General features: G+C 43.9%; 3 protein-coding genes across 4 annotated transcripts; all 3 read left to right on the plus strand.

Annotated features, from left to right (window-relative positions):
- Positions 1-6,872: 6,872 nt before the first annotated feature.
- LOC127336794 (putative E3 ubiquitin-protein ligase SINA-like 6) lies at positions 6,873-7,793 on the plus strand. Its single transcript, XM_071821599.1, has one exon. The coding sequence runs from the start codon at positions 6,873-6,875 to the stop codon at positions 7,791-7,793; it is 921 nt and encodes a 306-aa protein (XP_071677700.1).
- A 7,564-nt stretch (positions 7,794-15,357) lies between these two features.
- Positions 15,358-21,044, plus strand: LOC127348672 (villin-1). 2 transcript variants are annotated; one of them, XM_051374619.2, is made up of 20 exons: positions 15,358-15,626; positions 16,051-16,150; positions 16,249-16,317; positions 16,408-16,644; positions 16,755-16,932; positions 17,009-17,144; positions 17,228-17,390; positions 17,638-17,788; positions 17,878-17,963; positions 18,034-18,189; positions 18,367-18,435; positions 18,541-18,609; positions 18,717-18,854; positions 18,989-19,117; positions 19,230-19,377; positions 19,458-19,468; positions 19,587-19,727; positions 19,821-19,958; positions 20,100-20,162; positions 20,574-21,044. In XM_051374619.2, the coding sequence occupies exons 1-20, from the start codon at positions 15,574-15,576 to the stop codon at positions 20,904-20,906; spliced, it is 2,568 nt and encodes an 855-aa protein (XP_051230579.1). In that variant the 5' UTR covers positions 15,358-15,573; the 3' UTR covers positions 20,907-21,044. The 2 variants fall into 2 exon arrangements, with proteins under 2 accessions (XP_051230579.1, XP_051230586.1); XM_051374626.2 differs by lacking the exon at positions 15,358-15,626 and adding an exon at positions 15,819-15,948.
- Positions 21,045-24,783: 3,739 nt separating this feature from the next.
- Positions 24,784-27,866, plus strand: LOC127330846 (uncharacterized). Its single transcript, XM_051356926.1, has 3 exons — positions 24,784-25,121; positions 25,219-25,354; positions 27,030-27,866. The coding sequence occupies exons 1-3, from the start codon at positions 24,784-24,786 to the stop codon at positions 27,864-27,866; spliced, it is 1,311 nt and encodes a 436-aa protein (XP_051212886.1).
- The last annotated feature ends 44,223 nt before the right edge of the window (positions 27,867-72,089 follow it).

Raw genomic sequence — 72,089 nt, forward strand, 5'->3', positions numbered from 1 at the left:
GTTGTTACTACTGTAGCAACCTCTCCTTATCTTAGTTTTGTGTTTTGTTGTGCCAAGTAAAGTCTTTGATAGAAAGGTTGATACTAGATTTGGATTACTGCGCAGAAACAGATTTCTTTGCTGTCACGAATCTGGGCAAAATTCTCTGTAGGTAACTCAGAAAATTATGCCAATTTACGTGAGTGATCCTCAGATATGTACGCAACTTTCATTCAATTTGGGCATTTTTATTTGAGCAAGTCTGGTGCCTCAATAAAATTCGTCTTTACAGACTGTTCTGTTTTGACAGATTCTGCCTTTTATTTCACATTGCCTCTTTTGCTATGTGGGATGGATTTCTTTGTTCCATTCTTCCAGTAGCTTTGAGCAATGTCCAGAAGTGTTAAGAATGATTGTGTCATCTCTGAACATGTGAATTTTTGATTATGCACTAACCCTCTAATGAGTTTGTTTCGGTTTGGTGTGGAGGAAGTTTTCAAGGGTCAAGAGAGGAGGATGATATACTACGATCAAGAAGAGTGAAAAGTCTAAGCTTGGGGATGCCCCGGTGGTTCATCCCTGCATATTTCAAGAAGACTCAAGCATCTAAGCTTGGGGATGCCCAAGGCATCCCCTTCTTCATCGACAAATTATCAGGTTCCTTCTCTTGAAACTATATTTTTATTCGGTCACATCTTATGTACTTTACTTGGAGCGTCTTTGTGTTTTTGTTTTTGCTTTTGTTTGAATAAATGCTTGTGTGGGAGAGAGACACGCTCCGCTGGTTCATAGGAACACATGTGTTCTTAGCTTTTAATTTTCATGGCGAAGGTTGAAACTACTTCGTTAATTGTTATATGGTTAGAAACGGGAAATGCTACATGTAGTAATTGGTAAAATGTCTTAAATAATGTGATACTTGGCAATTGTTGTGCTCATGATTAAGCTCTTGCATCATATACTTTGCACCTATTAATGAAGAAATACATAGAGCATGCTAAAATTTGGTTTGCATAATTGGTCTCTCTAAGGTCTAGATAATTTCTAGTAAAGAGTTTGAACAACAAGGAAGACGGTGTAGAGTTTTATAATGTTTACAATATGTCTTTATGTGAGTTTTGCTGCATCGCTTCATCCTCGTGTTTGTTTCAAATAACCTTGCTAGCCTAAACCTTGTATCGAGAGGAAATACTTCTCATGCATCCAAAATACTTGAGCCAACCACTATGCCATTTGTGTCCACCATACCTACCTACTACATGGTATTTCTCCGTCATTCCAAAGTAAATTGCTTGAGTGCTACCTTTAAAATTTCTATCCTCTACCTTTGCAATATATAGCTCATGGGACAAATAGCCTAAAAACTATTGTGGTATTGAATATGTACTTATGCACTTTATCTCTTATTAAGTTGCTTGTTGTGCGATAACCATGTTCCTGGGGACGCCATCAACTACTCTTTGTTGAATATCATGTGAGTTGCTATGCATGTCCGTCTTGTCTGAAGTAAGGGAGATTTACCACCTAATGGTTAGAGCATGCATATTGTTAGAGAAGAACATTGGGCCGCTAACTAAAGCCATGATCCATGGTGGAAGTTTCAGTTTTGGACAAATATCCTCAATCTCATATGAGAAAATTATTTGTTGCTACATGCTTATGCATTAAAGAGGAGTCCATTATCTGTTGTCTATGTTGTCCCGGTATGGATGTCTAAGTTGAGAATAATCAATAGCGAGAAATCCAATGCGAGCTTTCTCCTTAGACCTTTGTACAGGCGGCATAGAGGTACCCCTTTGTGACACTTGGTTAAAACATGTGCATTGCGATAATCCCGGTAATCCAAGCTAATTAGGACAAGGTGCGGGCACTATTAGTATACTATGCATGAGGCTTGCAACTTGTAGGATATAATTTACATAACACATATGCTTTATTACTACCGTTGACAAAATTGTTTCTTGTTTTCAAAATCAAAGCTCTAGCACAAATATAGCAATCGATGCTTTCCTCTTTGAAGGGCCTTTCTTCTACTTTTACTGTTGAGTCAGTTCACCTATTTCTCTCCACCTCAAGAAGCAAACACTTGTGTGAACTGTGCATTGATTCCTACATACTTGCATATTGCACTAACGCGGACTTTTGGCTCATGGGTGCTCCACTCCCCTATAGATCCTCTGTGTATATTTGCTCCAAGATTGGTGCAGCGAAAGTAAGGAATTTCTCTCACGCAAGCCAGGAAGTCAGAATACAGATGAATACCAGTCGCTCTACCTGACACGTTGTACTAACACTGGGCCTGATACAGTGTCACATGCGGCAGCATTTATGAGAATAGTGTGGGTACATGTCAGTACAGGAATCCTAAGTCAAATGTGAATCAAATGCAACACCATGTATTCTGCCATGGCCTGCCATCCCACGCCTCCCCACCATTAAAACCAGCTTTCCCCTTCGCCGCCTCTTACCTGAGCTCCGGCGAACAGTAGCTTAGAGCTTGCAGCTATTATTTCTGGAGGACCAGCGCCTTGCCGGTGATGTATTCTTTTACCTCCGGCCAGCGTGGCGTCTCTTCGGCGGGAACCAAGACCACCAGATCTGGAGCTTGGTTTCATGAGGGATGTGACTCCCTGATCCAGCAAAGCACCAGGCCATTCGCCGGGAAGGTCGGATGAGACCTTGCTGATGATGTTGCCTGCCAATGCAGACCATAGCCGGTGAGTGGCGGAGACGGCGACAGGGGAGCACTTCCAGGAGCTCGTGGACTGGGTGGAGGCACAGCGCCCGGCGCCCATGGTGGCGAGGGCCTACCTGCAGGTTGGTGACGGTGACAGCACGGAGTTTGCCTTCAGCTCTGGATCAAGCGACGCGGTAAAGGACCTCAAGGCCACTCCCTAGATATTTTTTTTTGTTTTGGTTTGGATCTGATCTGCCCTGATTCCGTTCGATGGATATGTGTATTTTTGGCCCGAGGGATTCTTCTTTGCTTTATAAGAAATAATCGATGCTTTGCAAGTTTTGATCAGCTAACCTAAGTTCCTCCATCTGTCAGTTCAATGATAAGATGATTTATTACTTTGTACAGACTACATATCTAAAACTCATGTTTTAGCACTGTTAAATGCGCAACTGTGTTCCTAATTTTGCTCTGAAGCCTTCAAATGTCCATTCACAAGATCTGAACGCTAATGTTGTACGATTTCAGAATCTCACAAATGTTCCAGTATTTTAACCCTGGGTAGAATCGTACGATTTCTTCATATATTTGATGATATTTGGTGTTAAGTGTGCTGCTAATCTAGTTTAGATAATAATCCAGATCTGTACTCAAGTAAGGAGCTCAAGGCAAGTTCCAGAACATGTAATTAATTAGATTTGGAAATAATTTCCTTGGAATAATATCGTGAAATTCTTTGAAATGAGGTTCCTGGAACAAGATGTGCTCTTAGTACCAGTAAATATTTTTTCTTTTCTATTTTCAATTATGAGATGATTTATATGTTCAGTCGAGAGTACAGATCTGAAATTATGTTTTTGCACGGTTACCTGTGCAACTTTGTTCTTTGTTCCGCCCTTGGGCCGTCAAATGTTTGCTCAGAAGTATTAGGACATGTAATTAATTAGATGACAAACTAATTTTCATGGATTATTATCTTTAAATTCCCTGGAATAGGTTTTCTACTAAAACCTTTAAGTTAATTGAGAAATTAAATTATTATTTTAATCCCTGGAAGTAATAAAACAATAAAGTTCCTAATTGTTAAATCATATTCCTGGAATAAAATCTAATCTTTGTACTAGGAAATATTAAATTTGTTTTTGTTAGAAAAATATGAAAAAATCAACCTATAAATTTAAGCTATTTATAAGTTGTTTGATGGAAATAAGTATAGTTAGCATAATGGAACGAAGTCTATGAAAAAGTTTTCACTCTGATCAAAGATGAGGGGTCCATGGTTGATAGGTTGAGGTTTTTTTGAATTTTTTTTTGGATAGGTTGAGGTTGCGGTAGAAAAAAGCAAGCTGCAACGGCATGCTTGACTTTTGGGCACCGAGACAACACAGCCTTTCTGTCATTGTGGGCCCAGTACGGCTCTATGGTGGGATACACACGCTGCATGTCAATACAGGAAATACCAGATTCTTTATACAACATCAATCAGTGGGCCTAGGGCAGGTGTCACCTAGAAACATGGGTGGGTGTAGCACCCAAGAGCTCCATTGTAATTCTCCATATTGCACTTGTTATATTACTCTATGTTGACAATATCCATGAGATATACATGTTACAAGTTGAAAGCAACCGCTGAAACTTAATATTCCGTTGTGTTGCTTCAATGCCTTTACTTTGAATTATTTCTTTATGAGTTAACTCTTTTGCAAGACTTATTGATGCTTGTCTTGAAGTACTATTCATGAAAAGTCTTTGCTTTATGATTCATTTGTTTACTCATGTCATTACCATTGTCTTGGATTGCTGCATTCATTACATGTGTTTACAATAGTATGATCAAGGTTATGATGGCATGTCACTCCAGAAATTATCTTTGTTATCGTTTACTGGACGACGAGCTAAACTTGGGGATGCCGATACGTCTCCGACGTATCGATAATTTCTTATGTTCCATGCCACATTATTGATGATATCTACATGTTTTATGCATACTTTATGTCATAATTATGCGTTTTCCTAACTAACCTATTGACGAGATGCCGAAGGGCTTCTTTGTCATTGCTTTTTGGTTTCGTAAATCCTAGTAAGGAATATTCTCGGAATCGGACGAAATCAACGCCCAAAGATCTTAGAATCCCGGAAGCATCCGTAACACCCGAGAGAGGCTGAGGGGGCCACAGGCCCACGAGACCATAGGCCGGCGCGGCCTGGGGGTGGCCCGCGCCCCCCTATGGTGTCGTCGCCTCGTTGACCCTCCGACTCCGACTCTCCGCCTATATAATCGTCCCTGACCTAAAAACCTCGGGCAGTTCGACGAAAACAGAGAAAACCATCCAGAGCCGCCGCCATCACGAAACTCCAATTCGGGGGACAGAAGTCTCTGTTCCGGCACCCTGCCGGGACGGGGAATTGCCCCCGGAGCCATCTCCACCACCGTCTCCACCGCCATCTTCACCGCCATCGCTGCCTCCATGATGAGGAGGGAGTAATTCACCCCCGGGGCTGAGGGCTCCGTTGTAGCTATGTGGTTCATCTCTCTCTCTGTGATCAAGTTGAATATCATCTATGTGCTACTCTAGTGATGTTATTAAAGTAGTGTATTCCTCCTGCACGGTGTAATGTGGACAGTGTGTGCATCGTGTAGTACTTGGTTTATGCTATGATTGTGATCTCTTGTAGATTATGAAGTTAACTATTACTATGATGGTATTGATGCGATCTATTCCTCCTTTCATAGTGTGATGGTAGAAGTGTGCATGCTATGTTAGTACTTGGTTTGGTTGTGTTGATCTATCTTGCACTCTAAGGTTATTTAAATATGAACATTGAATATTGTGGAGCTTGTTAACTCCGGCATTGAGGGTTCGTGTAATCCTACACAATGGTGTTCATCATCCAACAAGAGGGTGTAGAGTAGTCCTATTATGAGATCATTGTTGAGAGTGTCCACTAGTGAAAGCAGGATCCCTGGGCCTTGCTTCCAAGCATCGAATCTCCGTTTGTTTACTGTTTTGTTGAATGTTTACTCGCTGCCATATTTCATTCCGATTGCTATTATCACTCATACTCATCCATATTACTTGTATATCACTATCTCTTCGCCGAACTAGTGCACCTATTAGGTGTGTTGGGGACACAAGAGACTTCTTGCTTTGTGGTTGCAGGGTTGCATGAGAGGGATATCTTTGACCTCTTCCTCCCTGAGTTCGATAAACCTTGGGTGATCCACTTAAGGGAAACTTGCTGCTGTTCTACAAACCTCTGCTCTTGGAGGCCCAACACTGTCTACAGGAAAAGGAGGGGGCGTAGACATCAATCCCCTCCAGTCCACATTTAATAAGCCTCCCCGGTCACCGACAGGTGGGCCCAAGGGAGACGAGCAGCCAAGCGGCCGGACGCGACCGGACGCCGCGTGCCATCCGCGGCCACGCAAACCTAGCCTAGATTTGGGCCGGGTTTGCGTCGTTCCGGACGCCACGGCCATCCGCATTTGCGGTGCATCGCCGCGTTGGGCCTCTTTTTTGTCCGGCTGGACCCATCCGGACGCGCGGCGCGGGCGCGGGATGGATCGCCCCGTTAGAGATGCCCTAACTTATGTAACAATTGGAATTGGCGAATTGCCACGTACGTCTAGGTGAAGCCCAACTGTCCAAGTCCCCAAGCCCAAGCTCACCTACAGCAAGCGAAACCCAGTAGCCAACCAGCGGTAGCCCACCATGGCACAACTAATTGGAGCGCAATCACCGCATCCGAGCCTAGGGATCATTTCTTTTCCGCTGCGGCCGTGCGTCTAGGGCAGTTTAAAATTTAAACCCTATCCTTCCTGAACTGATCTAAAAAAAAAGGTGGGCGGCGATCAACGACTGCGTGGGCGCACGGCCAGCCGGACGGCCGCACCGCCAGCGTGCCTGAGCGGCGACGAGGCGAAGAAAGTGTTAGTTACTTTTGTCTCTGATTCTAATTGTCTCGTTAATTAGCCCTAGATCATGTCTCTCAGTATTAGATTGATTTGTGCCTTTAGAACTATATCAGTAGAATTGCTGAAGATCTTTCATTTTTGCTGACTTAGGACCTTCCATAGTTCTGAATTTCGGCTGATCCCGAGTATCAAGCTGGGGTTTGTTGAGTTCTTCCACAACAGTGCGTGCGTGCCTGCCTCTCGTGTGCGTGCTTGATCTTGACCACATTCTGCTGGGTCCTGGACAGTCAAGTAGAAACAATGGCACCGGCGTCTACACGCGCGGCAGCGGCACTCGATGACGTGACTTTAGACAACACCGACGCCCTCGACTGCGGCATTTGCTGCCTACCACTCAAGCCGCCCATCTTCCAGGTAATTAACATATGCAAAATGATGTCAACCATGCGAACAAGGGCTCATCGTCTCATGTCCCCGCGCTTGCAGTGTAAGGTGGGGCACGTGGTATGCTCGCCGTGCAGAGACAAGCTGGGGGCGGCTCGGAGGTGCCATGTGTGTCGCACGGCGACTTCCGGCGGATACCACCGGAACCACGACATGGAGAAGCTGCTGGAGTCGATTCGGGTGCCTTGCTCCAACGCCGCCTACGGCTGTGCCGCCAAGCCGGTCTACTACGACAGGGGCATCCACCTCCGGTCGTGCCAGCACGCGCCCTGCCACTGTCCGCTCAAAGCCTGCGGCTTCGTCGGCTCCACCTCGGCGCTCATGGACCACTTCGCCGCCGTGCACACGTGGCCGTCGACGACTGAGCTTCGCTCCTGGAAGCCCGTCCAGGTGCACCTCCGCGAGGGCTTCAACATCACCTCCCTCCGCACCGGCAGGCAACACTACCTGTTCCTGATAACCGTTGCGCGGAAACAGTTTGGAACCGCTATCTCCGTCTTCTGCGTACATCCTCAGGAACCAGTGGTCGACGGCGAGCCACCGCCGACGCCAAGAACTGTGGGATTCGAGGTCAGGCTCAAATACTCTCGCCGCAACTACGGCAGCGGTGATATGTGCCGCGGCCATACCCAGGAAACCAAGTTTAAAGTAGCCTTCACCGACCTCTCCAATGGGCTGCCTGACTCAGATGACGCTTGCCACTTCTTCCTGCCCAAGCTCGTTCATCCCTTTGACATCGAGACTATCACCGCCGAATTCGATGTAGGGACAGTATGAATGGATGCTTTTTCAAGTTCTTATACATTATCTTAGGGCTTTTTTTTTTTTTTGATTGAGGTTGTATTGGAAGCGGAAGGATATTCATTTGTAATACAACTATAAGATAGTTCTGAGCGACTGAAAATACCGCAAGGAGTGCTAGCTAGTTTCTTACGCTGGTTTGGCCATAATAAATATCTTGAATACACCGTTGCAAATTTCATTTTGTAGTTTTCTCAGGTATTCATGAAAAGAATTCTGTTTATGTAGCTAGTTTCTCTTACTACAATATAACTAGTAAATTGGAGTGCATACTGCATAGCATTCTGTAGAACAGTCCACTAGTTTCCCTGAAGCATCAATGTGAATTGTTGTTTTCTTTGTATTTGCACGTCATCTAGTTGGGGTGCATCAGAGGTGGGACTGGATGAGACCAGGTTGGGGTCCATTTGTGACCTTAATGCCTCTAATCGCAAATATAAATTTTCAGAAAATAATAACAACGGGTTCAAATGTGCGAGCATATAATTATCAACACATGTTTCCTCATAATATATGGCAAAATATGAAATAGCAGAGGTCTTCGAAACTTAGCTGTACACATACACATTGTTTATTATGTTAAGGATCATGAGTTGGGACTTTTCTCGATCACGGAATCTAGTAGACATGAGCTCCTTGAGCTGTGACTTCACTTGGCAGTTGGCACTAGATACATCCTACTAGACTTTGTTTGTTGTTTTTATTTTATGCATACTCATAACATCATGCATATCTTTGGCTCCCCAAATTATTTTATTAAACTTTATTTTTGTTGCCAAAATTAATCCTCCCTTCTTTATTTCAAATTAAAAGATATTTATCTTCTTATTTTCTAAATATATTGGGGGAGCATCCCATATTCTATGTTGTTCCACTTTGCATTCAAAAACAAATTCAACCAAGTGCATATATTATGGGCGAGTTTGCTTAATATCTTATACGGAAACATGTTTATAAGCTCATCGCAATATCTTTTTGTGACTCTAGCTCGCTTTGCCATCTTTAACCAAAAAGGGGGAGAATGTAAGGATATTTAACCCTTAACTGTTATTTTGGTTGGTGATGACACCTGAGATAAAGTGTGGACCAATGTTACCTACTATAGTGTACACAGTTTTTAGTTCATATATGCGGATGTAAGGTGATTAGAGACCCCCAATTCGCAAAAGGGTAGATGTACCCGTGTTTATTTTATATTTATCTCTTATTTATGTTTGTGTCAATAGGAAATACCGTACTATTAGGAGGTGTGGTATCGATGAGCTTGATGGGATGTTACAGAACCCTAAAGATAGCAATGGGTAGGGTATTTGGAGGGTAGATCAATACCACCCGTATAGTCAATGGGTAGAAAGTTCTCCCTATAACCTTACCCATGGGTAGAAAGTTTTCCCTATACTCTACCTGCACCCATACCCGACGGATACCCGTATACATTGGATATCCAATGGGTAGATCAAATAGTAAACAAGTTAATCATAATTTTACATTCATCGATATCATATCTGACAATTTTTTTCTATCTCAAGTTAATAACAGGTAGTTGAGTATGACAATTATCAAAAAAAAAAAAAATCGTACAATCACATATTGGTAACTAACACAATTAGACGACTCACACGACATATTGAAACCATTGCTTCGTCTAGTGTCTACAATACATATTACTCATATCGTACTAATTTTACTTTTACCGGATCAAAAAAAATTATGTTGAAAAGAAAATTTATAGATCCAATATCACATTCCGTAATAGATGACAACTTAGCATAGGTTTACAAACTCAATAACTTATCTATTTTGTTGCATAGATCCACACATCAGTATAAATTGGTAGGGTATGGGTGTACCCATGAGTACAAGGATATACCGTGTCATACATGTGACTTAACAGGTAGGGTATGGGTATTACCAGGGATATAAAAGTGTGCTCATACCCTTCCCATATGGGTACGGTACCAGCGGGCATGAGCGGAGTTGGAGATCGAGTCACCTTGATACACCACTTACTATGGCATAATTTTGTTTTTTTAGCACAAATCTACTATATAGAAATATGATTTGTAGCTTCCCATAGGTGAAATATGACATAATAGGAAGACAAGGTAAATTTTGAAAATGTGATACTCCCTCCTGCCAGTAATACTTGTTGTAGGTTCAACAAAGCTAGATAAATTTTAGCCTATATTTTACTCAAATCCGCAACAAATATTTAGTGACGGAGAGAGTATTTAAAACAAAAAATTCCTATTATATTGGTGAAATAAAAGATGAAGTTACCTGGAAAATATGTCTTGCATTTCCAAATTCTCATGAGACTTGGAAATTCGACTAAGAAAAAAATGTGGAGTTTATTTTCAAGTGAAACATACTAGAATGACAAAAATTATAGTCTCTCTGATCTATAATACTTGTCGCCAACTGCATGCACCTAGACACATTATAGTGTGTCTATTGACTTGTTTTAGCCACAAATATTATATGATAGAGTGAGTAGTGCCAATGTAGCAAAAATGTTCCTATATAATACTACTATATACCTAAATTTTATAAATAAAAAATTCACACGAGACTTGAAAAAACGCATGAGAAAATGGTACATATAAATATATCCTGCATAGATCCAACCAACAATTCTCAAGTGCCGGTTGACAATAATAAAAAAATGGGAAATAAAGGTTCCATTAAAGATAAGGCTTTTTGCGTGGTATCTTCATCGAGGAGTAATCCTCACTAAAGATAACCTTGTTAAACGCAATTGGCAAGAAAATACAAGGTGTGTATTTTGTAGTCAGGATGAGACAATGAAACACTTACTTTTCTAATGCAATTTCGCGAGATCTATATGGTCAGTCATCCAAATAGGTTCGACCTTGTATCCGCCAATTAACTTTGCTAATATATTTGGCAACTGGCTAAACGGGGTGGATAGTAGACTTAAAATACTTATTAGGATGGGATCACTTTGCTAATATGTGAAACGACGAGATGTCACCTAGAGGGAGGGTGAATGGCGTAAGAATTCAGAATTAAACTAACATTTTTTTACAAGAACAAAACATAAATATGCTAGGCTCAACTAAGTGCAACAACAACAACTTAAGCTAAGAAAGATAGCCACGTACAAGACATATGTAACACAAGTGATAGCAAGATAAAATAAGTTCAAACACAAAGTCTATCACAAGGAAAGTAACTTTGGGTATAGAGATAACCGAGGCATGCGGAGATGAAGATGTAATCCAGTGTTGCCTCACAAGAAGTTGGGTATGTCACATTCAAGATATGCATGCTGCCAGGAAAGTCTCCTAAACGCCATGAAAGCTCACCTTCTTCTCCAAGCTAATTCCACAAAGGATAAAGGTCTTTCCTTATGGTTAGCTTTTCCTCCACTCCAAACATGGCAAGCTCCACAACCACTTCACAAACCTCCACGAAGGAGAAGCCCGGACCTCTTCAGAATCTTCTACAAAGAGGTCATCGGAGCACCAACTGGCAAGCCAACTAGGAGGTAACCCCTCTAAGAGTAACAAGCTCATGGCCTCTCACTCAAACTAATCGTATTGGAGAGCTCAAGACTTATGCAAGGATGCAAAAGCAAGGACACCAAAGGTGCTCAAATCCTTCACACTCAAATCTCAACAAAGCAACAAATGCTATGTAGAAACTAAAGAGGAAGAACAAAGGAGGAAATCAATAAATGAATCCAAGATCAAGATTCCAAGAGTTCCCCTCACTTAGAGGAGAAATTAATTGGTGAAGATTGTAGATCTAGATGTCCTGTTTCAAATCCCTCAAAAGGATGTAAAAATCATGGGAGGGAATGGAGACGAAGCAATCTTTTGATGTTCAATAATGGACTATGAGATAGAGAAAGCAAATGAGATGGTTGACCTTACCTCCTCAAGGAGGAAGAAGGGCTATTTACAATCCAAGGGGGGAAACTTGCCCTTTGGAGGGTTTCCCTACGTGAAGAACCTACAAAAGTTGGTTGCGTCGAGCCACATGCCAGTCGAACCGGTAGCTAGACTGTTCAGTCGGGCTTTGCGCTGGACGAACCGGTGGGCCGGCCAAGAACCGGCGCTAGGGCCGTCGAACTAGCCAACAGCCGAACAACCCCCAATACACCCTTTTGGCGTTCACCGGCTTGGAGCCAGTGCCCAGCCGGTCAAAGCGGCGTAGGGGCCGACCCAGCTGATTTGGCCATCGGTTTCGCTAGAAACACCTCAAACGCAGTTTCTCGAAATAAATTAAGCTTTTACTACGCTCCTGAACTCTGACTGAGATGAAACCAATTTTGTTAAAAATATAACGACGAATAGAACCCCCAAAAAACATATGTAATATTAGGACTCATAATAGAATGTTTTATATCATTTTAGAGAGGAAGCCAATCAACGTCAAAAATGGTAAAGACCTTCAAATTCAAAAATGCAATAGAAGATGCATATGGATTCCATTTTTGATGAACTTGAGCTTGTTAAAAAGCTAACAATAAGATCAAGAACCTCAAACAGAGAAAAATCAAGAAGCAACATGAATATAGGGATGCAACGGAATGAGCTCCCTAAGGAAATGCGATCAAATTCCCCAACCGATAGTGCGGCTATCTATCCTATAACACGGTCTCCCAACAACCACCTTGAGACCGGTAAAAGAAAAATCTTTGCCTTGCACATCCTGCTTGATCTTGATGACAACACTTCATGCTCCATCCATGTCGGAATACCTCAGTTGATCATTGTTGCTTCATGAAGACTCATGATTGTTCCCCCATACACCACTATGAGAAAGCTACCTTCAAGCGCATCTTCACAAGTTCATTATCACCAAATGGGTGAAAAGCTTCAAGCATAAGTTCCTGAGATATATAACCCATATATACAACACAAAGACACATATATAACGGTTAGTTCATAAAGCATAATTGATAAAGCTTACTCTACCACAAGATCACATGATCAAAAGTGGTACAAACTTTATGCTTCATGTGTTGACCAACTTGAATTCAATCTTCACTCTTAGTATTGGTCAACCATATATCATAATATCTCGAGGAACATAAAGAACTATTCATTTTATTGCATGCTCTAAACATTAGTCAACCATAGCTCAACTCATGAGACTATCATGACACTGGCTCAAAGATCTTGATCATATAATATTTTTCTCTTGAAATCGATGATCTTGATGCTAATACTATAAGTATATCTTTATCTTCATGGCATCCACACTTGAATCGAACACATGGAATATAATAAATACCTATGGAGTATGTTTCATATAAACTCAAAAAAACATTAGTCCATAAAGATTATCATTAATTACCAAAAACACACTTAGGAGCAATGTACCCCTACACTATGTAGAAATGCCAATATTTTTAATGATAAAAATCTTCTCTTATGCAGGTTATCTACCCGGGTACGGCTACACTTTGTTCATGGCCACCTCTATAGCGTGTGGAGAATTGTGACCTATTTATTGATGTTTCTACATGGTTGAAGGATACAACTAGGGGTATTTTTACCCAAGATGGATGGCAGCGTAATCTTTGGATCGGGCACCCAACACCTTAGGAGGATTTAAAGTTTACACATAGTGTTCTTGTAATATGTATTTTTTAGTTTTTTCGGTTCACCCTTTTTTTTCCTGATGCGAACAGCTGCGCAGTCCATGCTGCCGCATTTTCAGACCAAATTAGGGCTAGGAATGTGTCGGTCCATGTGTGTCACGCTAAGTCATCTTTTTCGTGTGTTCATGTCCATGCGGACCAAAACGGATCACATCGGTCTGTTTGGATCGCACCCGCTGAAGATGCCCTAAAACATCTTATCTGAGTGAATGAAGGGGGTATTAGTCTTGGTTAATGTAAAACTTCATACAAAATTATACAGATTCTTCCCTTTTAAAAATACTTTGCTTTCCGGGAACAGTGAAAGCTGAGAACTAAGTTTGTACCGATTCAAGTTCTACACCATTTGATTGCACCGTGATTCATGCATATGAGTTGCAAATTCGGTTGCAACTGAGTTTTTCAGTTGCAAGTGGAGTTGCAACTCAGATTTTTTTAATTTCAAGTGGATGCAATTAAGAAAAATTATTCTGACCGTTAAAATTGCTTCATGATTCATGTTAATCAAGCTAGTTCTCAGTTCGACGGAGAAATAATCACACCCTTCTTTTAAGAAAGAACTAAATATGATTTTTTTCTATTAAACTTTGGACATCTCATCCTACCCCAAACATTAGAGCATCTCCAGCCATCTCCCCGGAAAGCTCCCCAGGACCCCTTTTTTTCATCTGGATGGAAGAAAACGGCCCAGTCGCGCCCTCGGAATCTCGTTTTCGCCCGGATTTGGGCTTTTATCCGTCTGGCGAGCTCAGGTCATCCTGCCCCCCCGGGGAGCACTCGGGGACTCCGGACGAAACGAAAGCGCGGCAAACATCGAGAAAACTTCTCGCGCGGATGGTGGCCCCGACTTGTCGGTGGCAGAGGCCAATCGTCTTCCGCGCGCTTCAAAAGCCTGCCGCCGGCCAGACTTCGCTGGACACGTACCTTCCACGCGTGGCTCCCCCTATTTATCGCGGAACCTACCGCGTCTGGCCGCATTCAGCACCGTCGTCTCCCTCCTCTCCCTAGCCGTGTCTTCTCTCCCCAATCCACCTCCACCAGCGAGCAATGGTGAGCCACGGCGCAGCGAACAACGGCTTCAGCCGCCGTTCCCTACACCAGGGGGAAGCGGGACTCCTGCACATGGCGAGCTACCCGGCGCCGCCGGCCTTCCGCGTGCCCGGAGGATGGCGCCTGAGCACGGGGGGAGTCTCGATCCCGCCGCTTCCGGTGGGAGGCGACGAGCTGGACGCCGCTATCGACGTTGTGCGGGTCACCCTCACCGATGAACAGCGCGCGGAGGAGCGGTACTGCGCCGACAACTACGACGTCTGGAACGAGTTCTTCCGTCTCGGGCACGAACGGGAACTCGCAGCGTACGACGGTCCCCCCTCCTCTAGCGCGTAACAACGCCGCCGGCCGCCGCCGCTGGTGGGGTGCGTCGGGCCGCACGCTCGCCCGTGTGCTCGCGCACATCGAGGCCGGCAACTCCCCCCCTGGGGATGCCGGCGGCGGTGCCACCGCCCGAGGACGCCGGGAACTCGAGCGACGATGACATGTAGTAGTTTATTACTTTTAGTTTATGTTTTCATATGGACGGATTCAAATATATGTACGAATTCGGTCTATATACGTACGAACGCGCCTACGTATGTTAAATATATTTAAATTTCGCTTATGTTTGAACGAATTTCACCTTGTTTTGTCCGGATTCGCTGTTATTTATCAAAAAAAAAAATCATCCATCCTAGACTCGCCGCTGGGAAAATCATCCATCCTAGACCAAAAATGGGCCGGATTTCGGCCTTAGATCCCCAACGGGTCTCGACGGGTTGCCGACACTAGCCGAATTTCATTTGCTGGTGCGTTCCATCCGCCAGAGGGAGCGCGCGTCAAACACGTCGTCAGGACCTTCAAGGCAAAGCAATGGCGCCTCTCTCTCTCTGTCTGCCTCTGTTGTTGGTGGAGCCCGCTGGAGGAGAAAGTGCGTAATTGTTAGTCTCTGCAGCTCCACCAAACTTTACGACCGCCACGCCACCACCAGCTGCTTGCTCACCTTTCCCTTTCTTTTTCTTCCTCCCCTGCTTTTGCTCACTTCATTGGTGGGCGACGACCTCCCATTGCCTCCTCTTGCTGTCTTCCATGTCGACAATGAAGGGCGTCGACGACGCGTTCCTCGGCGTCGGCGACAAGCCGTACGTCATCTCTCCTGCTCCCTAACCCCCTCCTTCTCCCTCGTCTGCTTTTATTTTCTTCTGTTGTTCTCTTGGACTAGATTCCAGCCAAATCTTGGGTCAGCACTGGAATATGCCTCCACGATTCTTTCTATTACCCCCCCCCCCCCCCCCCCCTCCTGCTGTTATTACCCATTCGCTTTACAGAATACAACTGGTAATTTTGTTTTTACCAGTATTCCAGCAATAAATCTGCTCTGTTCATAAGATTTGCAAGAAAAGTAGAAAAACGCTTGGAAGTCTCAAATCCGTGATGGAATGTGGGGGAATATATTTCAAACCTGTACGCAATTTGGCACATTATTCTTCAATTTGCCTATGTGCTGCAAATGTCAGGCAGTAAATCTAGGTAGCTTACGCTGTTCTTCTTAAAATGTCTCCCCAGAGGGCTGGACATCTGGTGCATTATGGGCACCAATGTAGTCCCAATTTCAAAGAATTTGCATGGCAAATTCTACACTGGGAACTGCTATATCGTACTCAGTGTAAGTTTCTGCAAAGCTCTGCTCGACCTGTAAAATTTGTACATTTTATTAGCCTATTTACATCACTGTCCAATTTCACATGCTGTACAACGTTTCAGACAGCTGAGCTCAAGAGGGGAAGTCGGCAACACAATGTGCATTACTGGGTAGGGGAAGAAGCGAAAGAGGTGTGGCACTTAATGGTCCCTCTTGTCATTCTTGATTGGCCAAGACTTTTGCTTATGTCTTTCTTTGTGTGTTGTATTATGGTCATCTAGGAACACTGTGTGATGGCTTCGGACAAGGCCTTTGAGTTGGATGCGGCACTGGGCTCCCAAGCTCTCCAGTACAGGGAAACGCAAGGCGAAGAATCTGACAAGTTCTTGTCATACTTCAGGCCATGTATCATCCCGGTGCAAGGCAGCTTCTCTTCGCACTGGAGAAGATCTGCGGAGGAATGCGACCAGACCACAATGTTTCGGTGTGAAGGAGAGCATGTAGCTCGTGTCACAGAAGTAAGAACTGCAAATGCAAAAAAAAAAAAAAAAAAAAAAAAAAATCAGCACATCTAACTGTCTGTCAGCGCAAGTCAACTAAATTGTGTTATTTCCAATGATGTTCACAGGTTCCGTTTTCGCGTACCTCCCTGGATCATAAGGCAGCGTTTATAGTTGACACTCCGTTGAAGATCTTCCTTTTCAGCGGTTGTAATTCTAGTGTGCAAACAAGGGCAAAGGCATTAGATGTCATTAAGTACCTGAGAGAAAACCGACATTCCGGTAGATGTGAAATTGGGACAATAGGTAGTGTCATATGAAACTCTCTCCTTTCATCACATGGCTAAGATACTTAAATTTTTATGCTTGTCACTGACTGTAGAGGATGGAAAGCTTGTTGGTGATTCTGATGCTGGTGAGTTTTGGAACCTGTTTGGAGGCTATGCACCTATTCCCCGTGATGTACCAGATGCAGCCAATGGGGAGCTGATGACTACCACATCCAAGAAACTTTTTTGGTGACTATCCCCAAGTTAATTTAGAACTCAATTCCCCTTTAATAAGTATATAACAGTATATTGGTATGCTTCTCCATCTGTAGGATTAATAAGAGAAAACTTGTTCCGATGGATGCACACTTGTTAGATAGAGAAATGCTGAAGTCTGACAGAAGTTACATACTGGACTGTGGAACTGAAATATACTTGTGGTTAGGGATGGCAACACTGGTTTCAGAGAGGAAGATATCCGTTACTGTCTTAGAGGTACGCATATGAACCTGTCTATTTTCCTTTTTGCTATTATACTGAATGTGTGCTTGTAGGGAAATTTCTAACAGAATAACATTTATTTAATATGCTCGTAGTGCAAATAAGTTTTCTTTCTTCAGAAAAAATATCGTGCAGATAACTTTCAAGCTAAACCAGAAAAAAAGATATGGGTATTAACATGCTTGATATGTGGTCCCTAGTTAAATCTTTGCATATGATTGAAACAAACCTTATTTTGTAGGATTATGTACGAAGTCAAGGAAGATCATCAATTGGTCAAACTGTTATAACGACTGAAGGTCATGAAATTGCCGACTTTAAGCTGCAGTTTCAGCATTGGCCGAAGAATGTCGTCCAAAAGTTATATGAGGCAGGGAGAGAGAAAGTGGCAGGTGTGAAGACTATAGTGGTTTCGTCTACCTATTGGTTCCATTAACTCAGTGAATATCATTGCAAGGTCTAATGCAGAATCATGGTGCAGCAATTTTCAAGCATCAGGGGTATGATGTTGCAGAAATTCCAGAAGATAAACCTCAACAGTCCATCAGTAGTAATGGTTCTCTGAAGGTAAAATTATTTGCCTAAGTGTGTCATATATGAGTGAAGCCGTCTTGTAACAGAATAATATGTAGCGCAGGTATGGCTGGTGGACCGTGGTTCTGTAACCCTCCTTTGCACTGAGGAGCAGGAGGAACTGTATAATGGGGATTGCTATATTGTACAGTACAGCTATGTTGAAGATGGAAAAGATTATAATCTGTTCTTTTCTTGGTCTGGACAAAATAGCGTACAGGTATACTGTATCCTACTAGTTTTTAAGAACAAAGACACACTCTTATAATTTACCTTGCTAAGAACCACTTAACATTTCCAATCGGATGTAAAGACGAACATGGTCGAATATTGATTGGGTTCTGTTTATCCATTCGCATGGCGCATGTTACTGAATTGGATTGTGCATTTGATGCAGGAAGACAGACTTGCTTCAGTTTCATTGATGTCAAGCATGTCTGATTCAGTCAAAGGTCCTGCAGTTGTGGTGAGTTATTTCACTCCTTAATTCCACTAAATCCAGGCATATGACTAAAATGAATCTTTGCTGTCATATCCAACAGTGTCAATGATTTGCAAAATGTAATTTCAGGGGCAAGTGTCTGAGGCCAGAGAACCAGAGCTGTTTTTCCTAGTATTCAAGTCCTTGATCATATTCAAGGTATACGTCTCATGTTGTGCGTGTCATGTACTTAAAAATTGATTAAGGAAGGGATGCATACTTGGATACTAATATTGTATAGTTTCTTCATTTTCTTCCTTTTCCAGGGTGGTAGGAGTGCTGCATATAAGAACTCTGTTCTGCAGAAAAGCAATAGAACTGAAGGGTACCAGAAAGACGGGGCTGCATTATTCCGGGTTCAAGGGCTGAGCCATGATTGCGCAAGAGCCGTTCAGGTTGATCTGGTGAGTTTGGGCAAAAATCCAAAATAATTGCAGATTTAGAGTTAGCCTCTTAGGCCAAAATCACAATTCGATATCATTTAATCTTCTGATATTCTAGATCATCCCATGTTTACTGGAATACTCACTAAATGCAGATTGCAAGCTCGCTTAATTCCTCGCACTGCTATATTTTGCAAGACGGTCCTTCTTTCTTTACCTGGACTGGAAGCCTTTCTTCACCAACTGAACATGTTATACTTGACAGGATGATGAATAAGTTGTTTGTAAGGATGCCATTTTTCTCACTCTAATGTTTCTTTCCAAAAAAAACTCTGATGTTTGTAGGAAATTTGTGAAGTATACCCTTGTGGATTATATGCTGTGCTATTTTTGCAGCCACTAAAGCAATCGTTTCTATTAAAAGAAGGTTCTGAACCTGATCACTTCTGGAAAACATTAGAAGGAAGATCAGAGTACTCCAAAGAAAAGTGTGTCAAGAGTTGGCCGGCAGATCCACGTCTGTATACCTGTACTTTCCAGCAATGTACGTGCATCTTTGTAGTTTTCCTTCCAAGAGACTCTGTTCATAAAAGAATTTCTAATCTAATATATGATTCTTTTCAGGTCTGTTCAAGGTTAGCGTTATCCTACAGATAACATTTTCTGCCACAAGAAATCATGAATACAGCCAACTCGTAGCTTGCTGATTTTTCTTGCAAAGGTTGAATAGTTTTTGGGATTCCAATCTTGCAGGCAAAGGAGGTATTTACCTTCTGTCAGGATGATCTGGCAACTGAGGAGACCTTGATACTGGACTGCGGCGAGGAAATTTATGTCTGGGTTGGACTTCACTCAGGTGTCACGTCCAAGGAGCATGCCCTCGACATCGGCAAGGTCATCAACAAGTTTCCAACTTGTGATTATAGCTGCCAAGAAAACCGTACTGGAGAAATCTCAAATCTCAATTTGTTTCTACCTAATGTGCAGATGTTCCTTCAGGCAGGCAATGGTCAGGATGGGCGACGGTCCATCTTTGACACAACTGTTTATGCTGTCGCGGAAGGGGATGAGCCTGCATTTTTCACCAGCTTCTTCAACTGGGATAACTCAAAACAAGTTGTATCCGTAAGTGCTACTAGTACTTAAGCAAACATAAATTGTGGCTTAATCTTTTTCGTTATTCATAAATAATCATAGATATTGCTGTCCACTTAATCGATTCACGAACAATCTAGCGACTAATTTCTTTACTTGTTAAATATGTAGGTTCTGGGCAACTCATTTGAGAGGAAGCTGGCGATGCTGAAAGGGATTTCACCAAAACTGGAGGTTTGTTCATTAGCTTGTCTCAGCAAACTCTGAATTTCTTGTCACGCTGAAGTATTTAACAGAAAGGTTTATTTACATCAAAACTAAGAGTGGATTGCATACTAGCCTAAATATCAGGCAAAACATAACCCTGTCCATGTGAACTCTGTTGAAACCAGTTTTACATATTTTTTGAAAAAAAAAATCTGGATATAAAAATCAGCTCTAATCCCCTTTGGAGGATATGAAAAAAATCATCATCAAAAGTTGCATGTTACTGTTTGCATTATATATGTTTCCATGCTGCCAATTCATATATTTCAAATGAAATTTTTATCTATCTAGTTTAAAATTGCATGTGATTTTGTCCTAGCATGCAGTTTCTACTCATTATAATCTGATGAAGAAGAAATGGTCGCTACTGTGTTACAGGCACCGGACAGGAGCTTGCGGAGATCATCCTCGAGAAGGCCAGGGACATTGTCAGAGCCGACCACACCGGAGCAGCACCAGCCGGCAGCTAGGAGGACGTTCGGCCCCGCCTCTGCCTCTGTCGGGAGGGTAGCCAAGGAGAGATCAGGATCATCTCCGGCACTGTCGCCGTCACCGGTAACACCATCCTGGTCTTCGAGGAGCCGCGCCTCCTCCTCGCCGTCGTCGCCATCCACACCGGTGATAGCTCGGAGGCTCTTCCCGTCCACGCTGCACGGAGCCCCGCACGCCGCCTCCGCTACAGCCACTGCGAGCCCCGCTCGTCGACGGTGAGCAGAAGCCGCCGGCGTAGCCTGAGCCCTGAGGAGGGTTATCATACTGTAACTCAACCACTGTAACAAGATTGCAGCCGAAGCCACGCATCAGAGAACGTGAATCCGCCAGGCCAGCCACGTGTTCTCTTCGCCACAATTCCTGCCGTGTCGTGATCGCCGCGCCACACCACAGAGAGGGCACGCGCCACCGCCGCCTCGCCGATCTTGTGGTTGGCTTCGCCGTGTTGTCATCGCCGCGCCAGTTCATCACAGATGCCACCCGCGCTGATCCTTGTGGTCTTTTCCCGTGTCACACTCACACGACATGAACGGAAACCAACAGCTTTCGTCCTCATCGACGACACCACCGACGGCCATAGCCAGCCAAAAACACCTCGCGCTACCCTGAACCGCGTTTCACCGGACGCGAAGCGGCGGCTGCCGTGCGGAGATTTGTTAGCACCTTTTCAACAGTTCCGGTGCTAAAGCGTCGGTTCGCAGTGCGCATGGAAGATGGAACACGGAAAACAGAGATAGGCCTAAAAGCGCTACGCAAGCAACTTGATTCAAGTCCCAAAAAGATCGATAACAGGAGCTTTTATTAATAGACCTTCAAGGTACTAGAGTGCAAAATAAACATGACAGTAAGTATTGAATTCAAATGCTCACTCCGATCCCTTTTAATTAACTCGGATCGGAGGAAGTATTATCCATATATATGGCTTAATAATAAACACAAAGGACCCATTAGGCTATGCACTTCATATGTTGTCTTGTATAATACAGTTTCGCAACCAGATTTTGCTCCATGTTGTATCGAATGTGGTCATAGATAGTTGCAACATACTAGGTGCATGTTGTATGCATGTCGAAATCTTCACGAATTTCTAAGGTTTACTTAATGTTGAAACATGGGTTTGGTATATCAGTACACGTGACGGTGCACCCAGTATGCCACCTTTCTTCCATTGAGATGGCTTCTCACCCTTGTCGAGCTATCCGGTGCAATTAACTGCATACTATTTACATGGACGTGGATCCCACATGTCCAATATGCAAGGGAGCAACCTTGTTGTAGCCCCTAGCATTTTCAGTATGCGGGATATATTTTACTTTGAGGATCACACTGGAGGAGGACGACGAGAGCAAAAGACACACCCATATGATCCATTGAGAACTACAAATAAGAACTCCTGGAAACTTTGTGACCATCTTACCATGTAAATTGCCTTGGCGATGCCTAAGTTGAGGAAGCCGTATGATGTGTTTTCTCGGTGTGCATCTTCTTCATGATGCTTTGGGCGTGGATTTTTTTAATTGGAAGCACGGCTTCCTAATGAAAACCATGCTAGACTAGCCGAGATGAGATTTAGGAGGAGAGGGGTGACACCAGATGCCATCATTTGGGATAGAATGTTGGAGACATCGTGAATGCTGCCAATTGAAATGAAATCGAGCGACCTATGTTAGTGATAGGGACTTGATGAGGATGACAGTGAGCGCTTGGTAGTTGAATTACCGCACCTTAATATTTTTAGGAGAAATATTGATTGGATTATGTAGATTAAATCCTTAGGAAATGCTTTCCCACAAATCAAAGTTGATTCCACACATGTGTATTCTCATTGGGGCTTTCTAGGATATTGGCTCCCATCAAGAAAAGGTGCGGGAGTGATAGTTCTTATGGCATTTGAGCACTTAGTTAGTAGTAGTGTGGAAGCCTCTTCACCCCGAAGATGAAACAAGATGGAGATTGACTCCATGGCCTTCTCTGTACGAATATCACCGATTTTCTTTCCCAACTCTATCACTCTCTTATCATCATCTGCCATCATATTTATTGTTTAGGTAGTAAAGCCTTCCACGAGAACCCTAGTCATGATACGAGTTGAAGGATCAATATGTAAAGTAGAGGGCCACAAATTTTAAGCAAAATGTTAATCTTAGGAAAATACATGTAAATACAGTTCTATGCATGAAACCGTATGAAAAAACCTATATAACAAGATTACTCTAACAAACAAGATAAACAAGGCGAGGTATACTTAGAACTAATTAACCAGAGAGAAAGTTAAAATAATTTGGGAGAGTCCAATATTTTGTTGGAGAGGCCATGTCAAACAACCCTCACAACAGTCACAATAGACATGCCCTTATCAATCAACTATGTATCAGATCTTCCACCATATATTGGTGGACCTTGAGGCGATATGTGGGCCTTCACAAACTTCTTGGGTGAATTCTCAACCTTAAATGCTCCCGAGGGACTCCAACTCTCTAAGGTTCCACACAAACCCAAAAGTAACAAGCATTATGCAAACTTAGAGGGTAAATCCAATTTGGCCAGGTGGAATCACATATTTTGGTCTCCACACTTTATTTTCCCTCATTGAGATTCAGTTTTTAACTTTTTATTTCTCTTTGGAATATATGATTGCATATGTTATATATTTTTAAGCATTGATCCCACTCCTTGGAAAATTGAACCAGTGTTAATAGTATGATTTATATATGACTCAAACAAGGCATCTTATTTTCCTAACCTTTTGTATATTGGGTATCAACCATTACGAATCTACCATCATCAGGGATTAAACATGTTCTCCTACTTGCACAATGATTAGTCCCCAAAATGGCGAGCCATTACTATTAAAACCACATATGGAAAGATAAATGTACTTTCAAATAGTATGGGTACTATCAATTTATATCACGAGATGTGCTACAATTCGAAAAACATAAACGTATAAGTGCCAATTCTTCAAGTAGAGCTTTGCACAATCACTAAGTTTAACAAATTTCATCAACCATTTTTTGCCACAAAATGTCATACCAATTATAATGATGACACCAAACCAAAAAAGAAGAGCAAGCTTCGTCATACTATTTGTCGCGTATCGTGGAGATGAAACGTCATAGCAGTTATCCATTTATAGTACTACATATGTAACAACTCGGGTCTCCAGAGATGAAACTGATAGAAACTTCCACGTACATGCGGTTCCGCGTACACCCCTTCGATGTGTCTATACGTTTCCCAACAACAAACGACAATTCCGTGCGGAAGTGGTATCTATTCATGATACCGTTCTCCACTCTCCGGTCTCCGGTCATGAAACCGACAAATTTTCTCTTACCAATGATCCAATACACCTTTTCCGATGGTCAACCTTTTCTGACCATTGAAACGCCAAAAATCCTCACCGGTAATACCTAGATCCCCGCCGGTTAGCATGCACTATGCATTTGTTGCTACTTTTTTCCAACTACGTAAAACCCTAACTCTTGGATCGACGATTGGGGCCATTAAGTTGGACCGGAACACCACAAGAGCTTTGTACTGTGTAGAATACTCATGTGTATCTATCTAAAAACAGGAATGGAACTACATCAAAATGATTTGTTATGCTATATATTTATTATACTTATAATGACACCCTCTAATTAGCTAAAAATTAATGAATCGTCATCTAAGCACACACCAACCACCAATCTGCGGTCGGTTTCTCCCTGAATTTATGTGCATACGTCCATAGGGGCACGAGTGCTGCGCATCAGCATATTTGTACTGACAGGTATTACATAGTCTGGTGCACGGCAAACCTCTCCATGGACTGCATACACCCGGTGCACATGGTCCGGAGAGACAATTGTAAATGTGTATCCGGAACGTCATAACCTGGGACAGTCTCCTGGCCGTCTGATGAGTTGTGGACCTGGGCGAATGGACGGTCCGATGGAGCATCCTCCCTCTATATCAGTCCACCCGTCCTCTGACACAGGTACTTATCTCGTGGTTGCAGGCACAGACTACTCCCTTTCTCATTCTCTGCTTGTCCCCTCTCTGTCGCGAGTGTTCCTGCTGCCATTGCTCCGTTCCGTCCTCCGAGGCCGAGATGATTGCGGGAGGCTGCGCGTACTTCGGCAGGGAGCTGGCGGCCGCGGCCGGCTGGACGGCAGGAAGCTACTCCGCGAGCTCCCGCCTTGGCAGCGTCGCGTCCGCGCAGTACTTCGTCCACAACGACGGCGGTACTCCCTCAGCCGGTGCGGCAGCCGTCCCGGACGAGGGATCAGGCGTTTACGGTGCCATCGGGGGGATGGATCGTCGCACCAGCTTCGCCGGCTATGGCAGCGCCCCCCTGCCCATGGCGACGGCCGCGCCGGCTCGACCGCCGCTGCTCGCCAGAGCCAACGGACCGCTGATCAAAGCATCGTGGACGGACGAGGAAGATGAGTACGTACTAAATCGATCGGAACTAGAATCCTTTCTCTTGGTTCGTAGAGATTTTCTCCTGCAGCTTCAGTTTTGTTTCTTTGTGGTTCGTTTGCAGGATTCTGACGAAAGCAGTGCGGGAACATGCTGGCAACCAGCACCGGAAGTGGACGGCGATTGCCGAGCACCTCCCAGGGCGAACCGGGAAACAGTGCCGCGAGAGATGGGTTAACCACGTCGACCCCACCATTGAGGTAATATCGCCAGATCTTGGCTTCTTGCTGTATACTATAGGTCAGCAGCTTAATTTCAATGGGAATTCTGATCATCTAGTATGGCCGAGTGTGTCTACCGAGAGGGAATTTACTGGAAATAATAAATCTGGTTTATATACTTGCGAAACTTCGCTCCAAGTTTCGTCCCACACCATTAGGAAGTGGGTGTTAACTCCCGGATAAATAGTGTGTTGCATGTCTTTACTCTGATCAGTAAGTGCGCAATTAGTTTCTTCATCTAGCCCACTAATTGGTCAGCCAAGTAATTTTGGGTATAATTTGTTGACGAAATTTCTGTTGTTGTTGTTGTTGTATTCTGTTGCTGTTGTAAATAGAAGTAGAGCCCTCATATTAGCATTCTGAGATATGTACGGAAATTTGAGTTTAAATCCTGCAGATAAAAGGTGTCACTTGCACTTATGAAAATCCTTATTCCTAATTTCCATGTCTACGAAATGTTCAAATTCTCCGACACTAATTCATCACACCCAAGTAACTTTGTAATGATATATATTTGTGAAATTCTGGATGTTGTTTGTTCTGTCTCGTCTGAATTTGGTAGTCCCCACTTTAGCAATTTGGGATGTGTACAATTTTATTCATTCAATTCTATTAATAAAATATGTCACTTGCACAGTTGCACTAAGGAAAATTTGGCTAGCCTGAAAGTGTTGTAGTTCCAAGCCATTAATTGATCAACAAAGTAATTTTGTGATGCTATTTACTTGTAAAATTGGTGTTGCTGCTTATTGTGACTTGGTTGAATTTCTAAGGAGTTGATATTCATGCCCCCAAATTAGCATTTGAGATGTGGTATGAACGTTTTGCTTCAACTATATAAACCAAGAGTCTCACTTGCAATTATCAAAATTGGTTTTGGTGATACATAGATTCTTAGCATTTCATAGAGTTTTGTGACTTGGTTGATATTTGTCAAGAATCGATATTTATGCCCCTGGATTACAATTTGAGATGTGGTATGATTTTTTATTCCAGTTATCTAAATATATATGTCACTTGTATTTAACACCATTTTCTTTGCTGATACATAGATTCCTAAAATTTTACTCCCTCTGTCCTATGTCGTCAATTTGTCTAAATTTTGATGTATCTAGATGCGACATCCTTTTCGGGATGAAGGGAGTACTTTATTTATATATCAAGTTCCTACCATGGTTATTTATTCATCTAATATGTAAATGGAATAATGATGTCAATCCTATAAAAAAAATTAAGTTACATTTGCAGTTTTTAATCGATCTTGGTAATGGCATGTCTCTGAAGATTTTCGTGATTCTCGGCCGCAATTGATAAACCATGTACTTTTGTGTTGTTATTTAATTTACACATCTTTGTCTATGCTCCTGCCCCCAAATTACTATCTGAGACGTGCTACAAATTTTGAATTCAGTAATATAAATAGAAAATGCCATTTGCATTTAACATAATAGGCTTTGCCAACACAAGGTTCATGTAATTATGTGTTATTTGTTTGTGAAACTGTTCTCTTGTTTATTTGTGAATTGCTGCAACCTTGAGTTCTGTTGTATGGTACGGTGTTACGTGCTGTGTTTTGTTCAATTATACTCCTCCTATGGTCTGACAAGCTTGTTATGACACAAGTAATTAACTCACAAGTATTGCACACGTGCAGAAGAAAAGGTGGACCGAGGCGGAGGATATGGAGCTGATCGCGGCGCACCGGAGGTGCGGCAACCGCTGGTCAGCGATTGCCAGAAAGCTCTCCGGCCGTTCCGAGAACTCCGTGAAGAACCACTGGAACGCCACAATGCGTAGCCTAAAGGCCAAGCGCACGCTCAAGAAGCGGAACTGCGAGCAGCTACCTCCCGGCAAGCCCTCCCTCCTCGCCGACTACATCCGTAACCTCTACCCTGCCACCGAATGGCCACCAGCAGTGTTACCGGCGGCGACCGCGCCGCCGACCAAGCCCGATCACCAAAATCATCCAGTTGGTCCAGACACCGGCATTGCCGCTGCGCCGCTGGCCTACGCCGCCCCGTCCATGGCTGGCATGTACTCCACAAACATGCAGCACTCCTGGGCACTGGACATGAACTCCGCGGCTGCCGGGTACCCGTACTACATCCCTCCCTACCCGCAGTTGAACTACCACCTGCCCTACGTCCCGCCTCCGACGCCAGCGCAGATGATCAAGGTGCAGGACCTGCAGGCGGCCGCGGCGTACGCGAGCACGAACGAGGTGAACCCGTTCGCTGACCAGCAGAACTGCCTGCAGCCGGAGGCGGAGATCGACCACGGGTTATCCACCAACGACACGATGGGCCACGTTGGTGGTGGTGGCGGTGGTGCTAACGACTGGTGCTACTTCAGCACCAACGGAGCTGGCCTGAGCCGTAGCATTAGCGGCGGTGGTCCAGGCGACATCGACGTGGTACAAATGGCCTCGAGGGAGTTTGAGGTGCTGGACCAGTACATGGCCACCCTCGACCATCTCACTCAGTTCAACTGAGAGGATTTGATCTAATCTGGAAGACTGTAAGCTGTATATTGTTGTAGTGTGGTGCGTTGTGCCTGTACTTTGGTCGATTTGAATTTTTCGTGACAGTACTATTCCCCGATCCATTTGGTGGAGAACCTTATGGTGTACTTCTATTTTACAGAATAAACATGTTGTACTTGTATTTGTACTTGACTAACCCATACATCCGTAGAAGCATCTCCGCTAGAGCTCTCCCAACAGGAAATCGGCGTCCCCGATAACACGGCATTGTACCACACGCTGCCCAGCAAACTGCTTGGCACTCCCACACTGGCCCCGAAACATAGGAGCCGATTTGGGAATGTCGAACCACGTCGAGTTGTTAGCATAAAACCACCACTTTTGCAGTTAAATCTTTATTTTGGTATCACTTTGTGTTTCGGGAGCAAACAATCATCAAATTTTGACGATATTTTCTCAAATAGCACTAAACCGTCTCTGAACTCGAATTGACACGATTTCTGCCTAGCCTGGCCCACTATCAGAGCTGATGTGGCAACAACTTGATGGCTCCCGGCACTGTCGTTAACAGGCGTTCACGGCGCGTGGGTCCCACCCACTTGTCGGTCGTTTAAGCGTGCGTTTTGGGAGACTGCCCGTTCAGTCGCGACCGTCCTCCCCACTCTCACTCCTCTCTCTCTCTCTCTCTCTCTCCCTCTCTCTCTCTCTCTTCCAGAGCTGCACCGCCATGGTCCACCACCACCACCATTCGTGCCGCCATGCCAAGCTGGAACGACAGCGAGAGCTCGACGGAGCAGCTGGATGTAAGCTTGGCCATCTCAATCTCTCTCATTTTCTTGGATCTAGGGTTCCGATTTGGGGATTTTGTTTCGTTGCTTCGATTTACACCTTGATTAAGGTCGTTTTTTTGCAAAAAATTGTCATTTAGGAGCTGACGGACATGGACTATGCTCCTGACACCTGAGGACATTGCATTTGGAGGATTATCTGTCGGCGGACCGCGTTGGCGCGTGCACAATTTGGAGCCGAACAGATGCGTGGCGTTTGAAGGGACGAACACCGGTAGGAGATTCCACGTGTGCTCCGTTGGTCATGTAAGCTTATGCCTCTGCTCTGTCCCATAGTTCCATTTTTCATTGCGGTAGAATAGATAATTTGCAGTAATGGTAGATATAATTTATATGTGTTGTGTTATAATGGATAGGTGTTGAATTTGCATGTCCCTGAGGTACATAATTGATATATGTTGTGTTATATATAATGGATGATATATTGATAGCAATATTTGCAGCAGGTGTTTAACTGTGGGTTTGTGGCCTAGGTGATGAATAGTGGCCAACTACTCTTCAAAACTCACTCGAAAGGTTGTAGTCAATGTACCATGAGTCCAGCAATACAAGAATAGATGAGAGCACTACTAGAAAAAAGGCATTCAGTGGCGCACCACATATAGCCATCAGTGGCGCACTAGTGGTGCGCCACTGTTATCACGCCACTGCTAACTCCTAGTAGTGGCGCACTAGTGGTGCGCCACTACTAGCCTTGATAATAGTGGCGCACTGCATGGTGCGCCATTGACATGTCCAGCAGTGCGCCACTATTACTTCAAATTGGTGCGCCACTGTTGGTCAGCTGCAGTGCGCCACTACTGTCTAGACAAGGTGCGCCACTGCTAGATTTTGGGGTGCGCCACTGCTTCAGCGAGGTGCTGCGCCACTGCTGCGTGTGGGCGTGCACCACTGCTGAAGTGCCTGGTGCGCCACTGCTAGAATTGTAGGGGATCACAGGGCAGTGCGCCACTGGAGCCAGGGCAGTGCGCCACTGCTACTTAGTGGCAGTGCGCCACTGATGGGCAACCAGTGCGCCACTGCTACAATTTCGATTTTTTTTGTATCCTGGCAGGTATTTATACAGGTTGTATATGGTACAATAGCACAATACAGGATATATAACACATATACACAACAGCACAGCTCATCCATACATAGTTCTTCACATTAGCCCCACATGATTCACAAGATTTCACATTAGAGAAGTTACGAGGTTACAATGCAAGTTACGGGGTTACAAAGTCGCAAATGATTACACAAGATTGATCATCTAAAGTACAATCACATAGAAGAGAGCTAGAGTCAGTACTAGCACCATCCCGATGATAGTGGTCTTCATCCGGTTCCTCCTCCGCTCCCTCCTCTCTCCCGCCAAATAGCGTGCGTATCTATCTCCGGCCTCCGCTCTAGTGGTGTACCCTTTGTAGCTGTTACCGCTAAAACGGTGAACCTGTCTCCGACACTCCTCCCAGTCGTTGTAGACTCCGGGAACCTTGCCCTTGTACACGACATACCACGTCATATCTGCACATATATGAACAAGCCAAAGAAACATTAGTGCACGCTCATAGATGTTTGCAACGAATAAGAGCAAACACAAAAACGATCCAAGTAGTATGAACTAAATGGAATGCCTCATACATTGTTGGTCCAAACAAATATGAACATCCCGGTATGGTGTCAGCGAGGCCAGGTAGGATGCACAAGAGATTGATATTTGTGTCATCGCACCAGGCTCGCTGGCGTCACCCCGAAGTGTACAGTTGACCAAACATTCTAATCATCGGCACTAAAATGGAAGAAAGGCCAATGCAATTAAGAAGTGCCAACTCAAATAAGAGACAAGTATCTATTATGAACTAAATGGAATGCCTCATATTTTGTTGGTCGGAACAAGTATTAACATTTAGAGAAGGGGTAAGCGAAACCAAGTAGGATGCACAAGAGATTGATATTTGTGTCATCGCACCAGGTTCACTGGCCCCTCCTCCAAGTGTATAGGTGACCAAACATTCTAATCATCGGCATTCTGAAAAACCAAAGCAAATGGAATGACGATGGTCTCATACATTGTTGGTCCAAACAAATATGAACATCCCGGGATGGTGTCAGCGAGGCCAGGTAGGATGCACAAGAGATTGATATTTGTGTCATCGCACCAGGCTCGCTGGCGTCACCCCGGAGTGTACAGTTGACCGAACATTCTAATCATCGGCACTAAAATGGAAGAAAGGCCAATGCAATTTGGAAGTGCCAACTCAAATAAGAGACAAGTAGCTCTTATGAACTAAATGGAATGCCTCATATTTTGTTGGTCGGAACAAATATGAACATTTAGAGAAGGCGTCAGTGAAACCAAGTAGGATGGACAAGAGATTGATATTTGTGTCATCGCACCAGGTTCACTGGCCCCTCCTCCAAGTGTATAGGTGACCAAACATTCTAATCATCGGCATTCTGAAAAACCAAAGCAAATGGAATGACGATGGCCTCATACATTGTTGGTCGAAATAAATATGAACATCCCGGGATGGCGTAAGTGAGGCCAGGTAGGATGCACAAGAGATTGATACTTGTGCCATCACACCAGGCTCACTTGCGTCACCCCGGGGTGTACAGTTGACCGAACATTCTAATCATCGGCATTCTGAAAAACCAAAGCAAATGGAATGACGAGGGCCTCATACATTGTTGGTCAAAACAAATTTTAACATTCAGGGATGGAGTAAGCGAGGCTAGGTAGGATGCACAAGACATGGATATTTGTGCCATCACACCAGGCTCGCTTGCTCCACCCCCGAGTGTACAAGTGACCAACCATTCTAATCATCGGCATATGCAAACAAAATTAACGACCAAATAAAGTGCGGAAAACGACAGAGCCATATATATAAGTTCACAAACATAGCCGAACTAGTAATTAAACAGACATGCAAGTAAAGTGCTTGACAAGGTATCAACTCGTCAATGCCTATGGATTGTAGGCTAGGGTTTAGTTGGAAGTAGAGGGTAAGTAGATCTCGAAGGTTTCAGCCGGAAAGTACTCGACGAATATGAAAACTAGGGTTTGCAGACAATGATTCAATTCCCTTTTCGTCCCTCGCTTCCCCCTTTATATAGGAGGTGGAGCCGAGGGATTCGTGCTATACAAGTTACAGAGTCCGGGACGGTTTCTAACTCATCCCGCCAGATTACAAATAACACTTCCTATTACAACTCTTGACTTTCCTTGATATATCTTGGGCTCCCGAATCTTCTTATTCTTCGGGTAGTGGGCCTTCAGTAAACCCCGGGTACTATCTTCGGCAGGCCCATTTGGGATGCCTATGTCAGTAGCCCCCGAGATTTTGCTTGAATCGTAGAATCAGGGAAAATCTCCACTGTTTATTTTTATTCGAAAGCCTTAACTTTTTTATATTTCTTCACATAAGATTCTATATTGTACAGGGATAATGGTAGTTGGGGCTAGTTCATCTGACGGATCAGGTACTAGTTAACTGCTCTAGTGGCAATCCGCAAAAACCTACTTCAAAATCACGTCCCTGGACATGATCTCGGGATACTGGTGTAAACTTCGACAGGTGCCGCTTAAGGTCTTACCATTCTGTCGAGTCCCAGTCAAATTTATCGGGTACCTAACGCGTCCGTTAGGATTTTTCTTCGTATCTGTTGATACGGATAAAAGTAGCAGAGCGCAGTCTTCGGCGATGCCACGCCCAGCAGAACGGATCTGGGGTCTTACCTTCGCAAATTTGCGGCATTCAGAAATTGATCGCAACTTCGGCGTTCTGAGAATATATTGTCGAGTGCTTTTCCGGCTGTTGGAATGGCACATTTTATCGAGTCAAATATGACTTATACTGCTCTCCCGATGGGAGTATATGTAGAGTTAACTACAACTCGAAATATACTCTCTTGCTTTTCTATTTTTCCTTTGTTAATTTCATCGGGCACGCGTACAGCGTTCCCGATGGGAGTAGCCCCCGAGGCTACAGCCAAGAACTTGTGCTTGGTTGTAGGCTCAACATTTTAGTCCACCTTGTCGCTATATTGTCATTATTTCTCAATATGATCTTTTTCTTCTTCTTCTTTTTTTTTTTTTTTACCCCTCGGGTGCGCGAACAGCGCTCCCGATGGGAGTAGCCCCCGAGGCTACAGCCAAGAACTTGTACTTGGTTGTAGGCTCCGCAATTTCTATATTGTCATAGTCGAATTTTTATTTTTTGTCGAAGTAGCCCCCGAGCATTTGGGGAAAAACTTGTTTTTGATCAAAGGCTCCCGAAGTATTAAATAATTCTTCCTGTCGCCAATCTTCTTTAACTTTTCTTATCGACATGCTTCCCTTAACCAAATTTACTTCATCCCTCTCGAATAGTCGTGATCTTTCTGCCCTGTGGGTCCATTGCTTCCACCACGTTGACACGTCGTGCAAGTGGGGGACACACGTCCTCCGCTTTTTCTGGCGCACGTACAGTAACGCCTATCTCAGTAAAAATACCTTTTTACCCTTGTATCTAGAAGATCTATTCTCACCATACGATTTCTTCATCCAACGGCACACTGCTTCACCCGATTCTTATATAAACCTTTCTTCAACCTCCGTTCATCCCCTCGCTTGCGCCGCTCACCTGTTCCTCTTCGCAAAACTTCTCCTGCGCCCAATCTCTCTCTGATTTTCCGCACTCACACACATTGCTCTGTCATTGCCATTAATGCCACCGCGTGCGCGTCTGACTCGCCACAGCACTCCGGAATCCAAGATGGCCGCCGAGGATCTTGAGTGGGAGAGATCCAAAATCTCCAACCAAGACACCAACATGCTGAAGAGGCTTGGCCTCATGAAGAAGGAGGACGCCATCCGCTTCCCTAGCGAAGAAAGCTACCCCAAGCCTCCAATGGAGTATCGGGTTAGTTTTGTTGATCATCTCATCCGTGGCCTCTCGACCCCAATCCACGATTTCCTCCGCGGTCTTCTTTTTGTTTATGGGATTCAATTGCACCAATTGACTCCCAATTCCATCCTTCACATTTCTATTTTCATCACACTTTGCGAATGCTTCCTCGGAATCCCTCCCAATTGGGCTCTGTGGAAACGCATCTTCTGCCTCCGCCGCAATGGCTCCCACAACGTCACTTATAACATAGGTGGCGTTGTTATCTGTGTTCGCACTGATGTCGACTATTTCGACGTCAAATTTCCTGATTCTGTCCAAGGATGGCGCAAAAAGTGGCTCTACATTCACGAAGAAAGCGCCAACTCCGTTGAGCACAACATAGTTCCTTTCGACGGAAGTGCCAAAATTCAGCGCCGTCGCTCCTGGGATGCCGAAGTTTCCGAGGAAGAGAAAAAGGCGACAGAGGCGCTCATGTCTCGTATTCGCCAGCTTCAAAATACTCGAGGCAAAGAGCTTTCTGGTGTTCAAATCACTGCCTATTTCCTTAGGATTAGAGTGCAGCCTCTTCAGGCTCGCAAAAATCCCCTTTGGACATATTCTGGTAAAAATGACGCCAACAGAATCTCCGGTGATCTTTCCACCAAGGACTTGGAGAAGTTGATTCGAAGACTTTCTCGCCTGGGTAAAGACCCAATTCCTTCCTCTTGTCGCGTGGAACCGTACAGCTCCGCCAATCCACTCCCCGAGGTATTTTGTCTTGCCGAGTTTTTACCTTATTTTACACTTTCTCTGCACCTCATTATATTGTCATCTCTTTTAATTTTCCTTCTGGTCACTATTTTTTACAGAACCATCCTACCATGACTTCCCTTCCTCCTCTTCCGGAGGGTGGAGAAGTCGAAGAACAGGCCATCGTTGCCGAAGATACTCAAGGTTCTGCTATTCGTGAAAGTGAAGTCGCGGGTTCTCACAAATCTGCGGCTTCTCATGAAAAAGAAGTTGAGTCTGAAGCCAGTGAATCGACGCAATCCCTTCCTCCTGCTGTTTCTCCCAAGAACAAAAGGAAAAGGACTGATGTTGAAGATTCTGGCACCTCTAAGGCTGAAGAAGTTGTTCCTTCTCATCCGAAGGCAACTTACGATCTTTATGCTGAATCCCTCATCAGCTCGTAAGTCGTCTTTATTTCTCTCTATTTTTGTACTCGAAATATTTAGCTTGTCTTGCTTTTTATGCTGCCGATTTTTTGATTATTAGCGATGACGAGGAAGAAGTTCCAACTGCTGACGTGGCTCCGCGGACAAGCACGTCACGTACTGTACTTGCCTCAGACACGCTAGTTGAAGGAGAAGAAACCTCGCCTCCTCAACAAAACGTCGTCACCACTACTCCGCCATCAAGCCCCCTTGCTCCTTCACCAAAAAGGGCAAGGGTTGAAAAGATTATTGAACCTGCCCCTCTGTTGGGCGGTTATCGAAACTCTGCTCCTAGATGATGTAAGCTTGTCGACATCTATATTTTCCTTATTTTGTTTTTTCACACCTTTTCTCTTTTTCATGCCGATATTTTTCTTTCTGTGTTCACGTTGAACAGCCTATGATCAAGGATCTTCTCCGCATCGGTTCCCAATTTGTTGGGTACCGTGAATATGCTAATAGAGCCGAAGGTAACGACTTTTGTACTTGCTGTTTTTCCTTGATTTTTTACTCTTGGTGCTTGTCGCGATTTTTGATCTTTCTCTTCTCTTTTTTTCATATCTCGACAGAGAAACTTGCAGAGGCTAACGAACGCGCCGACGCACTTTCTCGAAAACTTGAGCAAAGTGAGGCGGCTCGCAAGAAAGCGGACCTCGCTGCTAGCAAAGCCAAGACCGAAGTCGATGAAGCCAAGGCGAAAGCTGCGGTGTCGAGGAACTGCAGAAAAAGCTTAAGGATGCTACAGCTGCTTTAGATGAGCACAAAGCTGCGCAAGCTTCTCGTGAAGAAGGAATCCTCAAGCGCCTGAAGACTCAGAGTCGCCGTACTTTCGGTAATTTTACTGCTCCCTTCTATTTTTAGGAGAATCTTTGTTTCTTGTCTTTTCACTAATACTTTGTTTCCTTGACAGTCCAAACAAACCAGGATTTTGACCTGACGAATCCTGTCGATGATCCGGTCCTTGACGCACTTTCCTATCTGGAGCTTCATGGGTCCGAGATTCGTGAAGGTGTATCGAATGCTAATGCAGTATTGTCGGCATTGTTCCCCTACTTCTTCCCGAAGAAGGAGGAGCCTGCGACTTTCCTCAACCTTGCCAAGATGTTCAATACACCGGAAGACCTTGGACTGAAGATGCGCCAAGAGAATATGAAGGTTGCCGTTGAAAACACTGTCGCCTTGGTTGCTTGACCGATCGACAGGACTATCGACTGGATGAAAGTTGGCGACACCGAGCAAATAGAACAATCAAGGTGGAAGTCGCTGATCAAGGCGGCCAAGCCCAACATGAAGAAGATCTTGGCCTATCTCGGGATTAAGCCAGCGTCGACTCCTAGCTCGTCAAGGCCGGAGGTCTAGTTGCATGCCTCTGTTTTTCTTTGTTTCTTTTGCTTTTGTCGCCAAAGTAGTCGTTTAGCGACACGTATTTCCTTAGCTCCACTGTAATGCCCTTGTAATTATTCCAAGAGATTAATGAAAAATTCTATCTTTGCTTGTCGTTTGATTTTATCCTGTTTATATTTCAGTTGATATTTGATAACTATACTCCAACTTCCGCTCCTTCCAATGTGTCGCCTTCTTCTTCTCACGCGAGGAGAACTTTTGCTGATACTGCACCTGTCGACGATACCTTGTCGCAAGAACTGGACGAACTTCGACAGCAGCTTCAGTATGCAAAGAAGCAAACACTTGTGATGATGGAACAATCTCGCAAGTCATCTGAAGCCGAAAAAGTTGCTCTCCAGCAAGCTCGCGAGGCCGTGGCTGCCAAGGAGTTTGCTGCTTCCGAGGCTGAAAAGGCGACTACTCGAGAAAATTTCATGCTCGAATTAATGAATGAAGCCAGTGCAGATATGTCGGGTATGCCTGTTTCATCCTCTGATATCTTTCATCTTCATGCTATTGTCTCTTAAAGGTTTCGACTTCTTTGTTCTGATAGGTGCCTTTACTGATGCTGCTGCCGAAGAAGAGAGAGTAAGTGCTAGGACAAACCTCCTTGTTAATCTTTCCCTGGATTATGGTTCTTTGTTTTGGGCTACCCCGGAGAGGACCCGCCAAATTGTCAGATTTCAAGATCGCACCTCTCAAACTCGCGATTTCCTTGACTTCTGTACCAAGACCTTGTCCATGGTTTACAACTCCATGTTTCCTCGGAACGTCCAACCAAAAACTCTTCCTGAATTGATGGAAAGGTTTAAGGATGCTCGCAGTATCCATGATTTTGTCAGAGCTCAACTAGTAGCTGGCGCCAGATTTGCTCTTATCATGCTCCAGATCTGCCACTCGAAACTTGACCTTACCCAGGTTGTCGAGAAGGTTCACCAAAAGGTAAAACGTCGGAGAGTTGGTGTTGACAGGATTAACACGAAGGTTACGCCCATAGCCGAAGAAATGATTGAGGACCTGCTTCGGATGGATGCCGACTTTTTTGCCGATGGCCATTATGCCGATTTTCTTGGTGCTGCTCCTGAGGAAAACAGAGTTACTCTTGATGACATACTGAATCAAGACTAGTTATTTTCTTCTTGTAGATATTTCTTCTTTGTAATCCATGACTATATTGTAAAGCAATCATTATATTTCTCTGTTTGTCTAGCCCCCGAGTGTTTCGGTGACTCTTTATTATATTTGTATATTTGCGAGGTTTTAAACCAAGGCATATATATACTTAAGGTGAATATGAGCCCCCGAGCTTTTTACTGAGTACTATTTTGTATTTTTATTGACTCACGAGGTATTTGAATACCAAGGCAAGGTTTTTCTTTTGTCGATGAACTATATTGAAATTCGTCGGAGCAAAGATTTTGGTCATGTCGATAAAGAAGAAAAGTTATATTGTCACTATCTTTATTATATTGCAGCACCGCGAGCCCGCCTCATTAAAAACCTTCTCCGGCCCCACTCGGTGCCCCGAAAAAGGAAAAGAGTGCGTCTGAAAACTCGCGGGCGTTTCAGGACATTGAAGTTTTACAAGGACTATATTTCGACTCTAGGCGTAGAACCGCCTAAGTTGCGCCACGTTCCAGGGGTTTGGCTCCTCCACCCCTGTCTTCTTGTCCTTTATCCTATATGCTCCTCCTCCGATTACTTCCGTGACGATGTAAGGGCCAAGCCATGGTGACTCGAGTTTTTCATGACTTTTTTGCGTGAGCCGAAGAACTAGGTCGCCCACCTGAAAAGATCTTGGCCGCAAACGTCGACTGTGGTAATTCTTCAAGTCCGGTTGATATTTGGTTACCCGAGATAATACTTCATCTCGAGCTTCATCAAGTGCGTCGACGTCGTCCTCTAGCGCTCTTCGCGATGTTTCTTCATCATATTCAGCGACACGTGGAGAGTTGTGCTCTATCTCGATTGGTAGTACTGCTTCTGCTCCATGAACCAGAAAAACGGAGTTTCCTGCGTTCTTGTGTTTGGTGTTGTTCGGATGCTCCACAACACGCTTGGTAGTTCTTCTGGCCAGGTATGTCGAGCTTTTTCCAGTGGTCCTAACAAGCGCTTCTTGATGCCATTGCAGATGATACCATTGGCTTTCTCGACTTGCCCATTGGTTTGAGGATGTGCAACTGACGCAAAGTTCAGCTTGATACCCACCTCTTCGCAATAATCTTTGAATTCATGGGATGTGAAGTTACAGCCGTTGTCCTGTGACGATGCTATGGGGCACTCCAAATCTGAAGACGAGGCCTTTTACGAATTTTATCGCGGATGCTCCATCTGGTGAATTTATCGGCTTCGCTTCTATCCATTTTGTAAACTTGTCGACAGCTACTAGCATGTACTCCTTTCCTCCTGGCCAGGATTTGTGTAACTTACCCACCATATCAAGTCCCCATTGAGCAAAGGGCCATGACAATGGTATTGGTGCTAGCTCGTCGCCTGGAGAGTGAGGTTTTGCGGCAAACCTTTGACACGCGTCGCAAGTTCTTACTATGTCCTTGGCGTCCTCGATTGCTGTCAACCAGTAGAATCCTGCTCGAAAAACTTTGGCTGCGATAGCTCGACTACTTGCGTGGTGGCCACATATTCCCTCGTGTACATCCTTCAGAATTATTCTTCCTTCCTCTGGTGTGACGCACCTTTGCAAGACGCCTGAAATACTTCGCTTATACAATTCTCCCTTGACCACCGTGAAAGCTTTGGAGCGTCGAATTACTCGCCTTGCCTCAACTGGATCGTCGGGTATTTCTTTCCTCAGGATGTATGATATGTACGGCTGCATCCACGGTATCTGTATCACCATGACCAGGTCCTGATCTTCTTCTTCGTCCTCTTGCTTTTCCTTGGTAGCCCCCGAGGGTTTCTTCTCCTTCTTTTTTGATTTTGTCGACTTAGTGGATCTCTCTGTTATTTCTTCCCAGAATACACCTGGCGGGACTGCAAGGCATTGCGACCCGATGTTTGCAAGAACATCGGCTTCGTCGTTGCTCAATCTGCTAATATGGTTTACTTCGCATCCATCGAACAACTTCTCGAGTTCGTTGTATACCTCCTTGTATGCCATCATGCTATCATTGACTGCATCACATTGGTTCATAACTTGCTGTGCCACCAGCTGTGAGTCGCCAAAGATTTTTAGTCGAGTTGCTCCGCAGGCTTTCGCCATCTTCATTCCATGTATGAGAGCCTCGTATTCTGCTTCATTGTTAGATGCGTTAGGGAACGTCATCCGGAGGATGTACTTCAACTTGTCGCCTTCAGGTGATATGAGTACTACTCCTGCGCCAGCTCCTTCCAGTCTTTTGGACCCGTCGAAGTTCATGGTCCAAGTTCTCGATAAATCTGGAGGTCCTGTATTTTGCAACTCCATCCACTCTGCGATGAAGTCCGGCAGTATTTGCGATTTTATTGCTTTTCTTTTTTCATACGTGATGTCCCGAGGGGAAAGTTCTATTCCCCAAAGGGAGACACGACCCGTAGCTTCTGGGTTGTTCAGTATATTTGACAAGGGAGCTTCATTGACCACTATGATCGGATGTGCCGAAAAATAGTGGCGCAATTTTCGTGCTGTCGTGAATACTCCATATGCTATCTTTTGGTACTGCGGATACCTTTGTTTAGATGGTGATAGAACTTCGCTGACGAAGTATACTGGCCTCTGCACGCCGTGGAGTTTTCCTTCTTCTTCCCTTTCGACAACTAGCACCGTGCTCACCACTTGGGGTGTGGCTGCGATATATAGCAGGAGGGGTTCCCTTTCTTTTGGTGCCACCAGAATTAGTGGTGTCGAAATTGTGCGCTTCAAATCCTCGAAAGCTCTGTCGGCTTCTTCGTTCCACTGAAATTTATCTCCTTGTTTTATCAAAGCGTAGAACGGCAGTGCCTTTTCTCCCAGCCTAGCGACGAATCTACTCAAAGCTGCGACTCGCCCCGTTAGCTGTTGTATCTCCTTCAACTTTGTTGGCTTCCTCATTGTTACGATAGCCTGTATTTTGTCGGGATTTGCTTCAATCCCTCTTGCTGAGACTAGAAACCCCAAAAGTTCTCCTTTGGGACGCCAAAGGAACACTTCGTCGGGTTGGTTTGAGGCAGAACTTATCAAGGTTGTCGAAGGTTTCCTTGAGATCCTCGATCAGCGTTGCCCCCTTTTTTGATGTTATGACGACATCATCAATGTATACTTGCACGTTCTTCCCAATCTGTGTCGCCAAACACTTCTGCATCATCCTTTGATATGTTGCTCCCGCATTTTTTAGACCAAAGGGCATTGTTCTGTAACAAAACACGCCGTAAGGTGTAATAAATGCGGTCTTTACTTCATCTTCTTCTTTTAATCTGATCTGGTTATAACCAGAATATGCATCCAGGAAGGAAAGACGTTCACATCCAGCCGTGGAGTCGATAATTTGATCGATCCTCGGGAGGGGAAAGTGATCCTTTGGACAATGTTTATTGACACACGTAAAGTCGACGCACATGCGAAGGACCTTAGTGTTTTTCTTCGGCACCAGCACAGGATTTGCTACCCATGTGGCCTCTGTGAATATCTCTTTGATAAAACCAGCTTCTTGTAGTCGATTAATTTCTGACAGCATGGCTTTGCGGTTTGGTTCCGAAAAACGCCGCAAAGGTTGTTTGATTGGTCTTGCTAGTGGATCCAAGTTTAGGTGGTGCTCGGCAAGTTCCACAGGTACTCCTGGCATGTCAGCTGGACACCATGCGAAGATTTTCCAAAGGTGCTCACGGAGGAACTCGACGAGCGCGCTTTCCTATGCGATATCCATGTCGTTTGCGATAGATGTCGTCTTTTTTGGGTCTGTCGGGTGAATCTGCACCTCTTTTGAATTTTTCTCGGTACTGAAAGTTGATTCTTTGTTTGGCCTTCCGACGTCTGGCAGTACGTCGTAATCAGTCATGCTTTTTGACGCCAAGTACTCAGCTTGCATCCCGAAGGTTTCTGACAACCGGTGGAAATCCTTGTCGCACTTATCGGCTAAAGCAAAGCTTCCTTTAACTGTGATTGGTCCCTTTGGTCCGGGCAACCTCCACAACAAGTATGTATAGTGTGGCACTGCCATAAATCTAGCATATGCTGGTCGTCCCAACAGAGCGTGATATTGCGACGGAAAATCCACGACTTCAAACTCGAGCCTCTCGATTCTATAATTTTCTCGGGTCCCAAACTGAACGTCGAGATTGATCTTTCCCAATGGATAACTTGGTTTCTCCGGTGTGATGCCGTGGAACCTTGTCTCGGGTGGTTTCAAGTTTGCGAAGGATATGTTCATCTTCCTCAATGTATACGCATACATAAGGTTTAAGCTGCTGCCGCCGTCTATGAACACTCGAGAGACATCAAATCCCGCGATAATCTGGCAGAATAAGTGCCGATCGCCCTGGTCGAGGAACTTGCTGCGGATGATCTGCTATTGTGAAGCCGATATCTTGTCCTGACCAATTAAGGTACTCAACTGTTGGTGGAGGCATTTTCTCTGCCATAAACACCTGTCGTGAGATTACTTTCTGAGCTCTATTGGACGGCCTTCCCTTCTGAATCATCAACACTGCTCCATTGGAATTAGGATCAACATAAGGTGGTGGTGCAGGTGCTGCCGCTATTACGAGCTGATGCCGATTGTCGTCCGTAATCGCGGGAGGAGGCGGCAAGTGAATCTCGCACGGGTTCTCGAGGATTTCTCTGTGCTGCCCGCGCATTAGCGTTCTCTGCATACCGCAACATTGCTTGAAAATTTCGACAATCCTTCCGCAAGTGCCCCGACTTGTCTTTTTCCGTTGTCGTCGAGGAAAAATGCATCTGGCACGGTCCGTTCATCATCTCTTCAGGGGACACGAAAGGTCTTGGGAACCTAGGCCCGCTATTTTGCCTGTTGCGTGAATCATCCCTGTTATCACCTCGCTGCTCACTGCTTCTCTGGTAATCATCTCTGTTGCTTCCTCCTGTGTTTGTCCGAAAACCTGCCGAAATTTGTCCTGGAGCGTCGTAGTTCTGGTACGTTCGAGGAAATCTTCGCCTCGGTTGATAGTTTCGACCGCGGTCCTCCTCTGGCGACCTATGTCGTTTGTTGTGGACGGCGTCTTCTCCGTCTGCCCATTTATTTGCTATCTCCATTAATGCGGATACTGTCTTTGGATTGGTCCTTCCCAAGTCTTCGACGAAATCTCCACGCCTGACTCCTGCGACAAACGCATCTATTGCTCTCTCGTCAGATATATTTTCTGCTGAGTTTTTAATGATATTCCACCTCTGGATGTACTTCCTCATTGGCTCATCTGGCTTCTGTCGACACGCTCTCAACTCCTCTAACGACGCGGGTTTTTTGCACGTGGATCTAAAGTTCTTGACGAACACATCCTCGAAACTTTCCCAGCTGTCGATGGATCCTGGTGCGAGTTTCTTTATCCAAGATCGTGCGGCTCCACTCAAATGCACCTGGATACTTTGCATGGCTGTTGCCCTAGTTCCTCCTGTGAGTTTCACCGTCTCCAGATAGTCGACTAGCCAATCCTCTGGATCTTGAAGGCCGTCGAACTTCTTGAAATTATCGGGTAACTTGAATCCTGAGGGGACTCGAGTTTTCCGGACTCTCCTCGTAAAGCATGGCAAGCCACACATATCTTCGTCGGTCAATTCCGGAGATTGCCGATGATCCCTTCTGCTTTGCCGCGCTCTGTCGACTCTTGCTGTCTTTGTGTCTCTTGCTCCACTTGGCCCTTCGAGTGCGCCGCCGTTGTCGCTGCAGTCGTGGACTATTTTGCCTTGCCGCTCCTTCGGGAGGCGTTGATACAAACGCTGTCCCCATAGCTCCAACTCCTGCTACCGCCATATTGTACAATGTTTCCCTTGGATCACCTGGAGGTGGTTTAGACGCAAGGATAAAAGCATGTGTCGCCATATACCCAGCCTCTGGTGTCTTAGGGATGATGTTTCCTCTTGTATCTATTGACATGAAGGACATGTCGAGGTTCTGGACCAAGTGCTCTCTTTCTGCTTCAGGTATATGTTGCAGCCTTGATCTTGCTCTGTTCCGCGCCTCCCGATGGCTATCACCTGTAGTTCTAGATTGTCGACTTAAATCTGCCCTTCTCCTGCTGGATACAGAAGCTGCCTCCTTTCTCCTGTTCAACTCAGCTGTCTGTTTTTCCAATTCCCTGGCAGCTCGTGCGAGCCTATATTGATATGCTTGCAGGTGTGCTGGTGTGGCCGTGGTAGCCCGTGGTTGTGTGCCGTTCATAGCTCTCGCGGCTCTGTCCCACGCTGCTTGTGAAAGTTGAACTCTATCTCGCGGCTCTGGCCCGACGTATTTGTTGCCCAGGCCTTGCCGCAGATTAGAGGGATCGACGTATGGATTTCCCAGACTGTCGAAAGCCTCGGATGTCTCCTCTTGATCTTCAATGGCGTAAATCTGATGATACTTTGTACTCAGATCTACGTTGGGTTTGGTGACATCATCGTTGAGATTGATGAAGACCTTGCCCATTGTGATAGATTTGTCGATAAATTCATAACTGTCGACATTGCTTGAGCCATCGCTTATATATGAGTCCGCAGATGACTCGAACGACATGTCGTTGAAGATCTGGGCGAGTTTCTCTCTTGTTCTGGTGCTGACGTAACGTGTCACCGAGGTTTCTTCTCCTGACTCGGTTGACGATGCATAGCTTGAAAAATCTGAATCGATCACCGACGATCCCGACGAAATCGGAATCTCGACACGATACGATCCTTCCTTCTCGACGCGAAAGTGAAACCTTCCGAACGTCATCTCCATGGGCTCCGCCAGATACGCATATGCATCCAAACGGGAGGGTGGGTGAGGAACAAAATCGACAAGACCAGCAGCGATCTGTTTACCTCGATCCATTGTGTTGCTTGCGGTTGACGATGTCGAAGATCTTGAGCGTGCCATCGAGATCAGCTCCTTACGCCTCTAGTTCCCACAGACGGCGCCAATTGACAAGGTATCAACTCGTCAATGCCTATGGATTGTAGGCTAGGGTTTAGTTGGAAGTAGAGGGTAAGTAGATCTCGAAGGTTTCAGCCGGAAAGTACTCGACGAATATGAAAACTAGGGTTTGCAGACAATGATTCAATTCCCTTTTCGTCCCTCGCTTCCCCCTTTATATAGGAGGTGGAGCTGAGGGATTCGTGCTATACAAGTTACAGAGTCCGGGACGGTTTCTAACTCATCCCGCCAGATTACAAATAACACTTCCTATTACAACTCTTGACTTTCCTTGATATATCTTGGGCTCCCGAATCTTCTTATTCTTCGGGTAGTGGGCCTTCAGTAAACCCCGGGTACTATCTTCGGCAGGCCCATTTGGGATGCCTATGTCAGTGCTGGATAAAGTTTATTACAACACAAGCTCGTCTTTAGTTCACAACTACATAACTAGGCTCGCACATCAAGACTCGGCTAAAGGGACTTAGGAGCATGGATAAAACCGCCGCCTTTCTTCAAGCACATCCATTAGCGGTAGTCGTCACCCTGCATTTGGAGCATTGTGTCTATGACACTGTTCGACGGCTAATAGCCGGCATAGAACTCCCCCGCGCTTCTAATGACATCTTGAAAGATGACTTCACAGAACTCTACTTGGATGCGAAAGAACTCTTGCTTGATGCCGTCGTCAGGGACCCGCGACAATTTGTTGGCCCAGTCTCTGAGATGCTCAGGTAGCATAAGCTGCTGCTGGTCCCGTATGAACTTATCCATGTGATAGAGGGCGTAGTAGGCATCCTTGTTACTAGAAGGCGGCTTCTTGACGCAGGGAAACTTTGTTTGGTGCTTGAACACATGCTTCCCGTACCTAACATTTGGCCTCTGCATGTGGCCTTTCGCTTTGACGTAGCCATTGAGAGCATCATCAAGTACGGCCTTGACATTCGTGTAGTCCGTGGTTGACTGATACGTCTCTGACGTATCGATAATTTCTTATGTTCCATGCCACATTATTGATGTTATCTACATGTTTTATGCACACTTTATGTCATATTCGTGCATTTTCTGGAACTAACCTATTAACAAGATGCCGAAGTGCCAGTTGCTATTTTCTGCTGTTTTTGGTTTCAGAAATCCTAGTAAAGAAATATTCTCGGAATTGGACGAAATCAACGTCCAGGGTCCTATTTTGCCACGAAGCTTCCAGAAGACCGACGAGGAGACGAAGTGCGGCCACGAGGTGGCCACACCCTAGGGCGGCGCGGCCCAAGCCCTGGCCGCGCCGACCTGTAGTGTGGGGCCCTCGTGTGGCCCCCTGACCTGCCCTTCCGCCTACAAATAGCCTTCGTCGCGAAACCCCCAGTACCGAGAGCCACGATACGGAAAACCTTCCAGAGACGCCGCCGCCGCCAATCCCATCTCGGGGGATTCAGGAGATCGCCTCCGGCACCCTGCCGGAGAGGGGAATCATCTCCCGGAGGACTCTACGCCGCCATGGTCGCCTCCGGAGTGATGTGTGAGTAGTCTACCCCTGGACTATGGGTCCATAGCAGTAGCTAGATGGTTGTCTTCTCCCCATTGTGCTTAATTGTCGGATCTTGTGAGCTGCCTAACATGATCAAGATCATCTATCTGTAATTCTATATGTTGCGTTTGTTGGGATCCGATGAATAGAGAATACTATGTTATGTTGATTATCAATTTATGTCTATGTGTTGTTTATGATCTTGCATGCTCTCCGTTACTAGTAGATGCTCTGGCCAAGTAGATGCTTGTAACTCCAAGAGGGAGTATTTATGCTCGATAGTGGGTTCATGTCTCCGTGAATCTGGGGAAGTGACAGAAATCTCTAAGATTATGGATGTGCTGTTGCCACTAGGGATAAAACATTGGTGCTATGTTCGAGGATGTAGTTACTGATTACATTACGCGCAATACTTAAAGCAATTGTCTGTTGTTAGCAACTTAATACTGGAGGGGGTTCGGATGATAACCTGAAGGTGGACTTTTTAGGCATAGATGCATGCTGGATAGCGGTCTATGTACTTTGTCGTAATGCCCAATTAAATCTCACAATACTCATCATAATATGTATGTGCATGGTCATGCCCTCTTTATTTGTCAATTGCCCAACTGTAATTTGTTCACCCAACATGCTGTTTATCTTATGGGAGAGACACCTCTAGTGAACTGTGGACCCCGGTCCAATTCTCTTTACTGAAATACAATCTACTGCAATACTGTTCTACTGTTTTCTGCAAACAATCATCATCCACACTATACATCTAATCCTTTGTTACAGCAAGCCGGTGAGATTGACAACCTCGCTGTTTCGTTGGGGCAAAGTACTTGGTTTGTGTTGTGCAGGTTCCACGTTGGCGCCGAAATCCCTGGTGTTGCGCCGCACTACATCTCGCCGCCATCAACCTTCAACGTGCTTCTTGGCTCCTACTGGTTCGATTAAACCTTGGTTTCATACTGAGGGAAAACTTGCCGCTGTACGCATCACACCTTCCTCTTGGGGTTCCCAACGGACGCGTGCTGTACGCGTATCAAGCACTTTTTCTGGCGCCGTTGCCGGGGAGATCAAGACACGCTGCAAGGGGAGTCTCCACATCGCAATCTCTTTTACTTTGTTTTTGTCTTGCTTAGTTTTATTTACTACTTTGTTTGCTGCACTAAATCAAAATACAAAAAAATTAGTTGCTAGTTTTACTTTACTTGCTATCTTGTTTGCTATATCAAAAACACAAAAAAATTAGTTACTTGCATTTACTTTATCTAGTTTGCTTTATTTACTGTTGCTAAAATGGGTACTCCTGAAAATACTAAGTTGTGTGACTTCACAACCACAAATAATAATGATTTCTTATGCACACCTATTGCTCCACCTGCTACTACAGCAGAATTCTTTGAAATTAAACCTGCTTTACTAAATCTTGTTATGCGAGAGCAATTTTCTGGTGTTAGTTCTGATGATGCTGCTGCCCATCTCAATAATTTTGTTGAATTGTGTGAAATGCAAAAATATAAAGATGTAGATGGTGATATTATAAAATTAAAATTGTTCCCTTTCTCATTAAGAGGAAGAGCTAAAGATTGGTTGCTATCTCTGCCTAAGAATAGTATTGATTCATGGACTAAATGCAAGGATGCTTTTATTGGTAGATATTATCCCCCTGCTAAAATTATATCTTTGAGGAGTAGCATAATGAATTTTAAACAATTAGATACTGAGCATGTTGCACAAGCATGGGAAAGAATGAAATCTTTGGTTAAAAATTGCCCAACCCATGGACTGACTACTTGGATGATCATCCAAACCTTTTATGCAGGACTGCATTTTTCTTCGCGGAACCTATTGGATTCAGCTGCTGGAGGTACCTTTATATCCATCACTCTTGGTGAAGCAACAAAGCTTCTTGATAATATGATGATCAATTACTCTGAATGGCACACGGAAAGAGCTCCACAAGGTAAGAAGGTAAATTCTGTCGAAGAAACCTCTTCCTTGAGTGATAAGATTGATGCTATTATGTCTATGCTTGTGAATGGTAGGCCTAATGTTAATCCTAATAATGTTCCGTTAGCGTCATTGGTTGCTCAAAAAGAATATGTTGATGTGAATTTCATTAAAAATAACAATTACAATGATTCTAGGCCATATCCTGCTAATGGTAACTCTTATGGTAGATACGCTTCACCTAATGAGGAAAAGATGCTAGAAATTGAAAGATCCACCAAGAGCTTTATGCAATCACAATATGAGCAAAATAAATTGTTTAGTAAAACCATGAATGAGCAATCTACCCTTCTGAAGAATATAGGAAATCAACTTGAAAATTTGAATATGGAGATCTCGGGGTTGCAAACTAAACTTGCTAATGCTGAAAACCGAATCTCATACATGTCTGCGTCACAATCTTCTTTAATTAATAAAATGGCTGCTAAACCTGAGGATATAGATAATAAAATTACTACTACAGCAAATGCCATCCAAGTTAGAATTAATGAGAATATAAGATTGATGGCCGAATTGCGTGCTAGGTGGGAAAGAGAAGAAAATGAAAAAGAAGATAATATAGCTAAAGTTTGGACTATTACCACCACTAGTAATGCTAATGCTACACAAGTTGCTGCACCTCCTACTAATAATAATAAAAGAATTGGTGTTAGCAATGTTTCCACTTCTAATGCAAAGCGCGAGAAACTGCCTGAAACTGATAAAACTGCTGAAATTTTTTCCAACATTGGGGATGATGATCCCATTGCTTTAGATTATAATGGTTTGAATTTTGATGATTGCCACATCTCTGAGGTTATAAAGTTCTTACAAAAACTTGCTAAAACTCCTAATGCTAGTGCTATAAATTTGGCTTTCACGAAACATATTACAACTGCTCTCATCAAAGCTAGAGAAGAGAAACTAGAGCGCGAAGCCTCTATTCCTAGAAAGCTAGAGGATGGTTGGGAGCCCATCATTAAGATGAAGGTCAATGACTTTGATTGTAATGCTTTATGTGATCTTGGTGCAAGTATTTCCGTTATGCCTAAGAAAATCTATAATATGCTTGACTTGCCACCGCTGAAAAATTGTTATTTGGATGTTAATCTTGCTGATCATTCTACAAAGAAACCTTTGGGGAAAGTTGATAATGTTCGCATTACCGTTAACAATAACCTTGTCCCCGTTGATTTTGTTGTCTTGGATATTGAAAGCAATGCATCTTGTCCCATTATATTGGGAAGACCTTTTCTTCGAACTGTTGGTGCTATCATTGATATGAAGGAAGGTAATATAAAATATCAATTTCCTCTCAAGAAAGGTATGGAACACTTCCCTAGAAAGAGAATGAAGTTACCTTTTGATTCTATTATTAGAACAAATTATGATGTTGACACTTCGTCTCTTGATAATACTTGATACACACTTTCTGCGCCTAGCTGAAATGCGTTAAAGAAAAGCGCTTATGGGAGACAACCCATGTTATTTTGCTACAGTACTTTGTTTTTATTTTGTGTCTTGGAAGTTGTTTACTACTGTAGCAACCTCTCCTTATCTTAGATTAGTGTTTTATTGTGCCAAGTAAAGTCGTTGATAGTAAAGTTCATACTAGATTTGGATTACTGCGCAGAAACAGATTTCTTTGCTGTCACGAATCTGGGCAAAATTCTTTGTAGGTAAACCAGAAAATTATGCCAATTTACGTGAGTGATCCTCAGATATGTACGCAACTTTCATTAAATTTGAGCATTTTCATTTGAGCAAGTCTGGTGCCTCGATAAAATTCGTCAATACGAACTGTTCTGTTTTGACAGATTCTGCCTTTTATTTCGCATTGCCTGTTTTGTTATGTTCGATGGATATTTCGATTCCATTGACTTTCAGTAGCTTTGTGCAATGTCCAGAAGTGTTAAGAATGATTATGTCACCTCTGAACATGTATATTTTTATTGTGCACTAACCCTCTAATGAGTTGTTCTAAGTTTGGTGTGGAGGAAGTTTTCAAGGATCAAGAGAGGGAGATGATACAACATGATCAAGGAGAGTGAAAGCTCTAAGCTTGGGGATGCCCCGGTGGTTCACCCCTGCATATATCAAGAAGACTCAAGCGTCTAAGCTTGGGGATGCCCAAGGCATCCCCTTCTTCATCGACAACATTATCAGGTTCCTCCCCTGAAACTATATTTTTATTCCATCACATCTTATGTGCTTTTCTTGGAGCATCGGTTTGTTTTTGTTTTTGTTTTGTTTGAATAAAATGGATCCTAGCATTCACTTTATGGGAGAGAGACACGCTCCGCTGTAGCATATGGACAAGTATGTCCTTAGGCTTTACTCATAATATTCATGGCGAAGTTTCTTCTTCGTTAAATTGTTGTATGGTTGGAAACGGGAAATGTTGCATGTGGTAGTGAATAATAAAATACTTGTAGAACATTGAGCTTTGATAACTTGATTCTTTGCAAATATTTTGAGATATTTAGATGGTAAGGCTTGCTGGATAAATGAGTTAAAATTAGTAGTGGATTGTTGTCTTTAAGCTTGTGCCGTACTACAAACTCTATTTAAATAGTTGAAGGCGTAGTTGGACTTGATAGCTTTCCATGTCTGAGAGTTCATCGTAATAACTAAGTTGTGCTGAAGGTCGAGGGAGCTAGTGGGGTACTTGTGCCACTGTGAACGGCCCTCCTTGGAGTAAATTTTAATCATGCTCTTAATGATGAACCTGCTAGTTGTTTGCAATAAGCTTGTGAGTTCTTTTTGACTAATGTTAAGCTACGGTTTTTGGCACTTCCACCATCCAAATTTGCTAGCCTCTTCGGTACTGTGCATTGCCTTTTGCTCACATTGAGAATTGTGCATACTTCGCCGGTACATCCAAACCCGTGGGAGAACTTTCTCTTGTTCTCCTACACATAAGCCCATACATCTCCTCAAAACAGCCACCATACCTACCTACCACAGCATTTCCATAGCTGTTCCGAGATATATTGCCATGCAACATCCATTTTACATTACATGCCATGTTGTCATTTATTATTTATATATTTCTTTGCATGATCATATACAGCTGATGTGTGGTTTACCCATGTTACGCTAGATCATTGCACATCCTGCTACACTGGCAGAGGCATACATTTTCATACATCATGTTTCATTCATTATGAGTTATTTGTACCAAAAAGTGTGTTGTCATATTAGGATGTTGCCCCTAAAAATGAAAAGAGCCGTGGAGGCCACCAAAAAGAAAAGAAAAAGAGAAGAAATAAAAAAATGAAAAGAAAGAAAAAAAAGAAAAAGAAAAAAAAAGGAAAAAGAAAAAAGAAAAAAGAGAATAAAGAAAAAAGGGGGCAGCATTACTATCTTTTATCCACACTTGTGCTCATGTTTTAGCACCCGCATTATTCATAGTCATCATTTGTGCTCATGTTCAGCACCTACATTCATATGAGAGAGTTTTCATGTTTTACTAGTATAACTATGTGGGGAACTTACACTATAGAACTTGGGTTGTATATTCCAATGATGAGCCTCCTCAAAAGTGCTCTAGGTCTTCGTGAGCAACCAAGTTGGATGCACCCCCACTAGTTCCATTGGAGAGCTTTCATACACATATAGCTCTATGTGCATCCGTTGCATGGCAATCACTACTCCTTGCATAGCTTCGATCATAAGGCTTCCTCTTGTCTAATGGTCATTTACAGCTTTGCAAGCCTTTCTTCTATTTGGCCTTCCAAACCCCCATTAACGTTCTTTATGCCATAACATCCTGGTGCTAATACCAAATGCTTGCGCTCACCGGTTGAGTAGACTTCAAAACAGTTGATTCATGACGTTCATGTTTATGTTTACTTGACTGAATCCTTCTTATGTTGTGAAAATTTACTTGATGCTTGGAATGAAGGATAGAACTTCTATGCTGAATGCTTAATACATCTTTAATGAACTTTGTACGGTTGCATGTCTTTAAAGCAATAGTTCATGAAAACTTCTAGCTTGTCTAACTCTTGCATTATCATCTCTTATGTCAATATAGATACTTGCTTTGAATGATTTGATCTCAGCTCATATGCTTTACAAATAGTATGATCAAGGTTATGATGGCATGTCACTCCAGAAATTATCTTTGTTTATCGTTTACCTGCTCGGGACGAGCAGGAACTAAGCTTGGGGATGCTGATACGTCTCTGACGTATCGATAATTTCTTATGTTCCATGCCACATTATTGATGTTATCTACATGTTTTATGCACACTTTATGTCATATTCGTGCATTTTCTGGAACTAACCTATTAACAAGATGCCGAAGTGCCAGTTGCTGTTTTCTGCTGTTTTTGGTTTCGGAAATCCTAGTAAAGAAATATTCTCGGAATTGGACGAAATCAACGCCCAGGGTCCTATTTTGCCACGAAGCTTCCAGAAGACCGACGAGGAGATGAAGTGGGGCCACGAGGTGGCCAAACCCTAGGGCGGCGCGGCCCAAGCCCTGGTCGCGCCGACCTGTAGTGTGGGGCCCTCGTGTGGCCCCCTGACCCGCCCTTTCGCCTACAAATAGCCTTCGTCGCGAAACCCCCAGTACCTGATGTCTACGCCCCCTCCTTTTCCTGTAGACAGTGTTGGGCCTCCAAGAGCAGAGGTTTGTAGAACAGCAGCAAGTTTTCCCTTAAGTGGATCACCCAAGGTTTATCGAACTCAGGGAGGAAGAGGTCAAAGATATCCCTCTCATGCAACCCTGCAACCACAAAGCAAGAAGTCTCTTGTGTCCCCAACACACCTAATAGGTGCACTAGTTCGGCGAAGAGATAGTGAAATACAGGTGGTATGAATAAGTATGAGTAGGGGTGCCAGAAAATAGCTTGCTGGCGTGTAGTTGATGGTGGTAGTATTGCAGCAGTAGTAACGCAGTAAAACAGTAAACAAGCAGCGATAGCAGTATTTAGGAACAAGGCCTAGGGATTAGACTTTCACTAGTGGACACTCTCAACATTGATCACATAACAGAATAGATAAATGCATACTCTACACTCTTGTTGGATGATGAACACATTGCGTAGGATTACACGAACCCTCAATGCCGGAGTTAACAAGCTCCACAATTCAATGTTCATATTTAAATAACCTTAGAGTGCATGAAAGATCAATTCGACTAAACCAAGTACTAACATAGCATGCACACTGTCACCTTCATGCTTATGTAGGAGGAATAGATCACATCAATACTATCATAGCAATAGTTAACTTCGCAATCTACAAGAGATCATGATCATAGCATAAACCAAGTACTAACACGGATGCACACACTGTCACCATTACACCGTGTAGGAGGAGTAAAACTACTTTAATAACATTGCTAGAGTAGCACATAGATAAATTGTGATACAAAACACATTGCAATCATAAAGAGATATAAATAAGCACTTCACTATGCTCTTCATAACAGTGAGTAAGTATTCTGTGAAATATAGCCTAAGAGACCCACACGGTGCACACACTGTCACCTTTACACACGTGGGACAAGGAGTCTCCGGAGATCACATAAGTAAAATTCACTTGACTAGCATAACGACATCTAGATTACAAGCATCATCATATGAATCTCAATCATGTAAGGCAGCTCATGAGATTATTGTATTGAAGCACATAGGAGAGAGATGAACCACATAGCTACCGGTACAGCCCCGAGCCTCGATGGAGAACTACTCCCTCCTCATGGGAGCAGCAGCGGTGATGAAGATGGCGGTGAAGATGGCAGTGGTGTCGATGGAGAAGCCTTCCGGGGGCACTTCCTGCCCGGCGGCGTGCCGGAACAGAGACTCTGTCCCCAGGATCTTGGCCTCGCGATGGCGGCGGCTACGGAAGGTTTACGTGGGTTTCGTCGAACGTGATAGGGTTTTCGCGACGGAGGCTTTAAATAGGCGGAAGGGCAGCCTCGGAGGGGGCCTGGGGCCACCACACCATAGGGCGGCGCGGCCCCCCTCTGGCCGCGCCAGGGTGTGGTGTGGGGCCCCCAGGGCTTCCCTCTGGCGGCTCTCGGGTGTTCTGGATGCTTCCGGGCAAAATAGGAACCTGGGCGTTGATTTCGTCCGATTCCGAGAATATTTTGTTACTAGGATTTCTGAAACCAAAAACAGCAGAAAACAGGAACTGGCACTTCGGCATCTTGTTAATAGGTTAGTTCCAGATAATGCACAAATATGACATAAAGTGTGCATAAAACATGTAGATATCATCAATAATGTGGCATGGAACACAAGAAATTATCGATACGTCGGAGACGTATCAGCATCCCCAAGCTTAGTTCTGCTCGTCCCAAGCAGGTAAAACGATAACAAAGATAATTTCTGGAGTGACATGCCATCATAACCTTGATCATACTATTTGTAAAGCATATGTAGTGAATGCAGCGATCAAAACAATGTATATGAGATGAGTAAACAAGTGGATCATAAAGCAAAGACTTTTCATGAATAGTACTTCAAGACAAGCATCAATAAGTCTTGCATAAGAGTTAACTCATAAAGCAATATTTTCATAGTAGAGGCATTGAAGCAACACAAAGGAAGATTAAGTTTCAGCGGTTGCTTTCAACTTGTAACATGTATATCTCATGGATAGTCGTCAATGCAAAGCAATATAACAAGTGCAATATGCAAGTATATAAGAATCAATGCACAGTTCACACAAGTGTTTGCTTCTTGAGGTGGAGAGAAATAGGTGAACTGACTCAACAATAAAAGTAAAAGAATGGTCCTCCATAGAGGAAAAGCATCGATTGCTATATTTGTGCTAGAGCTTTGATTTTGAAAACATGAAACAATTTTGTCAACGGTAGTAATAAAGCATATGTATCATGTAAATTATATCTTACAAGTTGCAAGCCTCATGCATAGTATACTAATAGTGCCCGCACCTTATCCTAATTAGCTTGGACTACCGGATCATCACAATGCACATGTTTTAACCAAGTGTCACAAAGGGGTACCTCTATGCACTTTGTACAAAGGTCTAAGGAGAAAGCTCGCATTGGATTTCTCGCTATTGATTATTCTCAACTTAGACATCCATACCGGGACAACATAGACAACAGATAATGGACTCCTCTTTTATGCATAAGCATGTAACAACAATTAATAATTTTCTCATATGAGATTGAGGATATATGTCCAAAACTGAAACTTCCACCATGGATCATGGCTTTAGTTAGCGGCCCAATGTTCTTCTCTAACAATATGCATGCTTAACCATAAGGTGGTAGATCTCTCTTACTTCAGACAAGACGAACATGCATAGCAACTCACATGAAATTCAACAAAGAGTAGTTGATGGCGTCCCCAGTGAACATGGTTATCGCACAACAAGCAACTTAATAAGAGATAAAGTGCATAAGTACATATTCAATACCACAATAGTTTTTTAAGCTATTTGTCCCATGAGCTATATATTGCAAAGGTGAATGATGGAATTTTAAAGGTAGCACTCAAGCAATTTACTTTGGAATGGCGGAGAAATACCATGTAGTAGGTAGGTATGGTGGACACAAATGGCATAGTGGTTGGCTCAAGTATTTGGATGCATGAGAAGTATTCCCTCTCGAAACAAGGCTTAGGCTAGCAAGGCTATTTGAAACAAACACAAGGATGAACCGGTGCAGCAAAACTCACATAAAAGACATATTGTAAACATTATAAGACTCTACACCGTCTTCCTTGTTGTTCAAACTCAATACTAGAAATTATCTAGACCTTAGAGAAACCAAATATGCAAACCAAATTTTAGCATGGTCTATGTATTTCTTCATTAATAGGTGCAAAGTATATGATGCAAGAGCTTAAACATGAGCACAACAATTGCCAAGTATCACATTACCCAAGACATTATAGCAATTTACTACATGTATCATTTTCCAATTCCAACCATATAACAATTTAACGAAGAAGAAACTTCGCCATGAATACTATGAGTAGAAACTAAGGACATACTTGTCCATATGCTACAGCGGAGCGTGTCTCTCTCCCACAAAGTGAAACCTAGGATCCATTTTATTCAAACAAAACAAAAAAAACAAAAAAAAACCGACGCTCCAAGAAAAGCACATAAGATGTGATGGAATAAAAATATAGTTTCAGGGGAGGAACCTGATAATGTTGTCGATGAAGAAGGGGATGCCTTGGGCATCCCCAAGCTTAGACGCTTGAGTCTTCTTGATATATGCAGGGGTGAACCACCGGGGCATCCCCAAGCTTAGAGCTTTCACTCTTCTTGATCATAGTATATCATCCTCCTCTCTTGACCCTTGAAAACTTCCTTCACACCAAACTTCTCATAAACTTCATTAGAGGGTTTAGTACATAATCAAAAACTCACATGTTCAGAGGTGACACAATCATTCTTAACACTTCTGGACATTGCTCAAAGCTACTGGAGAGGGAACAAAGAAATCCATCCCACATAGCAAAAGAGGCAATGCGAAATAAAAGGCAGAATCTGTCAAAACAGAACAGTCCGTAAAGACGAATTTTTAATAAATACTTCCGTTGCTCAAATCAGAAAACTCAAAACTAATGAAAGTTGCGTACATATCTGAGGAACACGCACGTATATTGGCATATTTTTCTGATTTTTCTACAGAGAAAACAGCCCAGATTCATGACAGATAGAAATCTGTTTCTGCGCAGAAATCCAAATCTAGTATCAACCTTCGATTAGAGGCTTCACTTGGCACAACAAAACACAAAACTAAGATAAGGAGAGGTTGCTACAGTAGTAAACAACTTCCAAGACACAAATATAAAACAAAGTACTGTAGCAAAATAACACATGGGTTATCTCCCAAGAAGTTCTTTCTTTATAGCCATTAAGATGGGCTCAGCAGTTTTAATGATGCACTCATAAGAAATAGTAGTTGAAGCGAAAGAGAGCATCCAGAGGCAAATTCAAAACACATTTAAGTCTAACATGCTTCCTATGCAAAGGAATCTTGTAAATAAACAAGTTCATGAAGCATAATGCAACAAGCATAGAAAGATAAAACAGGTGGAGCTTCAAAAATTTCAGCACATAGAGAGGCATTTTAGTAACATGAAAATTTCTACAACCATATTTTCCTCTCTCATAAAGATTTTCAGTAGCATCATGAGCAAACTCAACAATATAACTATCACATAAAGCATTCTTATCACGAGTCTCATGCATAAAATTATTACTCTCCACATAAGCATAATCAATTTTATTAGTAATAGCGGGAGCAAATTCAACAAAGTAGCTATCATTATTATTCTCATCAAGTGTAAGAGGCATAGTATAATCATCATAAATAGGGGGCAAAGTATCATCAAAGTAAATTTTCTCCTCAATGCTTGGGGGGACTAAAAATATCATGCTCATCAAAGCCAGCTTCCCCAAGCTTAGAATTTTCCATATCATTAGCAACAATGGTGTTCAAAGCGTTCATACTAATATTACTACCAGCATGCAAATAAGATTCCATAGGTTTTTTAATTTTCGCATCAAACAATCCATGTTTTAAATCAGGAAATAGCATAAGAAGCTCATTCTTGTCCATTATGCCAAACTAGTGTAAACAAGAAACAAAAAGATGCAATTGCAGGATCTAAAGGAAATAGCTTTGAGTACTTACAACGGCGAAAATAGCTTAGTAGCCGAGATCCGGAGTGTGAGTACCTTTTACCTTTCCTCCCCGGCAACGGCGCCAGAAAATAGCTTGATGTCTACGCACCCTCCTTTTCCTGTAGACAGTGTTGGGCCTCCAAGAGCAGAGGTTTGTAGAACAGCAGCAAGTTTTCCCTTAAGTGGATCACCCAAGGTTTATCGAACTCAGGGAGGAAGAGGTCAAAGATATCCCTCTCATGCAACCCTGCAACCACAAAGCAAGAAGTCTCTTGTGTCCCCAACACACCTAATAGGTGCACTAGTTCGGCGAAGAGATAGTGAAATACAGGTGGTATGAATAAGTATGAGCAGTAGCAACGGTGCCAGAAAATAGCTTGCTGGCGTGTAGTTGATGGTGGTAGTATTGCAGCAGTAGTAACGCAAAGAAACAAAGAAACAAGCAGCGATAGCGATATTTAGGAACAAGGCCTAGGGATTAGACTTTCACTAGTGGACACTCTCAACATTGATCACATAACAGAATAGATAAATGCATACTCTACACTCTTGTTGGATGATGAACACATTGCGTAGGATTACACGAACCCTCAATGCCGGAGTTAACAAGCTCCACAATTCAATGTTCATATTTAAATAACCTTAGAGTGCATGAAAGATCAATTCGACTAAACCAAGTACTAACATAGCATGCACACTGTCACCTTCATGCTTATGTAGGAGGAATAGATCACATCAATACTATCATAGCAATAGTTAACTTCGCAATCTACAAGAGATCATGATCATAGCATAAACCAAGTACTAACACGGATGCACACACTGTCACCATTACACCGTGTAGGAGGAGTAAAACTACTTTAATAACATTGCTAGAGTAGCACATAGATAAATTGTGATACAAAACACATTGCAATCATAAAGAGATATAAATAAGCACTTCACTATGCTCTTCATAACAGTGAGTAAGTATTCTGTGAAATATAGCCTAAGAGACCCACACGGTGCACACACTATCACCTTTACACACGTGGGACAAGGAGTCTCCGGAGATCACATAAGTAAAATTCACTTGACTAGCATAACGAAATCTAGATTACAAGCATCATCATATGAATCTCAATCATGTAAGGCAGCTCATGAGATTATTGTATTGAAGCACATAGGAGAGAGATGAACCACATAGCTACCGGTACAGCCCCGAGCCTCGATGGAGAACTACTCCCTCCTCATGGGAGCAGCAGCGGTGATGAAGATGGCGGTGAAGATGGCAGCGGTGTCGATGGAGAAGCCTTCCGGGGGCACATCCCCGTTCCGGCGGCGTGCCGGAACAGAGACTCCTGTCCCCCAGATCTTGGCCTCACGATGGCGGCGGCTCTGGAAGGTTTCTGTGGGCTTCGTCGAACGTGATAGGGTTTTCGCGACGGAGGCTTTAAATAGGCGGAAGGGCAGCCTCGGAGGGGGCCTGGGGCCACCACACCATAGGGCGGCGCGGCCCCCTCTGGCCGCGCCTGGGTGTGGTGTGGGGCCCCCAGGGCTTCCCTCTGGCGGCTCTCGGGTGTTCTAGATGCTTCCGGGCAAAATAGGAACCTGGGCGTTGATTTCGTCCGATTCCGAGAATATTTTGTTACTAGGATTTCTGAAACCAAAAACAGCAGAAAACAGGAACTGGCACTTCGGCATCTTGTTAATAGGTTAGTTCCAGAAAATGCACAAATATGACATAAAGTGTGCATAAAACATGTAGATATCATCAATAATGTGGCATGGAACACAAGAAATTATCGATACGTCGGAGACGTATCAGTACCGAGAGCCACGATACGGAAAACCTTCCAGAGACGCCGCCGCCGCCAATCCCATCTCGGGGGATTCAGGAGATCGCCTCCGGCACCCTGCCGGAGAGGGGAATCATCTCCCGGAGGACTCTACGCCGCCATGGTCGCCTCCGGAGTGATGTGTGAGTAGTCTACCCCTGGACTATGGGTCCATAGCAGTAGCTAGATGGTTGTCTTCTCCCCATTGTGCTTAATTGTCGGATCTTGTGAGCTGCCTAACATGATCAAGATCATCTATCTGTAATTCTATATGTTGCGTTTGTTGGGATCCGATGAATAGAGAATACTATGTTATGTTGATTATCAATTTATGTCTATGTGTTGTTTATGATCTTGCATGGTCTCCGTTACTAGTAGATGCTCTGGCCAAGTAGATGCTTGTAACTCCAAGAGGGAGTATTTATGCTCGATAGTGGGTTCATGTCTCCGTGAATCTGGGGAAGTGACAGAAATCTCTAAGATTATGGATGTGCTGTTGCCACTAGGGATAAAACATTGGTGCTATGTTCGAGGATGTAGTTACTGATTACATTACGCGCAATACTTAATGCAATTGTCTGTTGTTAGCAACTTAATACTGGAGGGGGTTCGGATGATAACCTGAAGGTGGACTTTTTAGGCATAGATGCATGCTGGATAGCGGTCTATGTACTTTGTCGTAATGCCCAATTAAATCTCACAATACTCATCATAATATGTATGTGCATGGTCATGCCCTCTTTATTTGTCAATTGCCCAACTGTAATTTGTTCACCCAACATGCTGTTTATCTTATGGGAGAGACACCTCTAGTGAACTATGGACCCCGGTCCAATTCTCTGAACTGAAATACAATCCACTGCAATACTGTTCTACTGTTTTCTGCAAATAATCATCATCCACACTATACATCTAATCCTTTGTTACAGCAAGCCGGTGAGATTGACAACCTCGCTGTTTCGTTGGGGCAAAGTACTTGGTTTGTGTTGTGCAGGTTCCACGTTGGCGCCGGAATCCCTGGTGTTGCGCCGCACTACATCTCGCCGCCATCAACCTTCAACGTGCTTCTTGGCTCCTACTGGTTCGATTAAACCTTGGTTTCATACTGAGGGAAAACTTGCCACTGTACGCATCACACCTTCCTCTTGGGGTTCCCAACGGACGCGTGCTGTACGCGTATCATTGACTCACCGTCCGCATCGAGGTATGTGGCCACGGAATGTTTCGGGGTTATGGAGATGAGTGTGCAGGTTCTGTCTCTGCGTAGAACACATAATGTTTAAGAACATGACGATTGAAATCTAAAAAAATCACGAGTTAAGACCGGTACGGTGAGGGGTGACTTACTCGGGAAATACAGGCAGGAGGAGGTTACACTTCTTCTGGTTCGCTAGAAAGAAGTCTTTGAGGTATCCACTCGCGACTGCCTGGTCTCCGGCGGTGGCCAAGTGGACGGCACGCATGTAGAAGGGGTCGGCTATCGCGATGTCTGGGATGTTGTTTCGAATGATCCGCATCGCCTTGCTGAGCGAGTATAGGCGAATGAAGGTGTAGTGCAGCGGATAACTGTTCAGCATGGCGAAGATGTCATCATACCGCAGGAAGATGTTCTCCGCGAAGCCACTATCGACAAAGCCATGGCCCGAGGGCACCTTGGCAACATACACTGGGTATCCATGATCTTTCTCCCTGATACGCCGCTCCTCCATAAACTGAATACCGTCAACCAGAGATCGCATAGGACCGGGTGCAGCATCCTACAATCTTTGAATTAGCATCCGCTCACCCGACACATGCACCCTCGACTCGATATTCTTGGGCACTGGTGGCCCGTCCTGAGCACGGATAGGTGCCGGCTGGCTGGCAGACTTGTCGTCCTTCTTCTTTCTTTTCCGTCTCTTCGGCTTCGTATTTACTGGGACTGCATTCTCCTCTTCGCAAGCCTTCTTCAGTGTGTTAGGACTGATAACACTTCTCACCTCGGCTATCGGCTGAGTCTCGATGAAGTCGGCAGCTGGAGGCGTCTCCTGAGAACAGAATAGGCGCCGCTTGTTGCAATAGGTTTTCCCCTCGGCGGCAGCTTGAGAGGGTTGGCTACTGAGATCGTAGTCCGCCCCAAAATCGAAGTGGCAATCCAGGTTGGCGAACGTACTGTCCTCGTCCGGACCATCGTTCGGATCCTGTGCCATATGCATGTCCTCGTCGGCTGATGGCGGCACCGTTGGGGTGGTCTTGCCATGGCTTGGCGCCGGCATGGCTTGGGTGCTGTCCGTGGGGTGGTGTCGCTCGCCCCCAAACGAATCTGGCTCTTTGGCCAAACCATGGACCAATTGAAGCATTGGTGGAGGGTAAGGACCTCATCTGCGTCGGCGCCATGGGGTTGAAAGGGAGGTACCACGTTGTCATAGCCACTAAGCACCCGAACCAGTTGAATCCTATACACGTCGGGTGCCATGGGTACACCGTGTAACTGGCGGTTGCTCGGTTGAACGATTTTGGCCTTGGCAACATCGATCAACTCGCCGTTCACAAAATGCAGGAGAGTGCATGGGACGTCAGCGGCGGCACCCTACGGAAAACATGTAGGGCGTTAGGGATGGCTAGCGTAGTCAAAAACAAGGATATGGAAGTCATCGGAGACGAGGGTTGGTTACCGTGATGGCGTCCAGCTCGGCTAAGGTCGAGGCACCGCCGGCGGCGGGCGTGCCACTGATGGAGTGGCCGCTTGTTGGCGCGGTGCCGGGCGGTGTATTATCCGCAGCGACGGGTGCATTGAGCTGAAGTAATGGCGCCGCGGGAGCCACCAATGTTGGCGCCGCCGGAGACACCATTGTTGCCGCCTGCGGACTCACCGATGGCTCCACGTTGTGGGAGTTGCTGCCCGTGAAACTGGGAAACGGGGGAGGCCCCTTTTTTCCTCCCCTATACCACGCGTCCAGACCGGCAACCAAGGTAGGGATGATGGAGCTAAGCGTCGTGCCCACTTGGTCCTTGATACGTCTCCGACGTATCGATAATTTCTTGTGTTCCATGCCACATTATTGATGATATCTACATGTTTTATGCACACTTTATGTCATATTCGTGCATTTTCTGGAACTAACCTATTAACAAGATGCCGAAGTGCCAGTTGCTGTTTTCTGCTGTTTTTGGTTTCAGAAATCCTAGTAACGAAATATTCTCGGAATTGGACGAAATCAACGCCCAGGGTCCTATTTTGCCACGAAGCTTCCAGAAGACCGAAGAGGAGACGAAGTGGGGCCACGAGGTGGCCACACCCTAGGGCGGCGCGGCCCAGGCCTGCCCTTCCGCCTACTTAAAGCCTCCGTCGCGAAACCCCCAGTACCGAGAGCCACGATACGGAAAACCTTCCAGAGACGCCGCCGCCGCCAATCCCATCTCGGGGGATTCAGGAGATCGCCTCCGGCACCCTGCCGGAGAGGGGATTCATCTCCCGGAGGACTCTTCACCGCCATGGTCGCCTCCGGAGTGATGAGTGAGTAGTTCACCCCTGGACTATGGGTCCATAGCAGTAGCTAGATGGTTGTCTTCTCCCCATTGTGCTTAATTGTCGGGTCTTGTGAGCTGCCTAACATGATCAAGATCATCTATCTGTAATTCTATATGTTGCGTTTGTTGGGATCCGATGAATAGAGAATACTATGTTATGTTGATTATCAATTCATGTCTATGTGTTGTTTATGATCTTGCATGCTCTCCGTTACTAGTAGATGCTCTGGCCAAGTAGATGCTTGTAACTCCAAGAGGGAGTATTTATGCTCGATAGTGGGTTCATGTCTCCGTGAATCTGGGGGAGTGACAGAAACCTCTAAGATTATGGATGTGCTGTTGCCACTAGGGATAAAACATTGGTGCTATGTTCGAGGATGTAGTTACTGATTACATTACGCGCAATACTTAATGCAATTGTCTGTTGTTAGCAACTTAATACTGGAGGGGGTTCGGATGATAACCTGAAGGTGGACTTTTTAGGCATAGATGCATGCTGGATAGCGGTCTATGTACTTTGTCGTAATGCCCAATTAAATCTCACAATACTCATCATTATATGTATGTGCATTGTTATGCCCTCTCTATTTGTCAATTGCCCAACTGTAATTTGTTCACCCAACATGCTGTTTATCTTATGGGAGAGACACCTCTAGTGAACTGTGGACCCCGGTCCAATTCTCTATACTGAAATACAATCTACTGCAATACTGTTATACTGTTTTCTGCAAACAATCATCATCCACACAATACGGTTAATCCTTTGTTACAGCAAGCCGGTGAGATTGACAACCTCACTGTTTCGTTGGGGCAAAGTACTTTGGTTGTGTTGTGCAGGTTCCACGTTGGCGCCGGAATCTCTGGTGTTGCGCCACACTACATCCCGCCGCCATCAACCTTCAATGTGCTTCTTGACTCCTACTGGTTCAATTAAACCTTGGTTTCTTACTGAGGGAAACTTGCCGCTGTGCGCATCACACCTTCCTCTTGGGGTTCCCAACGGACGTGTCAACTGCACGCATCAAGCAAATTTCTGGCCCCGTTGCCGGGGAGATCAAGACACGCTGCAAGGGGAGTCTCCACATCCCAATCTCTTTACTTTGTTTTTGTCTTGCTTATTTTATTTACTACTTTGTTTGCTGCACTAAACCAAAATACAAAAAAATTAGTTGCTAGTTTTAGTTTATTTGCTATCTTGTTTGCTATATCAAAAACCCAAAAAAAATTAGTTACTTTCATTTACTTTATCTAGTTTGCTTTATTTACTGTCCTGCACTCTATATTAAAAATACAAAAAAATTAGTTACTTTTGTTACCATGTCTAGCTCTGAACCTGTTACTTCTTCGCCTGAAGAATTAGTCTTCACTTTTAAACAAGGGGATGAGGAGAGTTTTAAGGATGCTTGGTCTAGAATTTTTACTTCTTATCATAAAACTGAACCTCAAATGACTCTAAGTTTGCTCCTTAGTAATTTTTATTTTGGTCTTATGATTCGCTATAGATATGCTTTGGATGCTTTAGTGGGAGGAGATTTCCTTCATTGCAATGGGGATCAAGCTTTTAATGCCATAAAGAAGTTGGTTGCATCACATGATTCAGCTAATAACTTTGATTCAGCCCTTATTAGCATTTATAATAGATTAAACAATCTCGAGATAAGTACATCTCGCTTGGATGACAACTATCACCATGTTCGTAATCGTCTTGAACAAGTTTTAGTGAACTCTAAACCTTCATTATGGGATCCTACTGTTAAAATTGTTATCGGTGATCAAACTTTTCGTGCCAACTGTGATATTATGTCTGAATTTTGCCTTATACCTGAGAGCATTTATAAATCTTTGAAACTTTGGGGAGTTGATGAAGGAGGAGAAGAAATAACTCTCATTGATAACTCTGTTATAATTCCTAAGGGAATAGCCGCGGGTGTGCATACAACCATTCTTGGAAGAACAATATCCATTGATTATCTTGTTATTGAATGTGTAGGGACAGGAAAAATCACACTCGGAAGATCCCTGCTGAAACTATTGGGAGCAGTCATAGATGTGGGAGAAGGCACCCTAGAATTCACCTCTACACCGGGGGGGAATCATATATTTCCTAAATCAAAGGGAAAGAAAAAAAACAAGAAAGGTAAGGGTAAAGCCCAAGGTAAGGTCGACACACCGTCTCTTGATAATACTTGATACACACTTTCTGCGCCTAGCTGAAAGGCGTTAAAGAAAAGTGCTTATGGGAGACAACCCATGTTTTTACTACAGTACTTTGTTTTTATTTTGTGTCTTGGAAGTTGTTTACTACTGTAGCAACCTCTCCTTATCTTAGTTTAGTGTTTTATTGTGCCAAGTAAAGTCGTTGATAGTAAAGTTCATACTAGATTTGGATTACTGCGCAGAAACAGATTTCTTTTCTGTCACGAATCTGGGCTGTTTTCTCTGTAGGTAACTCAGAAAATTATGCCAATTTACGTGAGTGATCCTCAGATATGTACGCAACTTTCATTCAATTTGAGCATTTTCATTTGAGCAAGTCTTGTGCCTCAATAAAATTTGTCAATACGAACTGTTCTGTTTTTGACAGATTCTGCCTTTTATTTCGCATTGCCTCTTTTGCTATGTTGGATGAATTTCTTTGATCCATTAATGTCCAGTAGCTTTATGCAATGTCCAGAAGTGTTAAGAATGATTGTGTCACCTCTGAACATGTTAATTTTTATTGTGCACTAACCCTCTAATGAGTTGTTCTAAGTTTGGTGTGGAGGAAGTTTTCAAGGATCAAGAGAGGGAGATGATACAACATGATCAAGGAGAGTGAAAGCGTCTAAGCTTGGGGATGCCCAAGGCATCCCCTTCTTCATCGACAACATTATCAGGTTCCTCCCCTGAAACTATATTTTTATTCCATCACATCTTATGTGCTTTTCTTGGAGCGTCGGTTTGTTTTTGTTTTTTTTTGTTTTGTTTGAATAAAATGGATCCTAGCATTCACTGTATGGGAGAGAGACACGCTCCGCTGTAGCATATGGACAAGTATGTCCTTAGGCTCTACTCATAGTATTCATGGCGAAGTTTCTTCTTCGTTAAATTGTTATATGGTTGGAATTGGAAAATGATACATGTAGTAAATTGCTAAAATGTCTTGGATAATGTGATACTTGGCAATTGTTGTGCTCATGTTTAAGCTCTTGCATCATATACTTTGCACCCATTAATGAAGAAATACATAGAGCATGCTAAAATTTGGTTTGCATATTTGGTCTCTCTAAAGTCTAGATAATTTCTAGTATTGAGTTTGAACAACAAGGAAGACGGTGTAGAGTCTTATAATGTTTTCAATATGTCTTTTATGTGAGTTTTGCTGCACCGGTTCATCCTTGTGTTTGTTTCAAATAACCTTGCTAGCCTAAACCTTGTATCGAGAGGGAATACCTCTCATGCATCCAAAATACTTGAGCCAACCACTATGCCATTTGTGTCCACCATACCTACCTACTACATGGTATTTCTCCGCCATTCCAAAGTATATTGCTTTAGTGCTACCTTTAAATTTCCACTCTTCACCTTTACAATATATAGCTCATGGGACAAATAGCTTAAAAACTATTGTGGTATTGAATATGTACTTATGCACTTTATCTCTTATTAAGTTGCTTGTTGTGCGATAACCATGTTTCTGGGGACGCCATCAACTATTCTTTGTTGAATATCATGTGAGTTGCTATGCATGTCCGTCTTGTCTGAAGTAAGAGAAATATACCACCTTATGGTTAAGCATGCATATTGTTAGAGAAGAACATTGGGCCGCTAACTAAAGCCATGATTCATGGTGGAAGTTTCAGTTTTGGACATATATCCTCAATCTCATATGAGAATAATAATTGTTGCCACATGCTTATGCATTAAAGAGGAGTCCATTATGTGTTGTCCATGTTGTCCCGGTATGGATGTCTAAGTTGAGAATAATCAAAAGCGAGAAATCCAAAATGCGAGCTTTCTCCTTAGACCTTTGTACAGGCGGCATGGAGGTACCCCATTGTGACACTTGGTTAAAACATGTGTATTGCGATGATCCGGTAGTCCAAGCTAATTAGGACAAGGTGCAGGCACTATTAGTATACTATGCATGAGGCTTGCAACTTGTAAGATATAATTTACATAACTCATATGCTTTATTACTACCGTTGACAAAATTGTTTCATGTTTTCAAAATAAAATCTCTAGCACAAATATAGCAATCGATGCTTTCCTTTTTGAAGGACCATTCTTTTTACTTTTATGTTGAGTCAGTTCACCTATTTCTCTCCACCTCAAGAAGCAAACACTTGTGTGAACTGTGCATTGATTCCTACATATTTGCATATTGCACTTATTATATTACTCTATGTTGACAATTATCCATGAGATATACATGTTATAAGTTGAAAGCAACCGCTGAAACTTAATCTTCCTTTGTGTTGCTTCAATACCTTTACTTTGATTTATTGCTTTATGAGTTAACTCTTATGCAAGACTTATTGATGCTTGTCTTGAAGTGCTATTCATGAAAAGTCTTTGCTTTATGATTCACTTGTTTACTCATGTCATTTACATTGTGTTGATCGCTGCATTCACTACATATGCTTTGCAAATAGTATGATCAAGGTTATGATGGCATGTCACTCCAGAAATTATCTTTGTTATCGTTTTACCTGCTCGGGACGAGCAGAACTAAGCTTGGGGATGCTGATACGTCTCCGACGTATCGATAATTTCTTGTGTTCCATGCCACATTATTGATGATATCTACATGTTTTATGCACACTTTATGTCATATTCGTGCATTTTCTGGAACTAACCTATTAACAAGATGCCGAAGTGCCGATTCTTTTTTTCGCTGTTTTTGGTTTCAGAAATCCTAGTAACGAAATATTCTCGGAATTGGACGAAATCAACGCCCAGGGTCCTATTTTGCCACGAAGCTTCCAGAAGACCGAAGAGGAGACGAAGTGGGGCCACGAGGTGGCCACACCCTAGGGCGGCGTGGCCCAGGCCCTGGCCGCGCCGACCTATGGTGTGGGCCCCTCGTGCCGCCTCTTTACCTGCCCTTCCGCATACTTAAAGCCTCCGTCGTGAAACCCCCAGTACCGAGAGCCACGATACGGAAAACCTTCCAGAGACGCCGCCGCCGCCAATCCCATCTCGGGGGATTCAGGAGATCGCCTCCGGCACCCTGCCGGAGAGGGGATTCATCTCCCGGAGGACTCTTCACCGCCATGGTCGCCTCCGGAGTGATGAGTGAGTAGTTCACCCCTGGACTATGGGTCCATAGCAGTAGCTAGATGGTTGTCTTCTCCCCATTGTGCTTAATTGTCGGGTCTTGTGAGCTGCCTAACATGATCAAGATCATCTATCTGTAATTCTATATGTTGCGTTTGTTGGGATCCAACGAATAGAGAATACTATGTTATGTTGATTATCTATTCATGTCTATGTGTTGTTTATGATCTTGCATGCTCTCCGTTACTAGTAGATGCTCTGGCCAAGTAGATGCTTGTAACTCCAAGAGGGAGTATTTATGCTCGATAGTGGGTTCATGTCTCCGTGAATCTGGGGGAGTGACAGAAACCTCTAAGATTATGGATGTGCTGTTGCCACTAGGGATAAAACATTGGTGCTATGTTCGAGGATGTAGCTACTGATTACATTACGCGCAATACTTAATGCAATTGTCTGTTGTTAGCAACTTAATACTGGAGGGTGTTCGGATGATAACCTGAAGGTGGACTTTTTAGGCATCGATGCATGCTGGATAGCGGTCTATGTACTTTGTCGTAATGCCCAATTAAATCTCACAATACTCATCATAATATGTATGTGCATTGTTATGCCCTCTCTATTTGTCAATTGCCCAACTGTAATTTGTTCACCCAACATGCTGTTTATCTTATGGGAGAGACACCTCTAGTGAACTGTGGACCCCGGTCCAATTCTCTATACTGAAATACAATCAACTGCAATACTATTCTACTGTTTTCTGCAAACAATCATCATCCACACAATACGGTTAATCCTTTGTTACAGCAAGCCGGTGAGATTGACAACCTCACTGTTTCGTTGGGGCAAAGTACTTTGGTTGTGTTGTGCAGGTTCCACGTTGGCGCCGGAATCTCTGGTGTTGCGCCGCACTACATCCCGCCGCCATCAACCTTCAACGTGCTTCTTGACTCCTACTGGTTCGATTAAACTTTGGTTTCTTACTGAGGGAAACTTGCTGCTGTGCGCATCACACCTTCCTCTTGGGGTTCCCAATGGACGTGTCAACTGCACGCATCAGTCCTCCACTTGCTGTCGTTGCGTCCTCTGTTGGGTCTCCACGATATGTTGCACTTGTTGCCGCAGTTGCTCCTCGACCAATGTCTCGACCAATGTCGGGATCTGCGCAACTTGTGCCTTGAGATGTGCGACCTCCTTCTCATCGATGGTGGCCTTTTTCTACTTTTTCCCCGACTTATAGTATTCTGACCATTTCATAGAGCATCCTTCGCCGACCACACGACCAGCCGACGTCGGCTTACTCAATGGATCCCTCTTGTTGTGGGCATTCAACGCCCTATTTAAAGGGTTGTCCCAAGGGGCACACTGCGAGGAGCTCGTGGACCCCGCGCCGTGATGGCGTGTAACTCACACGTTCGTTGGGAACCCCAAGAGGAAGGTATGATGCACACAGCAGCAAGTTTTCCCTCAGAAAGAAACCAAGGTTTATCGAACCAGGAGGAGCCAAGAAGCACGTTGAAGGTTGATGGCGGCGGGATGTAGTGCGGCGCAACACCAGGGATTCCGGCGCCAACGTGGAACCTGCACAACACAACCAAAGTACTTTGCCCCAACGAAACAGTGAGGTTGTCAATCTCACCGGCTTGCTGTAACAAAGGATTAACCGTATTGTGTGGAAGATGATTGTTTGCAGAAAATAGTAGAACAAGATTAAAGAGATTGTATTTCAGTATAGAAAATTGGACCGGGGTCCACAGTTCACTAGAGGTGTCTCTCCCATAAGATAAACAGCATGTTGGGTGAACAAATTACAGTTGGGCAATTGACAAATAAAGAGGGCATGACCATGCACATACATATCATGATGAGTATAGTGAGATTTAATTGGGCATTACGACAAAGTACATAGACCGCTATCCAGCATGCATCTATGCCTAAAAAGTCCACCTTCAGGTTATCATCCGAACCCCCTCCAGTATTAAGTTGCTAACAACAGACAATTGCATTAAGTAATGCGCGTAATGTAATCAGTAACTACATCCTTGAACATAGCACTAATGTTTTATCCCTAGTGGCAACAGCACATCCACAACCTTAGAACTTTCGTCATCGTCCCAGATATCAATGGAGGCATGAACCCACTATCGAGCATAAATACTCCCTCTTGGAGTTACAAGCATCTACTTGGCCAGAGCATCTACTAGTAACGGAGAGCATGCAAGATCATAAACAACACATAGACATGAATAGATAATCAACATAACATAGTATTCTCTATTCGTCGGATCCCAACAAACGCAACATATAGAATTACAGATAGATGATCTTGATCATGTTAGGCAGCTCACAAGACCCGACAATTAAGCACAATGGGGAGAAGACAACCATCTAGCTACTGCTATGGACCCATAGTCCAGGGGTGAACTACTCACTCATCACTCCGGAGGCGACCATGGCGGTGAAGAGTCCTCCGGAGATGAATCCCCTCTCCGGCAGGGTGCCGGGAGGCGATCTCTGAATCCCCCGAGATGGGATTGGCGGCGGCGGCTCTCGGGAAGGTTTTCCGTATCGTGGCTCTCGCATCGGGGTTTGGCGACGGAGGCTTTAAGTAGGCGGAAGGGCAGGTCAGGAGGCGGCACGTTGGGACCACACAACAGGGCCGCGCGGCCAAGGTGGGGCCGCGCCGCCCTAGGGTGTGGCCACCTCGTGGCCCCACTTCGTCTCCTCTACGGTCTTCCGGGAAGCTTCGTGGCAAAATAGGACCCCGGGGCGTTGATTTCGTCCAATTCCGAGAATATTTCCTTACTAGGATTTCTGAAACCAAAAACAGCATAAAAACAAAGAATCGGCACTTCGGCATCTTGTTAATAGGTTAGTTCCGTAAAAATGCACGAATATGACATAAAGTGTGCATAAAACATGTAGATAACATCAATAATGTGGCATGGAACATAAGAAATTATCGATACGTCGAGACGTATCCGCATCCCCAAGCTTAGTTCTGCTCGTCCCGAGCAGTGTAAAACGATAACACGTATAATTTCGGAGTGACATGCCATCATAACCTTGATCATACTATTTGTAAAGCATATGTAGTGAATGCAGCGATCAAAACAATGTATTTGACATGAGTAAACAAGTGAATCATAAAGCAAAGACTTTTCATGAATAGCACTTCAAGACAAGCATCAATAAGTCTTGCATAAGAGTTAACTCATAAAGCAATAATTCATAGTAAAAGCATTGAAGCAACACAAAGGAAGATTAAGTTTCAGCGGTTGCTTTCAACTTGTAACATGTATATCTCATGGATAATTGTCAACATAGAGTAATATAATAAGTGCAATATGCAAGTATGCAGGAATCAATGCACAGTTCACACAAGTGTTTGCTTCTTGAGGTGGAGAGAAATAGGTGAACTGACTCAACAATGAAAGTAAAAGAATGGTCCTCCATAGAGGAAAAGCATCGATTGCTATATTTGTGCTAGAGCTTTGATTTTGAAAACATGAAACAATTTTATCAACGGTAGTAATAAAGCATATGTATCATGTAAATTATATCTCACAAGTTGCAAGCCTCATGCATAGTATACTAATAGTGCCCGCACCTTGTCCTAATTAGCTTGGACTACCGGATCATCACAATGCACATGTTTTAACCAAGTGTCACAAAGGGGTACCTCTATGCCGTCTGTACAAAGGTCTAAGGAGAAAGCTCGCATTGGATTTCTCGCTATTGATTATTCTCAACTTAGACATCCATACCGGGACAACATAGACAACAGATAATGGACTCCTCTTTTATGCATAAGCATGTAACAACAATTAATAATTTTCTCATATGAGATTGAGGATATTGTCCAAAACTGAAACTTCCACCATGGATCATGGTTTTAGTTAGCGGCCCAATGTTCTTCTCTAACAATATGCATGCTTAACCATAAGGTGGTAGATCGCTCTTACTTCAGACAAGACGAACATGCATAGCAACTCACATGAAATTCAACAAAGAGTAGTTGATGGCGTCCCCAGTGAACATGGTTATCGCACAACAAGCAACTTAATAAGAGATAAAGTGCATAAGTACATATTCAATACCACAATAGTTTTTAAGCTATTTGTCCCATGAGCTATATATTGCAAAGGTGAATGATGGAATTTTAAAGGTAGCACTCAAGCAATTTACTTTGGAA

Source organism: Lolium perenne, chromosome 1, assembly GCF_019359855.2.
Source record: "Lolium perenne isolate Kyuss_39 chromosome 1, Kyuss_2.0, whole genome shotgun sequence".
NCBI classification, from domain to species: domain Eukaryota; kingdom Viridiplantae; phylum Streptophyta; class Magnoliopsida; order Poales; family Poaceae; genus Lolium; species Lolium perenne.

Coding starts and splice junctions, on each gene's coding strand:
- LOC127336794 (XM_071821599.1), top strand. CDS start 6,873: ATGGCACCGGCGTCTACACGCGCGGCAGCGGCACTCGATGACGTGACT.
- LOC127348672 (XM_051374619.2), top strand. CDS start 15,574: ATGTCGACAATGAAGGGCGTCGACGACGCGTTCCTCGGCGTCGGCGAC. Junction 16,318..16,407: donor TAGGGGAAGAAGCGAAAGAG/GTGTGGCACTTA, acceptor ATGGTCATCTAG/GAACACTGTGTGATGGCTTC. Junction 19,959..20,099: donor ACTCAAAACAAGTTGTATCC/GTAAGTGCTACT, acceptor TTAAATATGTAG/GTTCTGGGCAACTCATTTGA.
- LOC127330846 (XM_051356926.1), top strand. CDS start 24,784: ATGATTGCGGGAGGCTGCGCGTACTTCGGCAGGGAGCTGGCGGCCGCG. Junction 25,122..25,218: donor TGGACGGACGAGGAAGATGA/GTACGTACTAAA, acceptor GTTCGTTTGCAG/GATTCTGACGAAAGCAGTGC. Junction 25,355..27,029: donor ACGTCGACCCCACCATTGAG/GTAATATCGCCA, acceptor GCACACGTGCAG/AAGAAAAGGTGGACCGAGGC.